Source organism: Empidonax traillii, unplaced genomic scaffold, assembly GCF_003031625.1.
Source record: "Empidonax traillii isolate 1590-97213 ecotype Southwest subspecies unplaced genomic scaffold, ASM303162v1 scaffold675:size783547, whole genome shotgun sequence".
NCBI lineage: Eukaryota > Metazoa > Chordata > Aves > Passeriformes > Tyrannidae > Empidonax > Empidonax traillii.
Genome location: NW_020955868.1, coordinates 28,619 through 100,707, shown reverse-complemented (window position 1 = coordinate 100,707; position 72,089 = coordinate 28,619). Strand labels below are relative to the sequence as shown.

General features: G+C 36.6%; 1 long non-coding RNA gene across 1 annotated transcript; it reads left to right on the top strand.

Annotated features, from left to right (window-relative positions):
* The first annotated feature begins 46,099 nt into the window (after window positions 1–46,099).
* LOC114065550 lies at window positions 46,100–59,724 on the top strand. The gene is made up of 3 exons (XR_003573000.1): window positions 46,100–46,276; window positions 48,903–49,032; window positions 59,700–59,724. It is a non-coding gene; the product is annotated as an uncharacterized LOC114065550 (long non-coding RNA).
* The last annotated feature ends 12,365 nt before the right edge of the window (window positions 59,725–72,089 follow it).

Sequence of the window (72,089 nt, the reverse complement as noted above, 5' to 3'; positions counted from 1 at the left end):
CTGGAGGCAGAACAGGGCGCAAGGGTGAACGGAGGCGAACTGGGCCAGAAACAGCCAGATGACCCGGCCAAAAACCAAAATGAACCACCAAATCCCTCCACATACATCCCCTCCATGAGCCAGGGCAAAAGTGGAGCACTGCCATTTCCTGATAAGAAAAAGAAAAAAAAAAGCAGTTCATCACCTGCCCCTTCCAGTCTTCTGAGGGCTATCAACCAGGAATGTGGGCTGTCGGCCGGCCAGTTCTTTTGTGTTTGTGAATCACCCTGGCCAAACCACCCTCCCCAGTTCAAAACATCTTTCTTTCATAGTGGCGCAGGCGAAAGAAAGAATTCCCTGCTTGGTTTTTTAGAACAAGTAAACCTATGGCAGTTTAATAGATTAGCAGAAAAAAAATATAGTAAGTGAGTAATAACAGTTAGCAACTCTGAACGACTTAACACTTTAGGTTAAAATATTTGGAAATATTACCGATTGTAGCACTGTTGAGTATTAAGTGTAGGCTCATATATATATATTCCTTTAAGACTCTTTAATAGTGCAACAATGAACCATGGAGTAGTAATGAAAAATTTATGTTATTTCAAAAAATAATATTTGTTCATTATTGGTCAAACTTTTCTGGATATTAGAGAAGTGAGTTAATTATAAGTGCTTGTTTCAAACTAGATTTCACACTGGAAATAAGAAAAGACATTTGCCTTCCAGGTACTTACCGATTCCATTAGCCATGATGGATTTTTTGTGTTATAGAGATTCTTGGAAGATGAAAAATTCTGATTGCTTCCCTTCTCTAATATAGCAATAGTTCATGTCTCAGAACTAGTTTTATTGTCAAAGTGAATAATATTTTAATATATTTAGAGATGGCCTCACTCTCCTTGATGGAAAAATGAAATGACTTTTGACATTAGGGTGTTTTGTTATCTGTTCCTTGAGTAGCATCAGTATCACATAATTTTTATGGTGTGCTTCAGGTGTAATTTCTGGAAACAAAATGCAAGAGAAAAATGTCCTTAACACATCACAGTTTGGGTTCTTTCTCTGTAAATAGTGACTGTGTGTTAGAGCAAAAGTATTTGGGTTTTCTAAAGAGTGAATACTAAACTAAACCAAAGGTCTCTATCAGAATGATGTCTAAATCAGTTTTAAAATTTATGCTTTAACATTGAAATGTTTACTACCTTAACATACAACACTGATTTCTAAGCCTGACCCCACTGAACAATCACAGTATTTAAGGGAAGTTCTGAATGAGAGTAAGACTGGCCACTTTAAAGGTAAGTAACTTATAACTTTCATTTATTGTTCTTGAAAATTGCTGGTAAGTTTGTTGTAATTTAAGTAAATAGGCTAAATGCTTAATGTACATAAATGCAATGTTTTTCCAGCAATTTTTTCTCTCTTTTTTTTTAATATTAATTGTGACTGTTGCAACCATTTTCAGTGCTCTCTTAAAACTATTACAGTCTTTGCATTCCCTGTTTTTCATCATGACATTTAAGTTTTTAAAAAATGTTTAAAAGACATTCTCAGTTTGGGAGCATTTCATTGGTTACAGAATTAAATGTGAGTGAATACTTCACATATCCTGTGCGCATATTACACACTGCATAACTGTTCACAATGCTTTTGTTTGTTGAGGGTTTTTTTTGTTCACAATGCTTTAGCTGTCTTGTTTTCTTTTAGGAGTCATTTAGACTTTTCATTGTTTTACTGCTATTAGTTATATATATATATATATATATATGTATACATATCCATCACTGAACTTATTAGTAGGAATAAATTTATTGTTGATCCAGTTTTACAGATATGGCATTCTAGGCCTAAAGGGAAAATGATCTTGGACTCCATCTGCCTCTGTTCTTTTTGAACTATGGAGGAAAAATTAATCTGTGTTCTACAAAAATAAAAACACTGGTGGGTAAATTCTACATTTTATTTGCGAAGGGAAGTGTTATCAGTTGGAGTGTAAAACAGGGTAATTCAGTAGCTCAATTTCATGAACATAGAGATTTTAAGAAGGATATGGCGCTGTTACCAGTTGAGGGGATTTTGTCTTTGATAAAGTATCTCTGTATCGTAGTGACTGTTTGAAGAAAGGAAATAAGATATGTTGTAAGAAAATATGCTTGAATATCTACTGTAAGGAGCTATCTGGCATTACATCTTTCCAGTAACTTAGCTGTTCAGCTCTCTGGGTTTGCTGGCTGATGGAGCAGTGGATTCTTAATGGAATACCAACCAGTAGGGAATGGTGAGGACAGGGATGTGTCTGCTTCTCTCTGGGGTTTGGGCATCAGCTGATCAGCAGTTCAGTGGATCATCTAAAATTTTGGTTTAGAGGCATTTAAGATGCATCATTTTCAATAGCATATTGCAACTTAAGAGTCTTGTCCAGATCAGCACAGACAGGTAATAAATTGCCTGAGTTTCTGTAAGCAGCGGATCCAGCAGACACATCAATGAAACTTTTTTCAAAAATTTATTCAGTGATATAGCAAAGAAAACAGTTGAGCTAGGGAAAAAAAAAAAAAAAAGAAAAAAAGAGGGAAAAACTTCTGAGGAAATCTGTGTTTTTATAAAAATGAGGAATAACAAGTACTGAAAAGAGATTGTCCAAGAAAATCAGAAAGGAGAATCTGCTTGTCTACAGTATTGTATTCAGTTACTCTGATGTTAATCTGAGATTTTTGTACTGAAGTATTGTTTTAAAGGAGAAACTAATCTGGAAGGAAAGAACCCAAGTCCTGCAAAGCATTTTTTCTGTGAATGTGCTTTTCCATGTAACTAGGAAATTATGCAATCAGAATAAAAGCACAAGAAATATAAAAGTATGTAAGATAAAACAGAAGTTAAACATTCATATTAAAAAGGGCTTTGAAAGTACTTGACATAATACTGGGCCGTATCCTTGCACCTGTAATTAATCAGTGTGACAACATAACCTCACTGAAATGGTTGTGGGAATCAGAGTAAGAAATATCTGTGCTAATTTCTATGTAGCTAGATGGAATTATCCATTAATTTTCAATCAATTATTATGATAACACAAGATGGTTCAAGGCATTGCAGCTTCTAGTGTTTTGCCTGTTGCAAGAGGCATGGCTGCTGTCGTTTTGTGAGACTTTTGCAGTGCTTACAGTAACTCCTTTCCCTCCATTTCCTCTCAAAAAATGTGACGATACTCCCATAGACCAACCTGAATAACTTATGTGTACAGTTGTTGCTTATACCTTCAGATACAGATAATTGACATCGTGTTCTGTGACATAACAGTTTATCTTACTTATCTACATATTTATTTTACTTATGTAGCAGAAAAAATAAATCCCTTGCACAGCAGTTTCCTAGGTTTTGATTTTTAATCCCTTCAGCCGACTGGAATACTATAAGTAATTGCTTAAAATACTAAAATTTTAATATTTCACTCAGTTTTTGTTCACATTTCTGTTATGTACATTTCTTTTCAGAGCTGAATCTGCAGGATGTGTCAATTTAGTACTGCCTGCATATTGAAGTAACCTTTATTTACTTAGCTAAAAGACTATGTGAGGAAATTTACAGTTGTCTTTGGAGTGCTGAATTCTCTTGAAATTAAACCTAAAAATTTGATTATATTTTTCTACATAAAATATTTCTTTTAAGATGGGAATGGATGCAGTGAATGTCAATTAAAAAGATTACCCTTTTCTTTCACCTTTCAAGTATCTCTATTATCCACTGGCATTTTCCTCCAATCACTTACTACCTCTTCCCATTTTCAGAAGCTGTTAGTAGCACAGTGAGCTCACTAACTTACTGCCTTTATACATTAGAATGTGTTAATATATAGATATATAGATAGATATCTTGAACTATGTGTAGATACATAAAGTATTATTTGCTATTCTCCAATGGCACTTTTCAAATTACATTTAAAAAAGGCTAAATTATCTTATGCTCAGGCTTTCAGTGTCACCACAGTTTCACCACATCGAGACGCACTCTGAGACACAGAACAAGAGAACAAGCAAAACATGCATTAAGAAATTTGTTATGTAGAATTTCTACTATTTATCCCAGTCTGAGTGATTTCTCTCACCACATTCCTTGTTATGTCGAGGACACATCTACTTTCAGAGTCTGTAGCCAATAGCACAGTTATCACTGTAACATGCAGCAAGCAAAGAAAATTAGAAATCAGTAGGTTAGTCTAAAAAAAAAAAAGTTTAAAAAAATAGTAGGTAACATGCACGTTTTAAAAATCATTTTAAATCTGACAGAGAAGCAATCAAGGCTGGTAGGATGTTGATACAGTTGAATTCCGCTGAGAATCTGAGTTGTTATAATCTGTGCATGTTGAAGCTTGTGAACGGCAAACCACTGTATCAAAGAGGCATACAAAGAGGGTATTACAATAATCCAGACTTGATGTTATAAAAAACAGGAATCAAGAGCTCAGCACCCTGTGGAGACAGTAAGCTTTAATCTTTACCCACTACTAAATTCCTGAGATGGTATTAGGTGCTTATGACTCTCAAAGTCTTATCATGTGTACTGAGCTGAAAACAGTAACTTTTCTGTTGACATTATTTAAACCATGTAAGTTTCTACTTACTCTACTTCAATTAAATGATCTTTAAGCTCTCTTTTTGTATTGATTGGGATTTTTCAGGCTGTCATTCATAACTCACTCAAATTTCCAGCACTCAGGTCAGTGCAATTACTTTTTTCTTTACCTTTCCCTCAATAAGATACTTTTAAATAGAACTGACAATAGTGCTCCCAGAATTATTTTGTCAAAATGGGTTAAAAGATCTTTAAAGGAATATTAACGCTCCTGTTTTTTTTAAGATTATAGCAAAAAAACAGGTCTTCACTTTTTTTTTTTTTAACTCTTTCCATGATACCACCTGAAGATCACAGACCCAGAGTGGTAAGTAGAACTTAACATAGTTAGGTCAATAAGTAAGGAGGAGATAATTATGGACTTTATTAGAATTTGTATTTTTCCCTGAAATTGTATCTTCTGGTTCTTTGAAAATCTTAAGTGGCAATATTTTTTGTGGTGGATTACCAATATTGTTCAAGAGAAAGAAAAAAAAATAAATACTGGAACATTTTCTATTCTCTTAGACATGCTATATCTTAAGAATGATGCACAGGTTTGTATCGCCTAGTTGCAGACATGAAAATGTGTGATTCCCCGAGCTTGAGCTAAAATTTAATTTCTATTTTATTTTAAGGGAGAATTTAACATAAAATATAACATAGTAAAGCTGAAATAAAACTTGAAAAAATTCAGGTTAGTAGATGACAGAGGAAAACAATCACAGACAAACAAAAACATGAAAAAGAGATGGAAATAACAAGGAAAAGCTAATGAAAATTCTGATGTTCCTAGAATCCATTTTTGCAGGATCATCACTCATATTTTCTGCCCTAGAATTAAGGAGTTCTCTATATTTCTGAATATTGTAGACATAGTTTCAGCAAAGTTTAACACAAATTTCCCATGATAAACACTAGACTTATAAGACAGAAAAAGTAACATAAATTGTTTTTATTCTGTCTTATTACATAAACCCTTTACAAGTGGAAAAAGAGTAGGAGGTTTAGGTTGGTTGGTTTTATTAATCTTAAGAGCAATTTCTACAGTATTTCAGGATATTTTTTCAGTTTTGCTTTTGTTTGCAATACTAGAATAAATTGGGAATTCTGCACAATGTTTATTTTGCAAGTATTTTGAAAACGAAATGCATCGATCAGCATGAAAAGTTGTAATTTTTTTACTGAAATGTTACACCATCTTCCAAAAATATTGAGAACTCTTTTAATCAGCTCTAAAGTTAACTGTAAGGAATACACTTTCTAACCTTTTGTAATGCACTCCAAATGTTGGAAATATTTTAGGTGCTGACCAGACAACAGAAAGATGCAAGGCAATGAGCTGAATGATATTTTCTTTTTACATTGCTTCTTCCTCAAAAATGCACTTTCAGAAGTGCTGAAATGAGAATGCAATACTGAAACACTATTTTGAAAAACAGAAATGATTCAACAATTACGATAAAAGCCAAAGAAATGAAGCACTACATTCTAAAAACTGCTATACAATGAATATGGTATTTTTCCTCATTTTCCTCAATATTGCATAGGTTAGGGTATTCTCCTATGAAATAGAGGGTTGCATTTCAGATCTTTTTTTCAGGAGCTTTCACCCATCATATTCCACCTACCAAATAAGTGTCCTAGGCTCCATATTGTAGTTATTTTTAGCTTTGGTATCTGACACTTTGGTATCTGACACTGATTACTATTTAAGTAGTTCATACCAAGCTCCATCTATCAGTGCATTTGTGATCTAGTATAAGCACCTCACACAGAGGAAGCATATGAATTCAAGTGGATTTTGCTTTTTAAAGTTTGTGTTAAAAAGAGTGAAAACAAAGGTCCTTGTTCTCCTTACTTCTGGAAACTTCATTTTATAGATATTTTTCCTTATTTTTCTGTCCTTTTTAATTTTTAGCGTGTTCCAAGATGAAATGTCCCCTTTTGGGGCTCATGAAGTTAGACCCACAAATACTCAGGGCAGCCTTCATTAAATTGGAGAAGCTGCTGGTAGAGGAAAGGACTTTCAGTGCTTTCAGTAGCTCTTTTGTTATTTCACAGTGACCTGAAAACCATGCTTACTGCTCTTTAAAGCACTCTTACACCACATGTAGAAGTGTGATGAGCAAAGGAATGCTGCAAATGTTCCCGTATTATGTAGAGGGAAATATCAGCTCTGTTTTTCCTTTACACAGTGAAGGAAGGTATAGATTCCAATCAGCAATGGCTAAGGAAGATATTACTGTCCTTTATTTGTTCATATTACATTTCAAAATTCAGCCTGTTTAAGTTCTGGAAGTGAAAAGAAAACTCGATACAGTTTCAGCTGTTACTTTGTTCAAAGTCAGCTAAAGTAAAACAAAGGACTGCTGTTGGCAGCAGCAGGAAACAATGTTTTGTGACATCTCCAACCCCAGGGATGAGGGCAAAGTTTTCTGATGCTGGTTCCTGTTTACCAGGCTGTAAATTATATTCTGTGGAGTGCCTGAACCACTAATCCAAAAAAAAATCCCAAACCACCAGAAACAACAACTTTGAAAACATCTTGTACTTTGTTTTTCTACTTAACGTAGCATTATGCAGTACAGATGTGTTTAATAACGATAATGGAAATAAAAATGGGAACCAAACTGACTCCATCTTTCAGGAGTACTTTTGTGCACAAGTAAAGATCATATTGGCTTAGTGTATTTGACGTTAAGCCAAGTATGAACTGAAAGAACATCCTTCTTAGATTTAAAAAACGTAGCACACATCTGTTTTCTAAGCCCTGATATTTTCAGGCATAAAGAACTGCTTATAAAAACCTGCCATTCTTATAGTATCCAGGAAGAGGGTGCTATAACATGTACAAAACAATATAGAAAATGACAATTTTTGACCAGGCTCATTATATTTTGTCACTGATCTTAGAGAGTTTATTGAAATGAAAACAATTTTTTAGCATACTTGTCTCTTAATAGCAGAGTCTACAGGAATCCATAGTTATAATATTAATAAGCAATAATGGTATTCATCCCTTATTTTCAATACTGCTGTGCATAATAGGAGCCCAGAGTAGCAGGATAATCGGGTGTATCTACAAACAATACTGGATTCTAGGGCCTGTGAGTGGTGGTGCAGCCTCACAGTCCTGGTGCTCAAGAATATCTTTGTCTTTCATTCACTCCAGTAAAAGCTGTTGGACTGGAAGCATCTACCTGCACTTCCCATGTTATGCACCAGCAGAACTTATTTTCGACTAAGCACATGACTCTGCTAAAATTAAATATTGGGTTCCCATGCTTTAATTGTGTTGTGGGAATTAGGCTGTACAAAGATGGTTTCTTAGTTTGTAGCAGAGATGGAGGGCATTGTTATCCATTGTGAAGGATGTGAGTTACTCACAGTCTGTGGTGAAAAACTGGAATCAGTAATATCTCTTTACAGCAAGAAACTATTGGGTTAATGCTGCAACAGTTTCCATTTGTTTTCCCTTGTTCCAAATGTATGCTGAATAAGCAAACATAAAAGCCCCTAGAATGTTAAATGCTGGATATTTAAAATTATTACTGCCACACTGAAGCAATCAGTTAGATCTGCTGATGCTGCTCCCAAATTCTCTTTCCCATCAGGGCCATCCCTCTGGGGTTCACAGGTCCTCTGAAACCCACCTCCCAGCTTTTGCAGTGTCTGTGTCAGCCTGGGTGCTGGGTGCATCAGAAACCCCTGAGCATATTGAGGAGCCGAGGCCTCGGGACCCACTGGAAGGTTTAATGAGTGCTGAGCACCCCTGAAGAAATAGATGCAAATTTTCCTTTCTGGGAGAGAAAGGAATTTGGGTTCTTTTATTTCCCTTGACTCAGACCGTGGAGGAGAAATTAATTTCTGTTGGAGATCTTTATAATGAAAATCAATGTTTTTGGTGTATGCAGAGTATATCCAAACAATAGATTTAATCCTCAGCAATTATATACTTTTATTTTTTGTCGTCCTTCCATTGGGAGCACTGAGGTCAGAACTAAAACAGTATATATTTAAATGCTATTTAGTCCCTTGAGAGGTACTGCTGCTGTAATACTTGAGTTGCATGGATTTAATTATTCTTCTGGAGAATCTGTCTTTAGAATTAAATACTGTCATGCCTTGGGAAAAAAACCCAAAACAAACAACAAAAACAACCAAAACAAAACAAACTTAGAGTAAGTACACATTTTTTCCAGGTGGTTACTGCCTTTTCTACATATCTGTCAAATAAATAAATACATAATTCAGTGAGTTAAGAAGGGCTATCCCCAAATATGGAAGTTTACTGTTAGAGTGTTATTTCCAAACAGACTATTTTTTATTGTGCATTTATTCTTAACTGCCCTCTGCTATAGGTTTCATTATGCTGCCAGCTAGAAATGACAGCCCGACAGCTCTGTTGTTTCTCTGGGTCAGTTTTATCTCAATACTCAAACCTCATTAACTTGCTGCCAGGCCTCCAGAACTGCATGGATTGCTGTCTGCAAATACAAGCATTTAGTAATGAGTAGTTTTGCATTAATTTAATTGTTCTGCTGAATTTCAGGGGAAAAAAACCACAACTGGACAATGGAAAAAGGAGCTGTTATTCTGGATACTTGAGTGAGTACTTAATATATGGGTAATATTTGAGAGTGATTTTTCACATATGACAGATTTTTGTTCTGCTAAAGGAACTGAATAGATTTTAAAGTCACTGAACAATTTTGGTTTTTATCTAGTCTATTCCTTTGTTGTTGTTGTTGTCATTTTACTTTAGAGCAGCTGGATTATTAAAGCCTCTTCTGTTGCTAAACCATACCTCACATATGTATCACAAGAAATAATCTAACCTGGCAACAAGTGTTCTGCCGTGGAGTACCTTTGCCCAAATAAGCCCATGTTTATACTCAAGAATATTATTCTATAATCTTTTGCAGTTGCTCCTAAAAGTCAAGTCAGAGTTAGGTTTTTATACAGCAATCAAAAGTGACTGAAAATGTATCCATGACTGGCAAAGGTGGAATGTGGCTGTGGTTTGTTTGCATTACTACATCAACAGAAGGAAGAAGTGAAAAACCTTCAGCAAAAGCTCTAAGGTGAGGTACTCCAGATTTAACAAGACTTATCACACAGCACAAAATAATCATTTGGATGACTCCTTCCCCTTCTCCATGGATGTATTTATCTCTCCAGTGCCTATTGTACAGGATATAAAGTAACAAATCCTACAGACATCTCCCCCTTGAATATTATTTGGAATTAAACCAAATCTTTTACAGGACAGTAAAAGAAAGCTCCAGTATTTTACTGCTGAACTGTACATGTCAGTGGTTACAAACAGCACATCAGCCATCAAGGCTGTAAATCCAGCACTTATGCTGTAAAGGGAACAACCACATATTCACATTTTGTTTCCAAGGTGATGATAAAAAGTATCAAAGCTTTCCCCTAAACTAATCAAGGTATCCTTGTGCAACCTGCGTGATAAGTAACACTTAACTTTTTTTTTGTGACATTCAAAAGAATTCTGTAAGAGGTGATTCTATAGTTTCAAGAATTCAGATTTCTGCTCTGCCTGAGTTCTACCTAAAGTCACCTAGGGTAACCTAGATGTTGCACTGAAGCAGAAGTTCCAATGCTGAGCAGTGCTGACTGCCCCAAGGTACTTGCTTGATGTCCAGCAGCATGGACTTGATTTCTGATTTCCATTACCTATTGACCTTCTGAATGAAATGGAATTTTTACAGTGAAAAGTCTTTATCTTTGACTTAGTCTTGCTTCATACCATTAAGGCAGAGTTTACACCAAATAATGTAAGCACACAGAGGGGTCAGAGCTTTCCAGATTAGTCTGTGTCTGATTATACTGTAAATTGTTCTTTGTTGCAATAGCTACTTCTTTATTTGCAGTGGTCTTGATATGATAGCACTGCTGTTATGTAAGAAGTGTCTTCAAAGGTCTATAACAATTATAAGTGTAACTATACAGGTGCTTCATAAGCATTCTTAATCCCATCATGTACACAAGCACAGAGTTGTTGAAATGACCATTTTCAGATATGACTGGCTAATATTAAGCAATTTAGGGTCAGATTTTTGAGACGAGGTGAGCATCTACAGATTTTTCTGAGTAGCAAAATGTCTCTATTTGACTGACACTATCCAGCAAAGCCACACTTACTGAAATACCTCCTTTCTTTTGAGCTATGTGTATTTTCGCAGTACTTTTTATGCCATATGTAGGCAAAGCTGCCAGCTTTCTTATAAAAGCAAATCTGTAAGTAGGATGTTAATTAGGTACACAAATATATCTTGTTCTTAATATTCATTCTGTAAATATATCCCAAGAAACAGAATAAAGGTTGAGATGCCTTAAAAAATACATATAATAAAAGGCATAGGCACAGCTGGACAGGAAGACATATGGCAATATGAACAAAGAACCTTTCTTGAAAAAAGAAATAAATGGCATATGTAGTTTGAAAACCTGAGTAGGGACAGTTTAGATGAAGCAGAAAGATAGGCAAATTAAAACTTAAAAAGCGCTAAAAATTGGAATAGACCTCCTAGGCAAGATTTAAAAAGAAAAGGAAGACAAGGAAAACCTATAAAAAGGGTAGATCATTAATCACTGGAAATTCAAATAATTAATATTGACTGGGTTAGCAATTAGGATTTGATAAGAAAGGGTACCTCTTCCTGGAAGTAATACAGGACTCCTTTCTGATACATTTCTCAGGCTATCCTGTGAAAGTACAGGCTATTTTGTACTTACTCCTATTGCTGGAAAATAAAACAAGAACAACAAATAAGATAAAAGTTGAGAGTCATCTAAAGTTTAGTGATCACAGTGTCATCAGAACTTCAAATGCCCCAGAGGTTATAAATGTGAAAAACAATGTCAAAATCACTCAACTTTAAAATATAAATAAATAAAAATAGAGGCTGAGTGAATGTGGAATGACTTGGGAAAAAAAAAAAAAAAAGTTGATTAAAATCAATTTTGGGGAACTTAGTACGAAAAACTAGCTGGATAGCACAGAAGTAGCCCTGATACCTGACCCTCATGAGACCTTGTTTCATGAGAAATGGCTGGATTTTTGTTTTCCTGGACAGTGTATTTTGGAAATCATTTGTGTGGTCTCTTGGGAAATATACCAGTCATAAAATTCTTTCTCATGAAAGCCTTGTCTTTTGCTTCAGAAGACCCTGTTTACTTACACTTGATGCTTGAAATGAGACATTTCAGTTTGAAGGAGAGAGATTACAATAAAGAATGATACTTCTAGAAAAACAGAAACAAAAAGTGCATTCAGTGAAAACATTAATGACTTTGCAGATGTTCCTGTTAGAGTAAGATTAATTTTATTGTCACAGAAAAAACACTGAAACCGTCTTAAGTTACATGAAATGAACAGCTTGAGAAAACATAAGTATTAAACTGCACAGATCATTGAAGTCAAGAGGGGATTCTCTTCAAAAAAAAGGTATCATAATTTCATAGGACAGGGAAGACTGATGTTTGTCAGGGCTTGTCTAGATTAAAAACATTGTTTGTTGTGATTTTTTTATTTAGCTTTGTCACTCTGGTCTTCACTGGCCTCAGTAAGAGGAAAAGTGCTCAGGAAAGTGCAATATTGCAGACTGCAGGTAGTAGAGTCAAAATTTTCTTTTTTTTTCTTTCAGTCCTACAAAGCAACTGTAATAACTAAAGGCATGCTGTGTTCTACCTTTTAAGACAATACTTCCCAGTGTTCTGATCTGCATGCAGCCAGTAGCTCAGCAGTTTAAGTACTTTCATGAACCACTGGAAAATTGTGCTCTATCTCACTAACAATGAAGGAATTGAACTCTGAGAACTTTTGGCCTGAGTGAGTGAATACCTATGTCACTGAGGTATTGATTTGAAATATCACAGATTAATTTCCAGACATTCAAGAATTTCTCTGGAAGCTGCTTTTTCTTTGTGAAGTATTTGAAATGAAAAAAAACTTTAGGATCATATGAATATTTTATGTAACATGTATTTTTCCTGTTTGTGGCTTATGTTTAAGAAACAATATATAGCATTTTTATAAAATCAGTTGTCCACACATCCCTGCACACACATCCTGTCTTCTTAGGAAGAAGAGGGTGTGTGTGGGGAGATGGAGATAGTTTGGTTAAGGGTTTTGACTAATGGAAAAATCAATTAATCCTCTAAATCTAAAGGGCTGCCAACCTGTTGATCCAGAGAACATGGAATGGAGTGAGAGTATGCTACTGGTTTTATCTGTGACTTTATATTCCAAACATTTAAAGCATGTTCTTCACATTTTAGACAAATATAAGTTTTATTTAGCTAAATGGTTTCCCTGTAACAATAGAGTGTTATGGTTTCTTTCATAGACCAAAAGCTTCCTGCTGTGAGCCTCTTTCTTATTTCATAATGGCGAAATTTTCACATTGCAAATTACATCAGCTTCAGATTCAGTGTTTGGCAGGACATTATTGTATGCATATCTCAAGAAGTTTGCTTTTACAACATACTTGACACAAGTTTGTCAGGGCTATTCCTTGACAAGAAAAATCCCTCGTTGAGGAAGAGCAATTTCATGTATAGGGCTCAGGAAACAAACATCTAGTCCTATTTCCTTATGGTGAACTGATGGTTAAGACATAAATTACGACTAGACACTGTCAAAATAGCTGAGATATTTTTAATAACATTTTGAACATTTTCTTTTTTATGTCTAGTGAACAGTACTCCTAAAATACTTTTCTGGAGCTTGTAACATAAAATCTGAAAAGCATCTTACATTTTTTTGAGTGGTTTGGGTAATGAATTAGCCAGGATTATTTATTATAAAACTCAGGTTTTTTTGGTTTATTGTTTTGTTTTTTTTTTCCCCCTTAAAAGGTGATTCTACACTTTCAGTTGAATTAGAACATACTGCATGATCCATGAAGTAGGCAGTACCACCCAGCAAATATTGACTTTTATCAACGACTATGGAGTGTTACATCTGTGTGTGTTATATGTGAATACTGTGTGAATGCTGCATAATAACAAAAAGATGAGTAAAGGAGTAAGTGGAATTGTTACAGAAAGAAAAGACAAGCAACTAGATAATATTCAAGGGTAAGCAGGACAACAGACTGAAGGCTGAGGAGGCTGCTGTAAGCAAAGGAAGGAAAGGTTTCCTATTAGACTGCAAATGTGGCCATGAGGGGAGTTATTCCTAGAAAAGCCACCTCTTTAAAACCATTTGCCATGCCATTGCAATTACACTTGAGGAGCTTTCCATGAGAAAGGATTTGCAGTCAGCCAAACTGGCATTGCCCCTCTGGGTAGAAGGAGCTAGACTTGCTCTCTAGGAATTAATTTATGAAAATAAGATAAACACAGGGGGCCTGTCATTTGTGGGGACCAGAGCCATGGTAACAACTAGAGGGACAGTCAGTTAGAGATGTCTTGGCTGGAGACAGACATCCCCAGCCTTTTTCTTCATTGATCTGTGGTAAGACCTCAGGTGTGAGAGCATTAGCCATGACATGACATTAGTAGATCTATTGCTCAGTTAGAGTCATAGTTTGACATCAGATTAATCTGTCTCAAAAGAAGAAGAATTGAGTAAAACCTCTGCATATGTGCTTTGATGTGTCACTACAATATTAGCATTTTACTATTTTACTGAATTAAGTTCAAAAATATGTTTATATAATGCTGTTAGGGAATGTGCTGGTTTAAAAGTAAACTGGCAGAGAAATGAACCCAACTCAAGAGAGATTACAAGTCAGAGTTACAATGTACTAAAAAAGACTACAATGAATACAGTGATACAGAAAAAAACCTGGTTTTAACCCACAAACACAGATGTATAACCCAGCACCCTGGGTCAAGAACAGAATGGTGCTCATCCACTCCTGTGCTGAGTACCACATGGCCCTCCTGGCTGCAAAGTGAAAGGAAAGGAAACCTGTTGGTCCAGATGATGATCGCAGTTCTGTTGAAGTGATGATGGCAGTCTTGTCAAGAGTGGCAGTCGCTGTCCTGTCGAAGTTCTTGGTCCTCCTCTGGATCCGACAAGTGTTACCAGAAGTCCCGAAACCCCAAGATTATATATACTTAAATTCAGGTGAAAATGTCCAGTACCTCCCCCAGGGCAGGGAGTTTCACAATGGGTGACTCAACTCTGTGAGTCGTGGGATATTTTTGGAATCATTCCTGGTCCAGGTCATTGCAGCTGCCCATTATACCAGTCCATTATAGCCCATTAGCAGAGATGACCCCTCAGGCTGGGTGTGAAGGTGCCTCCCCAGAGGGGAGTTATCACAGCTGAGTCATTGGTGAGAAGAGGAGGCACTCCCGGGTCCAACCTGTAGCCTGAGGTGTCAGGTTTGCCCTAGGTAGGTGCTGCAATCAATCCGTTATTAACAGTCCATCAGAAATGGCATAGAGGGTCCAGAATACACAATTTTGGTTATAACCACATAGTGATAAACTGGTCCCTGACCCTGTAACTAGGACAGGGAACTGTGATACTGTTTCTACCAGTTTTGCTAAATACTTTAAATTTCTGATGCATTTCACCACCACTGTGTGTGTTTGACTTAACTCTGAGACTTCCTGTTTCTAGTGGTGGTATAAAGGTAACTGTTTTAGTGAGGAATATGGTCACACCCAAGGTTAAATTTTTTTACCAGGTTAAGTAGAAGTCTATGGAAATACAACTGGAAGAAGGTAAAACTAAATTCTTACGTTTGGCATAAGACTTTCACAGGCAATACCATCAGTGCTTGGGCTATTAACCCTTGGACTGATGCTGGTCAGTGTTCACAAGCAAAGGTTCTTTGTAAAAGATGGTGTGTCCAACACAATACAAGCAGCTGTGCTGGAAGTAGTAAAGCCACATCAGCTCTGGGCCCAGGATAATGATTACTTTTTTCCAATCTTAATTGTCTGCTGAAGAATTTGGTAGAAAAAAATTATCTAGCTGTCAGTGTCCAAGCCAGCAAGCAGTCTGGAAAGAAAGAAGGAACAAAGATAATAAACTGAATGGTTACATCAGAGAAACTTTTCACTTATTTTGGCTTTGGTCAGTATCATGACAATTTTATAGCCATTTATCAGATTGAATTAATTTTGCAAATTAACCGGTGTTACTACAGAGTATGGATTATCTCAATAATGGAAATGTGGTTTCCATTACTATTCCATTATTATACCATCCCATTTATGACTTTATGGTAATAATTGCAGGGCATAATTTTCACTGATGGTATCACACCAAAAATTGCTTATTCTACTGCACATTATTTTATAGAAGCTGTTATGTGCACCTGCTTAGAAGTTATACTGCAAAGTTAAATAATATTTCAAAGAGAGAGATTCTTAATGTCTGAAAAAATTATGAATGTCTAGAAATGATTAATTGATAGTGTCATAGATTCTATGATGATAAGCCTTTCAAAAAAGCTTATATAATTATTATGGTGAACTTTGGTGAAAGATACAATAGCATTATTATTTCCCACTGTATGTCATGGAAAAGTAATTATTTGCTTTGGATAAACTGATTCTGTTCATTTCCAAATATTAACTTCTCAGTAGGACCTTCCTCAATGCTGTCAGAAAGCCTTCTTTCAATAGATTAATCACAAGTCTATGCAACTTCCCACAGCCAGGGCATGCCCATACAGGTGAATTCAATGCTTTGCATCTGTACTGGAAAGTGATTACTGGAAGCAGTAAAAAATAACAAGGAATATTAGCCTTGCTAAGCAAGGTTGGATGAGACAATTACTGTGCTTCCAGCCCCTGAGCTAACTAGCATTATGCTAATATATCACTGTGCTATGTACAAAACTTATGCTCTCTGGGAGGGTAAGACAAAAGTTTGATATATTTTGTTTTGCCCAAGTGACTGTGATCATGAAATAAGGTTATTGTAGAGCTTTAGCCAGTGCTGTGCAGATTTGTCAAAGTTTTGAATTTTCTAGCAGCTGATTTGAACAGATTCCATGTTTTAAACAATTCGCTGGATTCTTTCACTCTTTAGTAGTCACTGAAGCTTCCTCACCCTGAATTATTTTGCTGTAAAAGGTCCCAGGTTCACAAAACAAACGTTGACTGTAATAACTAAAAAACCCAAAATTACCATCACATTATGACTCATTATGAGTGCCTATTGTAAAGGGATCATATGACTTCTTTAAACCATGTATAGAGGCATCAAGGAGTTTGTTTTTTACTGTGGACAAGGCATGATACTCATTTTGAAAACCTAATTTTGAACAAATAGTCCCTGGTACCAGAGGAATGTCAGTCATCTTTGCAGCAGCCAATTAATATGCATGACTCTGGAATCCTCTCTGGGTTTATGTGATAAAACACCGTGAGATTGATTGGACTGCTTTTCTACTGCAAAATGCGTCTTCTCTTTGATTCTGAGAAAAGCCCTAACTCTATTTGATTATAAGGTCCTGCACAAATCCTCAGGAGAGGTAAGCAGAGGTGCCTGTACATTGTGTCTATCATAATTTTCTTATAACAGCTCTATTATGGGTAATTCTCTGGAAGTCAGCTGTAAAGCTCAGCAGGTCCCCTCCTGATATCCTTCACATTTAGATAATTAACTGAGCAGTTGGAATAACAGAAATTTTATAATGTTCAGCAGTGGGAGTCTTGCAGCTGATCAGCTTTACCTTCATCAGCACTTGTCATTTTAACACTTGAAGGGTAATGTTTCAGGATGAATATAATCTTCATCAGGAAAAGAAAAGGTTTTAAAAGTACAGGAAAATAAAGGCTTCAATAAATTTATTATGCAGACTGTAATACTTCTTGTGCTGCATTGCTCATGTACTCTGCGCTGCTGCATAAGAAGGATTTAGTCAACCTTGTGTCTCTACAAAATAGGCTTTGCTTCATTGCAAGGGGAAAAACAAGTAACGAATCCTCACAAAACCTGTCCCTGACACCCTGAGAAATAGCACGCAGAAAACCTTAGTGCTGATCACAGCAGTCTTTCCCAGACAAACTTAATTTGTTTAGACACAGTGAAACTAAATAGCTTCTTTTTTTTCTATTCAGTTCTTCTCATAGTTAAAAATGACCAAGTACCAAGCCTCTCTGCAGAGCTCGAAGGAGCAAAGTTGGTTTCTACTGACATTCATGGCAATGGAACAATGAATTCTAAGCTTAGTTGGCATTTATTTATTATCCAACTGGCACAAAGACTGTTTGCAATTACAGAAACACAGAATATGCCAAGTTGGAAGGGACCCACAAGGATCACCAAGTCCAACTCCTGGCCCTGCACAGGACCATCCCCAAGAGTGACATCGTGTGCCTGAGAGTATAGTCCAAATGCTTCTTGAACTCTGTCAGGCTTGGTACTGTGGCCACTGCCCTGGGGAGCCTAATCCAGTGTCCAAACACCTGCTGGGTGAAGAATATCATATCTGATATCCTAAGATGGAGCCCTGTGGAACCCCACTAGGGATGAGACACCAGTCTGATGTCACCCTCTGTGCTCGACCTGTGAGCCAAGCGCTCACCCACACATGCTGTGTTTATTCAGCTCTGTGCTGGACTTTTTGTCCAGCAGGATGCTATGAGAGACAGTACCAAAAGCTTTACTGAAATCCAGAAGGATTGCATCAGCTGGCTTCCTTTAATCAACTAGGTGGGTTACCTTGTCGTAAAAGGAAATCAGGTTTGGTAAGCAGGACTTTCCTCTCATGAAGCCGTGCTGTCTGTGACCAATGACTCTCTTGTCTTTCAGGTGTATTTCAATACTTACCAGAATAATTTTCTCCCTAAATTTACCAGCACTGAAGTGAGACTTACAGGCCTGTAGTTTCCTGGGCCCTCCTTCTTACCCTTCTTGAAAATCAGGACAACGTTCACCAGCTTTCAGTCAGATGCAACCTCTTCAGATTCCCAGGATCACTCAGAAATCATCAAGAAAGGTTTTGTGATGACATAGTCAGCTCTTTGAGAATTCTGGGATGAATCCTATCAGGCCCCATAGATCTGTAGGGATCCAGCTGGAAGAACAGATCCTGCACAAATTCAGCATCAACTGCGAGTTGATCATTCTCACGGTCATGGTCCTCCAACTCAGGGCACTGAGACCCCCTTGGTCCATCATCCGTGTTGAAGACAGAGGCAAAGAAAGCGTTAAACAGCTCTGCCTTGTCTCTGTCCCTGTTTGGGAGGTGACCATCCTCATCCTGTAACGGGCCTATGATATTTCTACAGTGCCCGTTGCCATTAATGTATTTGGAACAACTCTTTTTATTGTCCCCCACATTTTGGCAGCTGCAACTCCAGCTGAGCTTTGGCCACACAGATTTTCTCCCTACAGCAGCAAGCAAAATCTCTGTATTCTTCCCATGTCACTTGACCTTGCTTCCTCTGGGCAAGGTCACTTGCCCTTCCATTGCTTCCTTTTTTGTCTTATCTCCAAGAGAAGATTCCTGTTCAGTCAAGCCACCTTCTGCCTCACCTGATTGACTTCCAGCATTTGGGAATTGCTGCTCCTGTGCCCTCAGGAGGTGATGTGTGAAAAGTGACCAGCACTGATGAAACCCAGCACTTGCAAAAACATTTTTCCCAGGAACCTTACTTACTAATTCCCTGAGCAGTCTGAAGTCTGCTCTCCTCATATCCAGAACGGAGGTTTTGATGGCACTTTTCCTCCTGTCAAGAGAGATTTTAAACTTGATTAAGAACGGTTTGGAAATCATGGTGCATTATTTACTGTCCTGAAAAATGGCTGCAGTAGAAAATTATTAATTACAGTGAGATGTTATTGTTTTGATGGCTAAACGTACCTAGAATAAGAAATATGCTTTAAAATATAGCAAAAGCAACATATGCACAGTGGTTAGGAATACCTACCTCTATTGAAGCAGTTTAACCTAATTTTAATGAACTCCAGTTCAACTACCGAAATAACCTTCAAAGGTTTATTCATTATTCTTAAGTTTCTGGATGCATAGAGGCCTAAAGAACATTAATATATCCTGACAGAATACTGTAAGTAAAAAAAAAATAAAAATTTCTGTATACCAACATAACTCATATATCCTGATTAAGAACATTTTCATGGATGAGTTTGTAAGAATAGGCATTGATTTCTGTGAGATTCATACTGATGAGGTCATGATGCACTGCGTTAGGTGAGGTTAATGTTTGACTTCTGAAGAGAATTGTTCAGCATTTGTTTCTTTCACCTCTTCACACCATCCCCCCCCCAGCTTGGATAAGAGCAAGCACAGTAAATATTGTGTTATATGAGAAAGACTGGTAGCAGAGAGGCTGTTTGTTGTTCTAAGCCATTGTTCTTAGCACAAAGTAGACTGTTTTCTATAAGATAAGTAGAATGCCTTTTCAGTTAAAGAGGTGCCAGTTTCTCTAGGTCTTTACGCTCCTCTGAGATGTGAACCTATTCTTTAAAAATACAAGCAGTGTCTAGGCTTGTTAGTCCAGCCTCTCATGATAGTATTTCTTTATCCTAATAACGTGAAAGAATATGTAGTATAATAAGTCACTCTGCAACCAGGTTAACTTAAATATTTTATTAGGACAGAGGCCATTAAACTGTAGCTGCAGTTAGATAAAAGAAAACTTGATGTTAAACATATCAGGATTTTCTGTGACACCTTTCTCATATTGTTTTATATAATTTTTGTAAATCTTAAGGAATATTTCTCTCAGGTGTCACTGATCTCTTTTGTATAAATGTCTTGTGCTAGGATTGTCTGCAATGTACAACTGTACAAACAAAAAAAATAATATACTAAAAGGCTTTAGTTGCCTGCTAGATCTCAGATAAGCCAATATTAAAACACATTTATGCATGAACAACTAATAACTAATAATTTAAAGAAATTACACACAACTTGAGAAACCATTTCTTAATCATTACTCACTAAAATAAATTATGGTATATTATTGCATTTACAATGCTGACAATAGAATTTAGCAGCAGTTGTCTGTCAATTTACCTTTCATTCTAGATTTTTAGGGCAGTTATGTTTTGAAAATAATTTATCCTAATGAGATAGTGTCATATTTTACCAGCTGGTAGCTGCACCTCCTCTCAAGCATATCCTTACAGAGGCATTGAGGTTAAACATTAAAACTTATGCTCATTAGAGCTAATTGAATGTTATTGTAGTGAACATGAAGAGTTGTTGCTGTGGTTCAAACAAACTACAAATCTGTGGATCCTTACAATTGCATTGCTATCTATGACCTTATTTATTCTACACACTACAGTATTACTGTAGAGAGCTGATGTTCAAAAATTCATTGAACATAGAAAACTAGCAAATCCTTTGTTATTATTATGGTTCAGGTTCAGCTCATTCAGTGAATGTGGCTTTTGCAATCATATCAATCAGCTGTGGGGTACTTCAGTACTGCTCCTATGCATCTTCAGCTGGATGCTCCACCTGGGATTAGGAACTCCTGGGCCCAGAGGAGGAGAGCAAATCACCAAATCAGGAGCAGTTGCCAAATGTTATGAGTCCCTCAGGATTTGGCCAGATTGATGTGAAGGATTACTTATTTGCTTGAATTCAGTAACCCACAATGACTCTAATATAACACCACTTCTGGTTTTCTTGCAATCCAGTCACAATTTACCACTTCCCTTCTTTGCTGTTAAATCTGATGTCTCTGGTGCCAACACCATAAACACACAGGAGAAATCCCATTTAATTTCAATCTGAAATTAAATTAATAATTTCAATTATATTATCTATATTTCAAGAACATGATTCTAGCATTGTTTAATCTTTCTCATGGTTTAATTCTTGATTTATCTTAGTTAATTCTGTCTCAAGATGGTACTGTAAAGGATAACTATAGCTTAAGTTATGGAGATCTCAACAGTATGTAGTGGAATTAGAGAATTTTCTGAGGTGGCATCAAACTGAACTGACAGAAAATATAACTGAAAATCTCCCCAAGTTTATGGATAAGCCTCTCCTTTAATAGTCTTATTTATTAAGTAGCATTTGGCAACTACAGGAATGGCTATAAAATTGTTCTAACGGATTTCCAGAACAGCTGCTGTGTGGGTGGAGTTGGGGATGTTGGAAGCTTGCTGTTCTCTGCTCCTTTTTGCCATGATCTCTGCTTGTTATAGGTGTGATTGCACTACTAACTCTGCCCTGCAAAGTGTTGACTTTGGGGGCTGATAAATATTTTTATGTTTTCTCCCCAGCTTAAAATGTTTGTCTCCCTTCACCTGTAAAAGAGTGTTTGCCCTTCAGGATTGTATGGCATACAAATAATTAATGCTTGTCAAGGGAGGGAAAAGAAGCAAGGGGAGAAATTCAGTGCACATCTAAAATGAAACTGGGAGTCAGAGACATTTGGATAAAACCCAGGAAACATAAAAGTTACAAAATAATTTCTATTTTCAGTGACATTGTCAACTAGGATCTGCCTCTTGTTCCTACTTTTTTGGAAGAGGCTGTTCTACATAATTGAACAAGTTTGGGATTTTTTATGTTGAATTTAGAGACTTTGTAGAACAGACTATCTGGCTTTTTGCTTCACTTATTGTTTCTCTGAGGGGTTGCTACAAAAGGAAGCAAAACCTCTTTATGCCAGGAACTGTCTGTCATTTAAGTTATCTCCTTCCACCCATAGTAGTATTCTACAGACTGCAATAAATACTAGATAGAAAGAACTAGTACCATTAAATGAACTTTCTCAATCTCTGTTTTACCAGGGAAGAGGGACGTGGGGAAGGTCATAGTTGTTTATATCTTAAAGTTACTCAATTTTTTTGTTTACTTGCATTCAGTACAAATTACTGAGACTGAAAAGTTAGGAAGCCTGGAAAGCAAAGAAGGTGTCTAGAAAAACACAGGCAAGAAAGAGACAGAAGGAATGAGGTAAAATGGAGAGGAATACACTAAGAAGCTGAGGTAAACCAAAATGCCATGAGTGCATCTAGGTGGATTGTGAATTGTTAAGACACTTCCCTTCTCTCTCCCCTCTCAGAATTGTTCCCAAACTTTCTATTAAATTAATACATTTAAGCACTGAAATTTAGGAATTTTCATGATAAAGAATTAAGGCCGAGGGCTAGCTGCACCATCCCTGGTGTCAAAGCAGTATGGTGCCAGCAGTATGGTACACTCTTTATTTACACTGAATCTTGGTAATTTTTTTCCACAAGTTTGTTATGTTGTCTAATGCATTGCATGGGATAAAGATCACAGGATGGTTGAGGCCCATCAGCCTGACAATGAAGATAGTCAGTGACGACTTCCATTAATATACATGCACAGTCCCTGTTATTCATTATTATATTGCTATTCCCTTTCATAAAGGAGCCTCAGAGTGATTGGGCTGGAACTGTGGTGTTTCCAATAATTTTAAATGTCTGAACTGAGACATACAGGTTCTGAATTTTTAGGCATGTCAGGTCCAGCTAATGATCTTTCAGCCACATCTAGTTTTCTGGGCAGTTAGGACTCTCATCTTTTGTGTTGCAGATACGGACAGCAGTTGTTTGAGTACAAAATGCAATATAGACAGCCAATATATCCTCCTTCTACATCTCATAATAGTCCAACTGCTGAGCACATAAACAGTTCCCAGTTATAAATGCTTCCCTTCACCTGGTACATGCAAAAGGATGACTTTGGCTCCATATGTCTAAATTGTATTCCCTGTAAATTCACTTCCTCTCTGTCAAAAAAACCTACAACGTGGTTTTGATATTACACTGGAGCCACTTTTCCATATCCCCTTTGCCACTGGAGTTGATGGAGGTTGTAATTTCACACTGCTGCCATCTGCAGACATTTCTCTTTTTAAAATGTTGAAATTCTGGTTGTTAGAATACACTGAGCTTACGTTATCAGCCCTTCTGTAGGTAGGTTCCACAATCTTCCACAGAACAAGAATAGAGTTTTCTTCCTCTTCTTTTTCTACAGGTGCTCTGCCACACACAAGTCTTCCTGGTACTTTTTAGCAGAGACTGTTTCCAAAAGAATAACCTTTTTTCCTTAAATGTGTTAGGGGAAAGGTAAGCATGCAAAAAAGAAAGTCAGACTCCTCTCAAATCTTACTGCAATGGACCTTTAACAGCTTTTATCATTTCAATATTGGAAAACAAATGTTAATATTAGAGTAACCTGAATTTGACCTCACAATGCTGCTGTAAGGGGAAAATACATCATTATTTCCTTTTACTAGTAGTAGCTTGAAGTATAGATAGATTTTTGTGTGTCTGGCCCAGGGTCATGTAGAAATGCTGTAGCAGAAGTATAATTAGATGCAGGATCTTCTGAGTTCTGGTCTAATACTTAAGAGCTGTCCTTTTCTGTGCCGTTAATGGTAATGGGAGGCATTTATACTTACGTAGGAAAACACCAGCCGGAAGAAATGGTTCTTTTCCAGGCATTGCAGAAAATAAATTATTACTGTTTGTGATGGCTTTTCTCAGCCTTAGCACACAGTTAGCTAAACTTGTCTGGGTTTAACCTCAACAATAAAGAAATCAGAAGTTGCAAAGTGTAATTCTGAAGTCCTGGTACAGTTAGCGTTGTGAGGTTCCAGCTTGCTGTTGCTTCAGTGTTCTGAGTCACATGTATTGCTTTAAAGTAGAGAGGACTTTTCTTCCTGCTCTTTTGGACTGGTGGCCTTTTATTGGTCCATTTTAGCAATAAAATGTCAAGCTGGTTACCGGTGGTCTATGCATCAACAACGCACATGATACTTACTGTAGACAGCTAATTTTCTCCTCAGCCACAAAAAGAACCTTCTTGCTCTTCTGAAAGCTAAGGAAGAAGACAAAAAACCCCACCCCTCATTAGTCAGTGTCAGAAAGATATGGCAAGAGGTGGTGTCAGAGAAGTATATTTAGTCTTTTGCTACTGTTTTCTGTTATCATTATTAGTTGTTTGTCTGTTTTTTGTAGCAGAGCAATGCTTCCAAGGCCTCTGCACTGCCAGAACTGCCAGAGCAGAGGGGGACACTTCACCAACTTATTTAATTTATTTTACTGTGTGCTATTAGTTCCGTGTGGTCCCACTAAGAAAAGGACTGAACTATAACTTTTAAAGATCAAATATCTGTTTTCAGGGCTTATGCTTTTGACATCTGTATACTTCATAAAAATGCACAGTTTGTGTAGCCGAAGATATAGATTTAGGGATGCCCGAATGGCAATTAAAATGTTACAAGAAAATAAAATCATTCTTAGAGGGGCAAAATATTTCTTTGAAGCTTCACTAGGTCACTTTAAAAAAGTTAAAATCTGTGAAGCCTCTGTATATCACAGGGCTCTCTTTGTATTGCAAAAGATTGCCACTTAGCTAGAAATGAGATCTTTTATTCCAACACAACGATGCAGTTCCACTGGTGACATTGTGCACCAAAACATCTCTGGAAGACATTTCTGACATGTGATGCACTGCTGAGGAGTGGGTTTGTTGTTGATTTTTTAATTTTTCCATTGTTCCACTTACACTTTTATTTTAAGTTTATCACTGTGCTAAAACATTTCTCTTCATGAAATTTGGTAATGGTGACAAAGACAGGATGAAGCTCTTTATATAAGACATCTCTTATAAACTGAATAAAAGTTGCTATAACCTAGTTGCTAATTGAACTCTACAGGTAATCAGATGAATCACAAAGTTTTGTTGTCTTTGCTGAATACAGAAATAACATAATTCTTTTGTACAGTAATGTTACCCAATAGATGGCAGCATCATCTTTATAATGAAGTACTTTTTTACCAAGTACAGATGGGATGAATTTCAGCTTCTGGCTCTCCGTTGGCAAAAGAAATATGGGACTTTTTCTTTTAAAAAGTAGCTTTATAGGAAAACATACTAGAGTGCATCTTTTTCTAATGGGACTTCTGTCAGTCCTACTTAATACAATCACAATTTTATTCACTGAGAGCACTGCTGTTCTCACTAATCAAGAGGAAAAAGTACAGCTTCAATGGTTCCAAATTGTCACTGATTCCTTACTGCAAAAGACTTTGTTTCTGTCTATTGAGCAAAAGCTTAGAGGAAATCTCAGCTCCATTATGAGAGTTAGAAATATGTCTGTACACAATGCAAACTCCTGTGAACATATATGAGTGTGTACCTATACAAATGTGCAGTGCTTAAGCTGCCAATTGAGAAAAATCCATCCTTTTATATAGGAAAAAGTGTTTCTAAATATACTGTTGTTGCATATCTATTTTTTTTTTTTTGTAAAGATGAACAGATCTGCATATAAATGCGTGTTCTCGTGTTAGGAAAGATGAATCTATAAAGGTCTGAATTCCTGACATTAGACAAGGATGAACACTAAAAACATGAACACTTCAAAGTCACCGGTCACCCAATTTATGAATAATTTATAACTTTGACAATAATAATTTCCTAATTTAGAGAAAAATTGAATGTTAGGTGACTGATTTTCAAGTTCTGTTTGAAGAACAGACTTCAAGCTCATAGACCATTCTGATTGCCAACAATGCTACATTTAGAGCAAGATAGATATCCTGTTTGGGAATAAAAAAGGGCAATTTTGTGATCACTTTCAAAATAATCTCCTTTTTTTTCCGTTTGAATATGTCATTAGTTCACTAGATGCTTATTTACTAGATGTTAGTATTATTGGTGTTTCTAATTTCTGATACTGAAAATAACAATATGATCACTAGAACCATGCAGCCACAGAACAGTGTTTTCTGTTTTCTCAGCAATAAGCAGACTAAATAAGATAGACTGTCAGTAATATAATCCTGCTTATACTTCAGGTGATTACAGCTATATATGTCTATCTTTATATGTTTCTCTATGGTTTCTAAAATAGATCAGCATTTTTAAAGACTGTAAAAGAAATTAAACTTTAATTTGAAAATTATATTACTCTCTATCAGAAGAGCAAAGCTTTCTGTTCAGCATATCCTGTGACATTTTACGTCCTTCCCCCACTGAAATTGGGGAAGGTTGAAAGTGCCTTTCAACATGGCACTTTGCATTAAGCAGAGAAACCCCTATGCACCCATAATTACAGACAGTTGTTAATTATTGTTAAGTAGTGCATGATTTTTGAATAATTAAAGTATTCTGATTTGAAAGAGGAATTTTAAAACTAAGATAATTAAGATGAAAATACCATAACCTCTCCTATTGACAAGTTAAATCACATAAAGGAAGGAACAGTTGGCTAAAGTTTTCTTTTGAAATGTTCTCTAAAAAAATGATGAGCTACAGCTCAGATTGATGCTTTATGCTTAATTAGTTATGCATGGAATTGCTATGCAATGATTGTAGCAATCCGTAAATTAATAGCTAGTACATGGTACATTATTAAGTTTAGACTGTAAGCATAGGAAATAAAAAAGGCATTCAGAAGCAAATTTAAACTAAGATTTGTGAAATTTTACAGATGTATGGTAGGGAACCTAATGACTGTTCACTTTCTCTGCCAATCTTCTAGGGAAGCTATGGTAAAATTTCTATTAAGTAATTGAAATGGTAGAGCAACAGAAAGACTTTCATGTAGATAGAGGCTAGAGTTCTTTACTGAAGGACAGGTGAGGACATGAGCAGATGCTTTGGGGACTATTTGCAAATGTGCTTTCCTGGTTGTATTAGCTTGGTTTGAGGGGTGAGTCTGTCTCCTTGCACCCTCTATCACTGTTTTATGGAGAAGCAGTGGAAAGCATGGAATGGGAGGAAATCCTTCGCTGAAAGGAAAGGGAAAAAAGAATAGTATTATGAAGACCATTTTAGCTCCTCAAAATGTCCCTGAATGAGGTGATGAAACCCCATTTGATTTCAAGAGGGTACAGTTCAAGATTTGTACCTTCAGCGATGAGTCTTCCAGGAAACAAAAGACATGATGTAGCGTTCTTTTTGTACAAAAAAAGGTGAGATTAATTTCTTTGGTTGGCATTGACCCCCCCAAATTTAAAGTACTTAATTGAAGATCCTAATTAAGAGTACAGTTGTCCTAGGTTCTTGTATAATCAATGGAGAGAAGCTTCTAGAGGGCAATTCAAATCTTGCATTAACTCAGACACTGCAGGAGAAGCAGTCTTTCTTCACTCTCTTCATCAGCTTTTTACTAACAAATGCTGGTTAAGTTGTTTCACATTAGAAGGGTGAGGGCAGACATTTAGTTTCGAAAACTAAACTCCTAAAGCGGTCCATTTTTTCTCTTTGTGCCATAGCAGAGTTTGTTTTTTCCTCTGTCTGCCTTTTCTACTGTCCTTTATGTTGACCTACCCTTCATGAATATATAGAATAAATTGATGAATATACAGGAATCAAAACTTTGACTCAGAACATGATTTCCAACAAGGGAAAAAAAAGGTAAAAAAATATTACAACATCAGTCCCTTAATGCATGTGAGGAAGTTGAGTCTTTTCTTGAAGACCTTTCAAGAGAGGCATGAAAGGTAATGGACACCTACTCGCTGTCTTGAACTTAGCTCTCTCAGGGTATTTAATCCTTAAATAATTTGTATTTCTCTTTGTTTTCTAGGAATGTTGTTTTATACACACACTGAATTCTCTCTCCCATTTACAAATATAACCTCATTGCAGATAATAACCTGTGATGGACTTATTTGCTATTTTTGAGCAATTACTTTAATAATTTCTTGTCTTCCCTGCTGCAAATTCCCTGCTGTAATCAAAACCTAGAGAGTCTCAGACCTGAAGACAGGAACTGCAGACAGATTTGACAAGATATCGACATACATCTCAGCTGAATGTTCAGATGGTGAGATCACGAATTTTCTATTTCCTGCCTTTAGCACCGAAAAAGAATTTTAGGTTTGATGTGAGGGTTTTGAACTGACTGGACTAGGCTGGGCTTTCACTCTAAGGTCTAGTTCAGGTTGCTTGAAGTGGTACAGGTATATTTTTTTCCCCCTTAACGAAATAAAACGGACATTATTTTTAGGTGCCTGAAGGGTTGGCTCTCTGACTCACAAACCAACCCATGTAATCAGCTTCAGAACTTAATAGCATTGTTCAAGCGAACAGGGGTACAGACTGTAGGATTAAATAGTCAAATGCACATAACAGCTTCACTTCAGCTCTGCAATCAGACAGGTAATTATTATTTCTCAGGATGTCATAGTCCAGCATTTATAAAATTTAAATATTAATTTTGGAAGTCTTAATTATAGCAACCAGAATAGTTCTATTCAAAATAGTCCCAAAAATAACTTTGCAAGAAGCTAATAGCAATTTATCTGATTGAGGAACAGGTAGCGGTTTAATTAGAAATGGAAAATGCAGTTTGCTTCTATTTGCATAGTAAATAGGAAAAAAATTTGCTCATTTGGGGGAAGTTTTTACTTGTTTTTCATTATTGAAATAATAGGTTATCAACAAATTCACAAAAAATAAGGTTCATTTGATGAACATAAACATACGATTTGCGTTGATATAAGCCTGATCCATATCTATTTTGTTTATCTGTAAATATCAGGTAAATAGATTGCAGTATGTAAACAACTTTTTTTTACAGTCATCCTTTTTTTTTTTTTTTTTGATATATGGAAATAACATAATGTGCTAATGTGCTAATTTCCTTCTCAATGGAATTCTAATTTTAATCATGTCCATCACTGGCAAGTAAATACTTCATGGTTTTCTATTTTTGTCTCAAGCAGTGGTTGTGCAATGAATGGTCACATGCTGGTTCTGTGTCTGGCATGTCCACTGGGATTTCCAGTCTTCACATGGCTGCTCTGGAGCTGTCTATACTGCCTCTCAACAGCAACCCAACTGAAATGTATTGCTGTTGAATTCAATGTTATTACTAACAGCACTGAGCTGGAAGACCATGCTATCATAAATGCATAAATAAGGTTCATTGATTAATGCTGTAGAATTTAAAGACTGCATCTGTGATCTGATGCAACTGTTCCAGAGATCCTGCTGTGGAGACTTCACATAAATAGGCCAGACAAAACAAGAATGTCTAGTCCCTATTCCATGAAATGGGAAAACCAAGTACTGTAAAATTTAAATAGTTTGTTTTACATCCTAGAGAAGAACACTTCTTGATTCTTTTCTTAACTATATTGCTTCAGCTAATTCAAATCTATTTCATACACTATATTGAACTGTCACTCATTTTCCTTCTCTCCTTGAGGAAAACAGAACACGTGTCCTTCCTTTGCTTCTCTTCTTTTCCCCCTGCCTCCCCTTATGCCCCCCACTATCAAGATTTACCTATCTGGGTGTTATCCACAACCCAACAGCCCCTTCTCTGAGTTACCAAAGCTATTATATGTCTGAGCTATTTTGATAATTGTTACAATACTTCCCATTATTCTTAATCTACCTTTGATGGATACAGGGAAACTGTTTTCTGACATATATATCCAGTGTAGATGTTTGCTGTACAGTGAAGACAACACTCAGAAGTTGGTGTTCAGAGCTCCCTGAAGAAAATGCATATTTATTCACCTGTGTTGCCTAAAGAGAAACTCTGCTTGAAGGAAAATGATTTTATTATTCTGAGAGAATTGTCTGAACTTAAAAGATTCAATACAGTGGGCTTAAGGGTGGGAAGAAGAAGACCAAGCAGATGAAATACTTTTTAACTTGGCAATTTTGTTATTTTCCTGTGATGGGGATTCAAGTATTTGTTCCAGGAAGTCATCACTTAATGCAAGGTAGAATAAGACTTCCAAACTGTGAGAGAGAACAGTGAGGGGGGGACACTGGAAAATGGAAAACTGAGATTCAGTCTTCAAAATTAAATTAGTTTCTTTTCGTGTGACAAAAGTAGATAGCTGGGTATTCCACATTGTTTTTGTTCATCATGGCCATAAATTTTATTCTGGGCATGAGATATTTGGTGGATTTTAGTGTTTGTGCCTCTTCCTGAATGAACAATTTCTGATGAAAATGTTAACCTGAAGAATTTCTGATTGGCTGTAGACAGTAGAGGGGGTTACTTCAGAGCTGTACAATATCAGTACAAAACCCAGCAACCTTGGCCATGCTCCTCCCTTAAAAAAACGATGGTCACTTTGTTTCTGCAGCTGAATTAATCAGCGAAGGTTCAGTGGAAATGGTGTCAGTAAATTGCACAAGCTCCGTGTTGCCCCAAGCCTGATCTAAATTAATCTTCTCTGAGCTGCGTGTCCTGAATTTAGATCACTATACTGGCCTTTCTTGTAAATACTGTAGAAAATGTAGAATACAAATATTCTGTGGAATACATCAAAATAAATGATCTGTTGACTCATCTTTAACATAAAACTTGCCTCATAAAAATTGAAGGAACCTTTCATGTTTTTTGAAATGGCTTCTCATAACCCCTGATAAATTACTCCCTCTTTCAGGAAGAAGAAAGCAAGCGAACGTTGTTGATTACCATCAAAATGTGGTATGCTTTACAATCTACACCACTGGTCAGAAAACCAGTTCAGGACTAAAAGAGTTGCATCTGTTACCAAGATTAGTTTACGTAGCTCTCACTTATGGTTGTATCCTATTCTATACAGGTGTTGAAACAACTCAGCAATGAAAATAGACAGAGTAAATATACCATTAAAAAGAAAAAAGGGATAGTCCCCAAAACCCAAATGGCTTTCCCTGACAGTGCTGAATGTACCATCTGTTTCCATTGCATTATAAATTGACGTAGAAAATTGATATGCAGTGCTATTTCTGAGTAGCTTCTCATTTGCATTTGCTTTTGTTAAAAATGAGCCCAACTGAAAACCATCATGGACTTTGCAAAGAAGCATTCAAACCAGCCTGGGGTGTTCCAGCCCGAGCCTAGATCCACAGCCAAATGGTGCAGCTGCCCACATACGTATAGCATGTTAAAACACAACTTTTGATCTAGGCACCACATGGCTTGTCAGATGTTCAGGCTCCTGGTCAAAACTGTCCACTTTTATTTAGCACTTACATGTACTTATTATGATGACACAAGACTTATCACCTACCTACATTACATAACCATCTAATCAGTCAACTCAGGCAGATAATGTGTAATAGCAGCAGTAAGGTTACTTTTAAAGAGTACCAAGAAGACAAACTCAGTCATCTTTGATTTACTGTGTGCAGTACAATTAAATCACTAGAACAAAACAGGGTAACCATTTGCCATGGCCATGGTTGTGATTAATCTCAATGTAAATCACGATCCAAAGTAATATTTCTTCCTATGGCTGGAGGCAACTGAGTTACAGCTTTTTAACCCTGTATAATAGTCCAAATCACTTGCAGGCAGACATGGAATAGCCAAAGAGCTTGTCAAACCTAAACTGGTGACATATTGTCTATGCTGGATTCTATGATAGGCGAGAACAAATGTAAATTAAACTCCTCCCTAACACCCCCCACTTTCTCTGGAGAGGCTTAAGAGACAAAAGATGCAGAACCAACTCCAAAGGTATGTGTGTATGGTAAATATATCTGTCTCAATGAGCAGATGTATTTGTGGAGCAAGTGTTTCCATGGTTTTGCTTCACAGCACAAGGAGCTTTGAATGTCTACTTTATTCCAAAAAGCAGTAGCTATCTTTCCTGTTCTCTAAGAAAACTGAAGTAAGATTTTTATTTGATTTAGTCCTTCCCATTAATTTTTTTGTTTTTTAATAGCTTCTGGAAGGAAGAGAAATTCATCAAATATTACATTTGCTTAAAGAAATGTGTTGCTGTACTGTTTAAGCATATTGTTGAGTAGGGGTGCTAGAACCAGTGTGAATGCAAGCCTTCCTGTGTTGTCTATTTGCATACCTGGTACTTAGAAAATTTCATTCAAAGATACAACCACAGGCAAGGTTGAGCCCCTCTCACAGTGATGGGATGCAAAGGATTGTCTGCACAATAGCTGAGAAAGATGGCAATAATATGCACACCTCTGCAAACCAGAAGGAAAGCTAATTTTGACAGCAGGCTGGTGGTATATAAAGAACATGGGTTCATGCTAATTTACCACAGGAAAATTTGGATCCATCATTCCATGTTCTGGGTTTAAACAACAGCCTGGGATCCAGTGGGCATCAGATTCAGCTTGTGGTTCCAGGTTTCCAGCAAGGAAAAAGGTAATTTGCTTTTCCTGTGTTCTCTGTCTTCTGTCTGTGTAGAGCTTAAATACCTGATTTCTGGGTTGTTATGGTATAATGTTGCATTATATGTGTCTAAGTAAAGAAGAATATTTCTAGAAGATTTAATCTGAGTAGGCAAGTGGTATGTCACTCAAGAAAGCTTTGCCTCTTGTGCCAAAATGTTAGTGTTCTCAGCTTTTGGAAATAAATTTTCCTAAATCCTTCCACTGCCTGGTACTTTTGGATGCCTGCACATCACGAGTGTGCATTCACAATGTCATAATGTGAAATTCTAGATTAGTGCATAAATAACAGTTATTTGAATAACTGATATTTGAACTAATAACAGATATTTGAAACTCACTGCTTTGCATTCAGTAAAAAGAGGTTGGTTTACTTCTCTATATTATTTGTTAATGAACTGGAACTTTTCCTTGTCAAATTCTCAACTGGTATTTGCTTGTCAGTCAAGCCACTGCTTTTTAAAATTTTGAGGTCATAGTAATCAAAATGTTCTGTATTAATGGCATTATATTTTTTCTTTATCTTTATTTTCCTTTCTCACCGACAGGATGCCAGAGAAGGAAGAGACCAGAATTAATATATTCATTGAGAAACTGGAGATTTAAGCCTGCTATACATTTACTGTAAAGAACTTGAAAGTATAGAAGATAGTGAATCTGGAAGCATAAATACAGAGAATACAAGGTAAATTCAGCATTTGTTGTAGATATCTAATGTTATTCTTCCTTTTTGACAAATTAGCTCTAAAGGGTACATCTAGAATTAAAAAAAAATATAGTCACTTTATTCTGATTGTATCTCAGGCATTGGATGAGAACATGAACATTGGCATAAGGAAAAAGCAAAAGATACCATGACATAATGAACACAAATTAGTGTAGACGAATTGGTGGCATAATTCAGACACAGGTTTCTGACAACATGAGGGACCTGAGCTGTTTGTCTGAAGGCTGTAATCCCAGATGTTGTTGCAACTCCTGTTGATTTTAATGCTGCTTATGTGTAGCTGGGTCGCTGTCAGCTTTTGTGCTACACTAAAATTGCTGCAGGTGTACTTTCTGAAACTTGTGCTTTATAATCTACTTTCTGGACAATATAGTGTATGGCAGCATCAATGTCAGTCTATTTACAGTGTATGAGATATATTCCTCCTTGGGAACTGTACAATCCAATTTCAGTCATATCCATAGGGACACGGGTGCCGTCTGCTGCAGAAAAGAACTTGGTGATATTTCTGTCTGCTTGTAAAGCTTTGTCTCTAATCACAGGCTAGGGCCTGCCTTGTGCCTTTACCGTGCCTTGCTCTTGCTTAGTTGTATCCCTTGAAGTATTTGTGCTGGCATATCTGAAAGACATGAATATCAGAGAAAGAACTGGGTTTTGCAATGACTCCTCTCTCTGCACTTAATAGTGCTTCCTTTGTAGGTGCACTGGGCAGAGGAAGCAAATCCTCTTTAGATTTTTACTTTTGCCTTGTTTGAATATTCTGCTACAGTGACATCACCCAGGCTAGCTACTGCCTGAAAATGAGCAGATTGTTTGTGATTTCTGAGGATCTAAGTCACACTACTAGAAACCCTCCAGGGGGACAATAGGACACAGATCTTGTGAACATTCAATTGAATCACATTCTTACATTAGTAAGTTTTTAAATGCGTTTGGATCAGCTGGAAAGGGATAAAAAGTGAGAGTAAATAGTTCTGTTTACCATTATGCATACCTGTCTGTGAGCCTTGTGGACCACCTAGCTCCAAGCAATAAATGTGGGCCCAGGCTGTATCCATGTTTAAATAAGTTTTAGATTCTTTTTCCTGTTTTATGCTGTCCATTCCTTTAGAAATAAATGAGGAGCATTTGGGTGATCATGGAGCAGGACTTTGGGTTTTTCTTACAGCGTAGACTTGGGCTCAGGTCAGTATAACCAAAGATCACAGGTTACAAGTTTCAAATTACAAGTAAACTGAACAGCAGGCTGGTGATATACTGTTATGCTCTTCTATTTCCCTCTCTTCTTTTTCTTTTTTCTTTCCGCAAATGTTAGTTAGCAAGCCCAGTGAAATTTTGTTTTGTAGGCCATGAAATTAAAGCAAACAAACCTGGTACATCATCAGAGCCTGTATGATCAATTGAAAAGTTATTGAGGCTGAAAATGTAAAGGATCAGATTGTTATGATTACAGTTATGATTACAGAAAGTGAATAAATTCAGAGATTCACCTGAAAAATAGCAAAACACAAAATTAAATATTTCTACTAGAATTATGTGCTTTTTATAAATATTCCTGATTAGGGGTTTTATTAATTAAATGTATTATTGACCCTGCTGAATAAACTTTTGAAAAGACTGAACATCAGAAGGCATTTTTCCCCCTATGGTTCTTTGTAAAGAGAACTGATAATATAGAAAAAATGCCAACCCATCTCGTTTCTTTGATGAAAACAAACCAGTTTCTGACCCCCTGTTCACAAAGTCATACAAGAACCAATAATTGAATATTGTTAAGAACTCATTTCACAATATAGAGACAAAGTAAACAAAGAGTAAATTAATTATCCAAGATCAAAAAAAGAATCCGTGACAGAGATGTCAATGACATCAAAGGGTAGCAGCTTTTTCTTAATATGAATGCTATTCTGTCTTTTAACCTGGTACTATCCTGAGATCATGCAATACTTGGTGAAGAAAACATTCAGCCACATTTCCTGTTCTAGATTTGTTGTTCTAAAAATGGTAGCCATGTTATATTAGAGACTCAGACTCCATAGATAGAGATTTTTCTTCTCACTAGAAACTGAAAATAACTTTAAATCAGTGCTAAGGCAACATTAAAGTTGGTATTGATCCTACTGAACAATAAAAGTGTATATGTTGGTGGTTATCTTACCCATCCATAAAATATTTAGAGAAAAGAAGTATTCAATGCTTGTAGCTGTTGACAGCAGCAACAGCAAGAAAGCATTGCTAAAACAGAGATTTTCATTGATCATTTATAAGCTAATATCTTCTGTGTCAGTCACTCTCACCTCCAAGATATAGATGTGAAGGGGTGGAATTTTTGCTGCCATCTGATGAGGAGCTGCTAATGTATTCCTCCCTCTTGCTTCATCAACTTCTGGAGCATTCAGCAGCTGGGAATAGCTGCTCAGAGTTGAAAATTCAAAATAATCAATTTCCCTTTTCAACAGGTGTCTTTTTTTTCCATTGAGTCTGCAAAGAATTGAAGACATAAGATCTAAGGTAGATATATTTCAAGCTGAAATAATGTCTACAATGTCCTTAGTCATTTTTTCAGCTCCTGAAGATATTGAGGCATGCATTCTGTCTCTGGAGACCCATGTGATGACTCTACAGCTAGCTAAGAGAATGCCACTTAGCACTGCAACTGGCAGGGGCATCCTAGGAGACAATATCACAACAATCTACTATTGCTTTGCTCCTATAGAACTGACTCTTTGAAAAAAGGGAAGGTGTTTGTCTCTAAAGTTTGAAAATCTTGTACTGCAGCCACATTTGTTCTGTGAAAGTAATGAAAAAAGATTTCAGCTTTGGAGGCTCTGGGAGCTATAGCTTTTACAAACACTAAGAGAACAGTATGAAGTTGAAATCTAGTCATTCTTAGAAATGCTAGAAGCATCTTGCCTACTAGAGTGTCTTGTCAGACACTTGTCATAGGTGGGAATTTTTTTCTTTCCTCTCATCATTACAAAAGAGGGATGTTGAATGAGGGAGGGAAAGGGTAGTTCTTTTGGCTAGGGTGATTGACACACACAAAAGAATTGGCCACAGTATAAGGTATAGGATTATTTTTAGTTTTGTGTTCTTTTGTTGTTCTGCCAATACACATATATCTTTTAATAAAGGGCTGTTATCTTTCCTTTCTCCATACTTCCTCAATTGGAGCCTCTTAATTTCAGATTTACAATTGCTTAGAGGGAGGAGCTTGGTCTTCCTCATAATTCATCATCCTCAGCAAAACACTTCATTCTCATTAAACTGAGACAACACTCTAGTAAGTTCTGTGGAATTAGTTACACTTTCCTAATTCTTTTCTTTCTACTGTTTTAGGGAAGAACACAGAAACAAGAGTAGTCTGTTACGTGTGGGGAGAGGAAAGAAAATTACTACACATAGTTTTTCATCAGGAAAACTTTTTAACAAACAAAAAAATGGAGAAATTATTTCCTTACAGATCTTTAAGTGCTGCATCTAAAAACACAGGGAAAACAACAGGTTGTCTTACCTCTTTAAATTTTTCCAGGATAATTCACTGAAAAAGAATGTATCTATCTTCAAAAAACCCTATGTAGATGGTAGAAGATTTTAAAAAATATGTAGATAAATATGAGTTTTTCAGTGACCATAGAAATGAAAGGATTCTTAATCACTGTGTTTATGATTTCTGATGTTTTATTAAAGGGTGTTTGACACTGAATTCCAAACCTGTCACACTGCCTCTTTTAGTGACGATTCTGCAAATACTTACAAGCAGGCATCATTTATTCTGTGTAGCACAGTTAACTGTGCTGTAAGGTACCTGGTAACAAGCTCTGTGAAATGTAAGACTGGGACTTTAAATTTTAAGTATTTCAGATACAAATCAGTTGCATTGTGCCATGTAAACGCAGAATTCTATTATTTGCACATTATTTAATGTCAAATAAGTACACTTGCCCCTATATAATACATTATAGTTTTCTGGGAGAGAGACATTTGAAAAGTGATATTTCTAGAAGCTAGTAAGGGGCTCAGAATTTTAGCTTCATAGTTTTTGCGCAGCCTGTACTTTCATGATCTCTGTAGTCTTAAGAGAAGAACATTTGCCAGCATTTTAACTCTTAAATCACTTCTATGTTTATTGATTGCCTTAATGCGCTCTTGTATTAGTAAATAATTTTATTTATATACTTCAAAGTATCTTTGTGCACTGAACTCTGACCCAGTCACCAAATCAAGCGATCCAATGATCAAAAACTCTTTCTATGCCTATTTATAGGTATCATTCTGCCCTTTTTCTACTTAGTTAAAATTTGAGAAAATTGTGAACTTGCTTTTTTATGCCTTTATGTCATTAATATCAAAAGTAAAGTGGCGGAGAGCCTGCCTAATCCTTACTAGCTTCAAAAAGGTCTGATAACTGTCTGATCAATATCTTTGGTCAAATCTCTGCAGCTGTCAAAGGAAATCCAGCTTTATGTAAAAACTGTTGATTTATCCTAGCCAGACGTCATACCTATAGTGTCTGCATCTGCACTATCTGGTTTGTATGCTCCAGTGTAGTAGAAAAATAGTTTCCAAGTTAGTGTCCACAGCTGCTTCAAAAATAAACAAAGGCTTTAAATCAAATTCATAAATGCAAGTCTGTTTCTGAGGACAGGGTCAGATTTTGAATATTTGTGATCCGTAGTGGGCATGTGTCATGAATCTTCTAGCTTCTTCTGGGTAACTGTACAAATGTGCATGAGTCTCAGATGTTTTCTTTATTTGAAATGGATCAATTGTACGTCTAAGAATTCCTCCTGGACATGCCAGTGAGTGGGTGTGGGGAGGAGGATTTGTTATTATTTGCAAGAAGATTGTCAGCCAATATAATAATGGAAACAGTCCAGTAACAACCCACTATGATATCTGAGAATACATAAACCAGACATTTCACCAAAAATAACCTGAAAATTAGTTTTCTAAACTGTTCCAGGAGAGCATACACATAACAAATGTATTAAAGACAATGAGATTTTGCTTATGAGCAATTCATAAATCTAATAGAACTGAGGTAGTAACAAACATCATTCATGCAAAAGAAAGCGATAGCTTTATTAATTTCCAGTCATTAAAGTACATGGGAAATTCTGCATACAGCCAGGCTCTTCAAGTTTACTTATTTGGCTTCTGCCTAGTTAAATTGCTGAATAACTGAAATTAAATAACTTGGTTTACAGTTTGCCTGGGTAGCCCAAAACTCTTCCTCATGTAATGAGTATTTCTTGGCTTCAGGAAGTATTGGACTACAAATAGCATCATAAAATGGTTTAGGTTGGAAGGGACCTTTAAAGACCATCTAGTCCAACCCCCATGCAATGAGCAGGGACACTTTCAACTAGACCAGGTTGCTCAAAGGCCTGCTGAATCTGGCCTTAGATGTTTCCAGGCATGGGGCACCCACCACCTCTCTGGGAAAGAGAGGTTGTCATTGTTTTACCACCCTCATCATGAAAGATTTTATTTTGAATGTGTTTAAGATGTTTTAACTTATGGGAACATATCATATCAGGGCTATCCAGCATTCTCCATTTTTCCAGGAAAATGTGGAATATTTAACCTATTTCTACTCCAGTTACTACAGAGTAATGCAGTTCCTGCATTTTGGTGATACCTTGCCATCAGTCAGAGCCCAAGTTGTTTTAACTTCCATTTTTATGAAGCAAGGTTTCTGGCCATCCAGTCTTGTAAGTCAATTCTTTTACCTTTCAAGCTTCTAAAATCATGTCCCGTGCAGACCTGAGCAGCTCCAGAAGGAACACAAGGAGGGTTTATTGTGTAAGGCAGCACTGCAGGAATGCTCAGAAGGCTTGCAAACACTACCTGAGAGAAAAGGCTCTTGGAATTAGGGTTGGTTTTTCTAAAGGAAAATAGAAGAGAGGCACAGTAACAGTTTTCAAATATACGTGCTGTTTTAAGATCTGAAGGAATTAGCTATTTTTCATGTCCCGTGCCATATGAAGATATAATGGCCTGAAGTTGCACAAAGGGAGTTCAGATTTAGCTGTTCAGCATTTCTAGTGCAAGGAGAGTTAAGCAATGGAATGTGTTACTTGTGGAGGTTGTGGGATTTGCTCACTAGAGGCTTTTTAGCACAGATTATGTTAAACTTCATCAGCCATGATTTTCCAGTAGTTAATGCCATAGGGTTGTGAGATGGTCCTAGACAAGCAAGAGCCTGAAGTATATCACTTGATCAGGGGCAAATACTTCTCTGGTACTGAAGACAGCAGTGAGTGTGCCAATCTGAGCACATGGAATAAGTGAGCACATGGCCTTTATACTGACCTTTTACAGCTGCTTGCTACTGTTTTCAATTTGAGTTCACCTGACTGGTCGAGGCAATTGAATGCATAGATAAATACAAAGTTGAGAGAGGTTTCTGTCTTGTTGGGTTTTTTGTTGTATTTTTTTCCCCCAAAATTCCTGTAATTATAATTTGATAAGTACATAAATGTGTGTACAAAGTGCTCATTTATCTGTAGCCTCAGTTTTGTATAGTCTGGATGTAGGCAGCAGGTCAGCACGATTTATGTTGTATCATGACCTGAGTAGATGAAGGAAAAGCTAGCAAAGCAAAGATAAAAAATGTGAAGTGTGTATATACATGTACATATAGACACTAACCAATATGATAGTTGCTTGAAGTGGTCAAAAAGTGTATTCTGAAGTGTTTTCACATTTTGACAGACTTCTGGAAAGGCACAGGTTAACAGGTCTGTCTTCTAAAATTAGTTTTTACACAGTACAAATCGAATTTAAATTTCACAAAATTATTAATGGCTAATTGAGGGCTACTGAGAGATGACAACGTCCTAGATGGCTGCAAATTGTTCCAGTGTCACTTTCTACTTCTCTGCTTCAATGCTATGAAATGACTCAGTAGTCAGCTTTAATTTGTTCAGTTTAATTAAATTTCACCTGAATAAATGTGTTGTGCAAATGCTGAAATTTTCTGGATGATGTATGCAGCTGAGATCTAATTTGATAGTACACAGCCCTGGATTGTAAGCTACTCTCTTCCATAAAGGTGTGCTCCATGTAAATACTTAAATAATAATTTAGAAAAACTTATAAGGAGAACTGTATAGAGAAGACAAAGCAAAATTGCACACAGAAAACTATTTTTGAATATGCTATCATTATTCTTAGAATAACAAAAACCATCAGTGGACCACAAGTACATTTCACTTTCAAAACTCATCCTATTAAGATTAGTAGCTTGTTTACTTAGCCTGATACTGTCCTGTCTACCCATTACATTAATTAAACAAGGACTGTAATCAGATAGAACGTTTTTTTCTGCTAAGATGTCTTGACTTTGGTAGAATGACTTTTATGAATTATGTTCTTATGTATGATCTGCGATGTGAGGAATTGAAATAAATGCCAGGTCATTGTCCTTTTCTTTCACACTAAGTGCAAAATGGACCAAAAATACTCTTCCTTTGCCAAATCTCCTGGCCCTAACTGACTGATGGAAGCATGCTGACCAATATATCTTACTTATTTAGGAAGTGAGGAAGCACGGATACACATCATTCAGGTAACCGATGGTTACAGAGGCTGGGAGCAAAACTTGTCCTTTCTGGAGGAGATGCAGATTGTTCAGAAATTCCTCTCCTCTTGTACTGTATTTAACAATAGTGACTTTCCTTCAGGAGCTCCCAGGTATGATTTTATAATACATTATTTTAACTTCTAAATCAGCGTAGTTATCTGAGTCCTTCCTTGCAGGGAAATTCACTTAGACTGTGTTTCCTCTCTACGTGCTTCTAGGTAATTTTCCCTGTTGCTTTTTTGATTTTTAATTTATTTCTTATAAATTCTTGTTTTGCAGGATCTGTTTCATCTAGGACAATCTCCCAAAGCATGAAGTTTATTGCCTGAAAGTTGCAAAGCAGAGTTGACCAAAAGTAGTGGCAGATAAGATTTAAGAGAATACTCTACTCCCACTATATATGTTTGTCTACATTCCTGTAGGTAAGAAATTTGTGTACTGATGTAAACAATTAAATGTTTAATATATTTTCTCATTATGGTGATATTTTCATTATAAATTAAAATTTACCTGTATTTTTACTGCGATTAAGAGGCAGTCACGACTGCTCTTGTATTTATAAAATTTAGAAAAATTAACATATGCTGCTTTTCCTACTAAGAGAGAAGTCCTAGATAAATAAAATCTTCTCACCTTCTGACACAGAAAGAGTTGTAGATATGGAAAATGCTTGTATTTCTATAAAATTCCATATCTATTTAAGTAAAGATAACAGTTGCACATTTACTTTTCCTCTAATTTCCTAGATTATTTTCATATGTGAGAAGAATTTCTTAGAAGTTTTATTTGCATGTTGAAAATAAAGTCCAAATTATTGAGTACAAGATTTGAAAAAATTTGCTCCAAAGTCAAGCAAGAAAGCAGTGTCTCAAAATGGGCAGCACGTGCTTGTACTGAGCACAGAGCCAGGCTGAAGAAGGATCCAGGTTACTCACAGAGAAGCACTGTAATATCCTTTAGATCATGCTCTGGGATCCAATGCCTTTAACATGATATCAAGGCACGAGAGAGAGCTCAGAGCATCAGTTCGGAATGCGCTGGACAGAGACAAGTGTACAGCCAACCAATGGCAGCAGCAATCACTCTGATACTGCTCCAAACCCACCTTCTTCAGACTACCTTTTGGGTTGTTGGAAGGCAACTTGATTCAGCTGGGATCCAAAGCCGGTATCCCACAGAGACAGAAACTTTTTTTTTTTTTTTTCCCTTTTTTTTTCCTTTTTTTTTTTTTTTTCCTGTCATTGAATTTAGCATACATTCACTTTTTATTTCAGCAGAGACCCAGAGAAGGATTAGTTTTCATAATGTGCCCAGAGTTCAGCAAATGCTCTTGGGAACCCACACGCTTATATCTGAGAGCTCTAATCCACAGATCATGTCTCCCAGGAAATTTTCCAGACTGCAGGTTTATACAGTGAGTTCTCTTTAGGCTTCTGAACCTTGCATTTGCTTCCGTGTAAATGCCATTCCACATAAGGTGGCACTCCTAGATGCAATGGGAAGCTTCAAAGGAAGGATTGGCTCCTCCTAGAGTGCTCCAGACTGATGGCAGCTCAGAGGGGAGGAGTGTACTGGCAGGGTGCAAGCAGAGAATGAGAATATATAAAGACAGAGAGTGGGCAAGTCAGAAAAGTATTCAACTGACAGATGATGGACAGAATACTGGAAAACCTTGCCATCTGATTGGATAGGTAATAAAGCCCTGTGATTTGATAATCACAATTTGCAGGTTAATATTACAAGAGGAGATTGGAAGACAATGAGTACTCTTAACACTTGCTTCACCAAGAAAACAGTGAAAGACTTTAAAATATTATTATACTTTGTGTTGAGAATAATTGATTGATTTGATTGCTGGTAACAGAGACCAATTCCTAGAGTAAAATAATAAATATTAGGTTTAAATACTACTCAGAGATTAGTGAAGATTAAATTGTACAGGTGCTCAGAGAACTCCAATTTTTCGGTATGTCCTTACCAAATTGCTGCAAGTTTTTGCATTGGATTAGGGTAGCCACTCAATCTGAGGCACATTCAGTTGATTCATTCAGGTGACTGTATTTCTTTTCCCTGAGCTGCATATTGTTCCCCACTTCATGATACAACTACTAGTTTTATAAAACTAGATTTTATTTCAGTTGTTATGTCCCTTAAATATGTGTCCACACTTTGCTTTCTCAGCATGAATTTCACACTGGTTTCCCTTCTGAGACTTACTGAGCATGCTTGGGAAGCTGGGTGCTCTATGTTTCTTGTTTCCACCAGGAGGGAAAGGTCTTGGAGTGAGTAGTGTTGTGCATAAGGGGTATCAGGGGACACCAGGTATGGACACGAGACAGCCTCTCTCTTGAAAGAAACCCTGCAAGAAACTAAATTAGTGATGCAGCTGTACCCACTGAGGTCACAAGCAGCTTAATTTAATTTTCCTGGATTTTTGGTCGGTGGCTTACAACTGTGTTTATTAGGAGTTTCTGGAAACTGAAGATTATCGTCATTACTGCCAGTCAAAGCCTGACAAAAGTGTTACGTGTGTTTGTAATTAGGTGGTCCAGCTCAGCTGGACATATCTGGCACTGACCAAGGATGGAAAAGAGCTCAGGACAAAACAAGTAAAAAGAATAAAATGCCAGTGCCTTTCTGGATGTCACTGGATAGCGGTGCATATCTCACCTAAGAAAGGGGTTTGGGACACGCCCCCACATGTCACAGGTGTGGTGTGGGGAATAGGGCAGAGAGGACATGCAGTGGGGTCAGCAACAGCCACAGACAAGTCTTGGAAGTTCAAGGATATTGCAAGAGAATACATTATTAATTTTAATAGTGTCTTGTCCATTTACCTCAGTATAAATAAGATGTCACTATCACTTTCTACTGAAGAGAGACGTATAACAATGTTCTAATGCTCTAGTTAAGAGAGTAACTTTTCTAGCAATGCTAAAATAATTTTCTTGGTTTTCTTTCTTCGTAGTCAGTTAATAATGTGACATTTTTCTTGGCTTTAACTGTGTGTCCCTGAAGGCATGTTAAAGACCCCCCTTTATTACAGCAGTGGGAATCATGTCGCTGAAGTGACGGAAGCGGAGATACTTATTAAAATTCGGCCCCTGCTGTTTGTAGTTTCTCGAGACTGCACTTTGGCAAAATTTAAAATAGACTTACGTGATGCCTGACAACTAGAAATTATGCTATAACCCAAGTGTTGGGTGAGGATTAGAGAAGAAATTATGGACTACTGTAACACCTGTAAAGAGAAGTGATAGTGGATTGTTTAATGTTGCATTTAGCAGATAATTGGTTTTGTGGCTGATGTGAAGCAGATCTCTTGGTGTACTGTGATTGTACACAAAAAGATCATACGGAGTACTATTTGAATGTTTGCGAGGCATTCGCAGTGTTTATCTGCTGTTCTCAAGTCTCTGAGGGAAATGTGATGCCACTTCCTTTGAGCCTGTCCACCTGAAAAACATTTTAAATAAATACTTAATGTGACATGTATCAGAAGAAAACAAAATTGGTACTTGACAGCAACTAGTTTACAGTGTTTCCTGAAATCAGCAGCTCCTGTTTGTCTTGTAACTTAACACAACAATTCTGTTTTCACCTCTAGTGTTTATTTCCCTTTCCCTTTCAGGCAACTGCAAAAGCCAGAAAATAGCCTTTCTGATAATGCCACTGAGATTTAGAGCATTAAAGCAATCTCATTATCAGTTTACATCCCCAGTTGGAAATCTGAGATTGTTCAGCACATCAAACAGTAGAGTGGGGGCATGTAATGTGCAGCCCAAGGGCCAGATGAGACCTGCTGAGTCATATAATGTGGGCTCCAGCTGCCCTCTGCCTGTATCTGAGGGATGAGGACAGAGCTGCTGACTGGTGCTGCTAATGAACTCGAACTACCATACATTATTTTCCATCTGCATGCCAAATATGGTTATATGCACTTACAACAAATGTCTGTGGTTTATATGCAAATCGGATGTGACCCCTGGGCTCTTGGCAAGTAACCTGTAAACCTTCTGGTCTGAAGAACATAAGCCTCTTGCTAAAGCTGATATTAGTGCATGGGGCTCGAGGCTGCCTTGCAGAGTGAGCTCAGGCTGCTCTGTGCTCAATGGCAATGGAGAAGGCCTAATGGAAACCCCTTTAGCTCATCTTTCCCACTCAGCTCTTGGACACATGAGTAAGAAGGGAGGGAAAGAATATTCTGTTGGTCTGATGCTCGCTGTATAAATTCTTGCTGTCTCAACCCTTCGATCTTGGCAGCCAGGTACATGTACAACCCCCATCACATCACTGAGGTCTTGATGATGAATCTGCAAATGCCATTACGCTGTTGAATTTTTATTGCCGTGGAAAGATGTGCAGATGAAATGTATAATCAATATAAAATATTTTTGTCATACCCGATTTGAACAAAATCTATGATAGTTTAAAATTCAGAGGTTTCTTCTGTGTTGAAGTTCTACTAATCCATTCATTAACAAAAAATTACACTACAATGTCTGTGGGGCTTACTTCATTGAAAGAACAATTTCTTTGTTGGTAATTTCATCTTGATGTTACTCCCCTCTCTTCAGCTTTCCCAAAAGGACGTTTTTCTTAAAATCAGCACTAATATAGTAGTTAAACTTTCTCAATATTATGTAAGAAAATAACACGGAGATAGTCATACAAATAATTAGGCATTGAAACCCTCTGTTTTTCCTGCTGTTGTGAACGTACAGCACTGCTCCAGTCATATTATTTATTTTACTGATCTTACTTTTAAAATGTCGATAATGACCTTGAAATTATAAATGAGCATTGGCTACCTGACATATGGAATGTGAAGATTATTTTTGATATGGAAGGAAAGCATGTAAAGATATTGTCGAAGCCTTTGTACCAACTTCACTTATTTTAGCAAGGTACAGAATTTCAATGTCCTTTTTATTATTTTTTATGAAAAAAATAATATTGAAAAAGATATGGTGAGAGATTATATGACTGTCAGACTGACAGGTACACAAATAATTTACTCAAAATAGTTCTCAATTTTAATTTACTTAATTTATTTATTGTCACCAAAAAATGCCACAAAAGAAACCTATTTTCTCTTTTTAGGGGACAAAATCTGAGTGTGATCACTCTTATGAAAATTCTGGCTTTACCTAGGGAAAGGAAAGTGTCTGTGTTGTGTCTTGATCCATTGGGAACCTATGGATGACAGGCATTGGAACCTGAAATTCTGCAGCATAAAACATGAAGAATGTGCATCAACCTTGACTTGCAGCACCACTTCAAAAGGTGAGGTGAGAGTGCGGGGGTTTTATATCCTGGCAGACTTGATTGCAAAAAATCACTTCTTCAGTGTCTCCCAAAAGTGCAGGTTTTTTTGAAAAAGCACTAAATTATTAATTCATATTATGTGTTACTTTAGTTTCCATTTATTAGGATAAGGTGTTTTCTTTGCTAGCTGTTGTTGACAATCATGGGGGATAAAAACATTCCTTCACATGAAAACTGATATTCTCATCCCGTCACTTGATTCCAGGAGTTCTGATCAACTATAGGAAGACAATCAAATCTCAAGAAATCATATGATTTCCTCTGTTACAGAACTTTCAGTAAGAATGAAAATAGTTCTGGTGTATTATGACCAGTGAATGAGTGTAGATCCCATGTTGTCCTAAATCCTTTTTGAGCTGCTCATAACAACAGATCTTAATGCTGTGTGAATAAATGAGCTGGGGATTTCTTTCCTTTAGCTAAATCCTAGTGTCACAGAAGAATGTCATGCATAGATCTCATAAAAGAAATGATGCTATATTACATCAGAGTAAGGCCTGCATTTAAATGACCACATTCTTCTCTGCAATAAACTTTTAGGCATAGACAACTTCTGGGCTGTTTGTTTGAATATTCTGTTATCTGGTTTTAGACAGGAAGACTTTTTTGATGTACTGTGAAAAAGGCAAAAAGCCCCCATCAACCAGTCAACCAACCAACCAACTAAAAACCAAATCAAAAAGCCACCCTTGACTTCAGATCCTAGAAATGGTCCCAAGTAACTATCAGAATGGTTGCAAGCTACAGAAGACAAGGTAATAAGGGAATCATACTGTTCCTGAAAGGTTATGTACCACCATCTGTAATTAAAATTCTGGTAGAAAAGTATCACGCCGCTGAATTTTTAGTCTGAGCATGCAGATTGCAGAGAAGTTGGAAGGCCAGCTCTCTGCCATCAGTACTCTGCACTGTATTTTTACTCAGATTCGTAAAGCTGAAGTACACTACATAGTTCTGAGTTAAATTTTAAGAGGGAGAAAAAAAATCAGAAAAACATAAAAGACTCAAGTAGCTACATATCAGCCAGTCCATAGCACGGCATAAAAAAAGAAGGATTTTATGAACATTTCAAGTTCTTGCTCTACTATTCTAAGAGACTATTCTTTATTTAACTTTTATTAGTGTAAGAGTGATCTTGAGAAACACCAAATACAGGAGGACGCATTTTCATTGTGTTTAGCAATCATGGATGTCATAGAATGAGGGTAAGTATTAAGAATTGGCATAGTCTAAGAGCCACTCAAATTAAAAATAAGGGATGCATATTTTTAATAGATGAACATGCCAGGAAAATAACACTGGGGAACAATGTCTGCCTCTGAACAAAGAGGGCTCTTTGAAGGCAAAAATAAAGAGATATAAGAAAACAATGAATACAATGGAGGCATCAAAAGAACCCAACAAAAATGATTACGTCAAATAAAAAAAGATTAAATATTTTAAGGTGCAAGACAGATCAAAGGCTTCCTAAAGATATCAAAAACATGATGCCTATAAGGAAATTAAGATGTTAAGAAGCAAAGACAAGTTGATAAAAATGTACATACTACCATTATAGTGGAAAATGAAATACAGTGTTCTAGGGTCAGCCAAAGTACTTGGAACTGATAATCCTTTCATCTCGTATTAGCTAAAATTAAAATATAGAATACACAACACCTGAGAATTTATTATATGATTGAGTTTGCCATCATATTTATGCACAAGAAAAAGGCTAACCTACTAATTACTTAAACTTCTTTGAACATGGAAATAAAAGTAATGGAGAATATGAAATCAAGGATATTTAAACAGTGAGAAAGCCTCTGACTTGGATTCAGGAGAACTGAACTAAGTGTTTTACTGGATTATTTATACTGATGCCAGTGCTAGAGCTAGCTCAAACAGAACTAGGCTAGAGGAATATTTTATGATAAAAAATAGGTGAAAAAAGCTATATTATGAACAACCTGTTCTGTGAAAATATTTTGGTTAACTGAGATGATGTTACAAAGTTTTATTTTGTAAAATTGACATTTTCCGTTGCTGCTTCTTACCTCAGTATAGGTTAAGTACTGTTCATACAGGGAATAAGAAAGATACATAAATATTTACTTGAGAAGATGCTTTTAAACACATTTTTTTTCTATTCAATTTTGTGTCCAAATCTCCAAAACCAGGAATTAGAAAGCAAAGTGATAGATTTTCAAGCTTATAAACTAGGGTTAATGTGACCTTTTTCCCATTAAGTTCTCTAGACTAGGCTTCCAAATTATTTTTTTTTTCCAGTACCCCAGAACCCTTGATGGTTTCAAAGATGTCAGCTAGTTCCTTTGAACCTGGGTCATAACAGGATCCTGCTTCATATTTATCACTGGGACAATTTGTGTGGATTCTATCTTTCTCTTTGCTTCTTGGCATTTTCTTTTGCTTCACTGTTCACGTGGTTGTTCAGCATGTGACAAAACAGTGTCTTCTTCAAGGATAACTAAACAATCAATGTAATTCATCAAACCAATGGCATTGGGGGTGGGAGGATATATGGAGGAGGGATTTCATTTTTTTTCTCTTTTGAAGGTATTAAGAATATATATGTGCTTTATAGACCAAGAAACTGCTGGAGAGGGACCTGAGAGTCAGCTGTAGAGGCCAACACAGTCTATAATGCTTTCAGATAATAACCAGATGATAGCTCCACAATTCCAACAAAGAAACACAAGCAGTATGAACGTACAGTGAGTATCAATTTGTCCATTATCTCTAATGAAATTAAATAATGCATATGGGACCACATGTCTGAAGAATAAATGCACATTAAAATTCTTAACAGTGTGAAGATTAAGGCAATATGATTTTTTTATAGCTTTCATCCAGGGAAAAATAGCTTCCTGCTTGCTTTAAGTAAGATTAGCTGGAAAAAAAATCTATAGTACAACTAGAACAAAGTCTGAGTGGCAACAGGCAAATATTTTAATGTGGAAAGATTTTTATTGGTTTTAATTAAGCAATGACATTTTTGTTGAATGTCTTAAATCTTTAATTACCACCCAAGAGCATTGAGCATGACATGAGTTATTTACTGACTCACTGAGAAATACAGTTCAATATTTTCTTATAAATACTTCATACAGAAACAACAGAAGGCCTTCACTGGAAAAAACAGTGATTTTTAGAAATGTGAGTGTTTCAAGTCCTGATTTGAACCACAAGCAAGACAAGTGAAAGAACGCCAGTGGCTTCCATGAGAGTTGGCTCATGTCTTTAATGAGTATTAGAGCATGTAGTAACTAGAGAAATGTTTTCTTATGACTGACAATGTCCCACAAATCATTGTCACCAAAGAATCTATCACCAAAGGTCAGCCCTGAATATGTGTTTTGGGGTTTGGGGCTTTTGTGTTTTTGTGCTGGTTTTTTTTTTGGTAAAATGACAGCGGGAAGGTCCCACCTAATGTAAACCTTGTTTAAAGTTTGAGATGTCAACTGTAGCAGCTGCATGTGTGGATGTGCAATGTATTATAGATTTTCACAGGAGCTCATCACTCATATATCACAGAGAAATTGGGTTGTTGATTGAAATACAGCCCAGATCAACTGTCGTGGACCTGAGAGAGACACCAGCACTAGCAATGGGTATATATTTATGAATAGCTACAGCTAAGCTGAAGCAGACCAGAAAACAGACATTTATGCCAATCTTTAATGAAAAGTAGAATTAGGGCCTACAGCTCTAGTGTATTTATCAGGTCTCCCTACGTTTTAAAACCCATGGCCTATGTAGTGAGATACGTAGAAGAGGGAAGGAAACAGCAGAAATCACACTGCCTGCATGAAGGTGCCTAATCTGTGTAAGGCAATGCATCTTTCCAAGGTTCCCAGGTACTTGGGGGAAAGAAATCATTGCTTTCCAGGCTCTCTTATCAGCCTTGAATATGGTTCCTATCTAGATCATGATCTGGTGAAGTAAATTTCTCTCCTCTGAATGTATTTGGCTCCATGAAACAAGGCAATTTGTGATTACAGGAACCAAACGGAACAAATGAGATCAGAACAAACCTACAGCTAATGCAGATCCCAATTGGATAGTGATCATCAGAATAGCAAAGTTTGTGACAGCAAAATGCAAGCCTAATTGTAGTTTACCCTAGGAAGAATATGACATTATTTTGTTTTACAGACAATGCAATCCCATTGTCATACAGAGTTTACCTCCGGATTTCTTTTGAGGATCATACTGCAGATTTGTCACAAGAAAGTGAAGGAAACATCTAGATGAATCATGGTTTTAGAGACTAGATTTATGGTAATGAGAGCCCAGAGCAGAAGGAATTGAGGCAGGAGCCCAGAGCTCAGGAGACTTACCGCTCAGGTGGCATAGGGCAACCTCTGGGGCGAGGATGTTGGTGCTGGAGGCTCTGCTCACCATCCACAGTTGGCATGGTGGGCTCCTCCTCCAAAAAGGTCACTTCCTCAGTGTATTCAAGTGTGAGAACCTGGCTCTGTCATCACTTTTCTGTGACCTATCCCTTTCAATAAAATACAGACCTTTTATCCGTAGGAAGGGCAATTTATTCTGTTAATCACAGACTAAATCCAACTGTTTCTGCTTCTGTTGGTATAAGCCCAGGTGGTAGGCCCTCTAAGCAGAAAATCTGCCAACTAGGAATCCATAATAGGAAAAAAACAACTGCTGTTTTTTATATTAAAATCCTGGGCATACTGTGGAGCCAACAATCCTAAGTTTTTCTTTCCCAGAAGAAAGCTTAAAGGTGCATGAAAGTATCAATGCTGCCTGATCACTACACAGATCTTACCTCCAAAACCTTGCAGGGATTATTTGAGACTGAATGATACCTCTCATAGGGGGTCCAGGTTTGCAGTTTTAGCCTCTAGACAGTGTTTACCAACTCTTGCATGACAGTTATCAGCAGTCAGAAAGGAGGAACCTGTGCTTCACTGAAGTTTATGTTCCCTTATTTAGATGTTGTGTACTGAGTTTTCATGAAAGAATGAAAAACACTTAAGACTTAATGAACACAGGATATCCAACATTATAGAGGAAAGAAACTTGTCTCTGTGTCTGTACAGGATTTCTTCACGAGGGTTCCCATCCAACCCCCTCTGCTGGAGTAAATAACATGTCTCATAAACCTGATATAACCAAATTCTAGCCAGTAACTTCTGTAAAGAGAACCACATTATTAAAAGCCTTTAAAAAAATGCCTAGTTCCGTTTAACATCCTTCATAATTTTCTAGCAGTGACTCTGGCAGAACAGAAACTAGAAAACCAATTATTTGGGATATTAAAAGCCTGCTATGTAAAAGCTTACTACAAGAATGCATTCTGAACTCTTTGACTCTACTTTGGCTCACACTTCCATCTTTTTACAAGATCAAGTCCCAGGTATAAGATCAAACACTGCATCTTGCACGTGCTTCCTTTAAAGATGAAATAAAAAAGAACCACCTAGAAATCCTGATAACGTTAGCACAGACGATCGAAATGATACCTTGGATTTCTTGTACCTTATGCTGCTGGAGATATCAAGTTCATAATTTAAGTGATAATATGAGGTTTTTTTCCTTCCATGGGGAAAACATTACCACATTGCTGTGTGAGTATTTGTCCCCAACCAATTTCCAGAACAATATCTAACATCGGCCAGTGAAAGTTTCCTCCACTGAAATTCCATATAAAGTTCACTGTAGGAATGATATCTATGGTCTGATTCCTAGTTTCACTGAAATGACATTATAGCCTTCTATTCAGCTCATTATACATGAAATCAAGATAGAATCCAGGAAAAGTAGTGGAGTTTCATATGTATTTGTGGACGGAAAAAGTGGTTCTCCCCTGCCACTCCCCTTGCAACTTCTTTGTACTTAAAATGGCAGTATACAACATCCTCCAGTTTCCAAATTTTCAGTGAGAGCCAACAAAAGCTACATTTAGGCATGAGTTATGAAGAAAATCATATTAACATTTAAGAGCAAAGCTTTACTTATTTGCGTTTTTTGTATACATCTATCAGTCTTTAGTGATTATTTTCTATGGGTAAATGTTATTTGTGTTTAATGTGACCTATTCGACACTATCCTAAGTGTTTCACTCCAGTTCCACGTTCCACTTGCTGCATTCAAGTTCTTCATGTCACCATTGTGCATAGGAATTTTTGGTGTATTTTTATGAGACAGAGAGAAAGAAAGAGAGATCAAAATGTTTAGTAGGTAAGATAGACATTAGCAACTATCTAGATAGATAATTGCTTCCTTCCATCATAGTTAATTCCACTACCTTATACTAAATTTAAGTAATTTTTTTTTCCTGCCAAAATGAACTTTACTATTGGAACATAAATCCTTTTTGACAGAGGTGCAAAAGCTGTTGATTATCTTCATTTCTGAAGTTTGTTGCCTTGTAGAAAATTTCCAGGTGTTCAGTTACTATAAAGATACTGAGACTGAACTGAAGCACTTTAAGTCGCTCTGATTTCTGTTTACATTGCCATTTAATAAAAAAACCTCAAAACATTTGAGAATTTGATTTTTCATTCTTTTGCTGGATAAGAAAATAAAGGCTTGAAAAAGTTTTAGGACATGAAAACAAAAGTATTACCAGTCTTGCTTTTAGGCTATTATATGTTTTTTAAAACTACGCAAACAAAACATTTTTTTCTCAAGATCAAATTTTACTGCTTTCAATGATGATGGATCTTTGGTAACTTTTGATTCAATTTCCTAGCAGCATGCGGTTTTAGTGGTTTTTTTTCTTGATAGCAGGCAGAAGATTGATGTTTTTCTGATTGTTCTGATGAACTTTAGAAGTTCGACAGCTTTCAAGATGGTCTTTCCTTTTTGTAGAAACTTTCCCTAATATCTGCAAAAATGACAGAAATCTTTAGAAAATTGTTTGGATTTGCTCCCTGCATTAACATCTCTGAGCTTGTTAGTGTCTCAAGGAGGGCAATGAAGATGGTGAAATGCCTTGAGGGGAAGTAGTATGAGAAGCAGCTGAGGGCACTTTTTTCAACTGGAGGAGACAGGGGAGACCTCGTTGTGATCTTTGACATCCCTGCAAGGGGAAGCAGAGGGGCAGGTTGCAGATCTCTTTACTCTCATGAGCAGTAACATGGAGGGAATGGCCTAAAGTTGTGCCAGAGAAGGTTTAGGTTGGATATTAGAGAAAGATTCTTCACACAGAGGGTGGTTGGGCACTGAACAGGCTCCCCAGGGCAGTGGTCACAGCACCAAGCCTGACAGTTCAGGAGACATTTGTATGATAGTCTCAGGCACATGGTGTGATTCTTGGGAATGGTCCTGTGCAGGGCCAGGACTTGGACTTGATGATCCTTGTGGGTCCCCTCCAACTCAAAATATTCTGTGATTCTATGATTCTGCTTGTGTGAATCATGGGTTAATGACCTACATCTCTCTCCTAGTGAAACAGCTTCCCCAGTATGGAATCTATCCTCCAACTGGCACTGACAAAATTTCTTGAAGTGTTTGTTGTTTTTGACATGAAGGACCAGACATGAAGGAGCTGGTGTCCACTTACTGCCCCTCTAAAATAACGGATAATACCTAAAATACAGCACAGAACAGTATTTGAACAGTATTATTTAACTCCAAAATGGACCTTGAAAACCTTCACAGACAAAAGTAAATCAAGCATGTTCTTCTACATTCTGCAGCTTTTAATCTTCATATGAAGTGAACATTCATTATCGAAATCTGAGGGCAGATGTGCTGGAGATGGGCACGCTGCCCTCAGATTTGGTCCACTTCGGAATTAGATAAGTATCTCTTTGTGTTCCTTGACACTTCTTTTCATATGTTTCAAATTTTGCCTAGATGTAATTATTTGAGGTGAACAACTTTTGAAAGTATTCACTCAATTAGCATAGAAAAATATTTCCTAGTCTGAATTAAAAATAATTATGAAACATAACTGTCAAATAAATGTCACTAAGTTTGGCAGAGAGGGGCTGCTCCATCAGGGCTCTGCCCTTTGCTATCTATTGAAAATTTGTCCCAGTTTGCCCAAATTCATGGAATTAAGTACAGAATTTATATTTTTCAGCATCACTGTTTCCTGAAGTTCTCTTCTAGACTTCATGTGCTTCAGGTTTTGCAGTGAAGATGTTGTCTGTTCATGGCTGAAAGGGGAAAGGAGAGGAATGCTTCCTGACATGGCTGGAAATGGAAGAAGACCTAGGTATGCTTAGAAAATAGAAGTGTGGGAGAGCTGGGGACTGGGAACCCAAGGTAGAGGATATTGTGGCAAGAATTTGGGAAATGAGGCGTGTGCCCATCCAGCTTTTTGGAGTGAGACACAAGTTTTTGTGCCTGATTTCTAAGTTGGCTAGGCTTTGCATTCAGTGTGTCATTATGCTTCAGCTAATAAATCCTGCTTTAAAATAGATGAGAATTAATTGGACAGGGTATCTTAGATCAGATAAACCAGGTCTGGGACCTAGGCAACTTAGTTTATCAGGACAATGGGCTAAGATAACAGCAAGTAAGGTTTTAAGAGGTTCTAGATAATAAAGTGAAAATGGAATTAAACACTGTTATATAGTCAAGAATTTAAAGTGGAAATATTTCTGGCATTTATAAGTATCTGAATGTTTAAGTTTGCAGCATAACCTTTGTCTTTCAGTACTGGATGTATGAGTATGCACATGACCCCTTCAAATTAAAATCAGTAGAAGCATAGGTTTTTTTCTGTAACTTTTAAAGAAAAATGCAGATTTATAGAGTATCATATAATTCAGGATGGCACATATATGAAAATGGGCATATGACAAGTATATGACAGATGGAAGCACTGTAAAATCTGCCTTTATCATCATTTCACAAAGTTGTGCTATGGAACTGCTTGGTTTTATTTCCTCTGCATGACACAATTTATTTAATTTCCAAGAGTCTTCTGCTACACATAGTAGTTCCTTTTTGATGAGGCAGAGAGATACAGAATTTCAGTGGAGAGAGAAGTACATGGCTCTTTATTGAGGAATTTCTTTTTTGCTCATAAGTTTTAGGCTGGTTCTGATTAAAAGAATACATTCATCCTTTATGTACAACAATTCATCTTTATAGAAGCATACACATATATGCATTTGTGTGGGGAGTAATCAAGATGCAGTGTAGGAATTAATTACCAGAAATATTCTAATTGACTATCCCAAGAAAGATAGTAAATCTTTGATTACATTTTCTACTGATGATTTAGAATACGGACTATGTATTTCATGATATATAGGATAAATCTATATTTAGGTTTGCAAGTGGTAGCTCTATTTCTAAAATTTTAAATGTGTTCTTAGATCCTTTGAGGGGGAGTTAAACAGAGATATCCTCCTCATCTGTCTTTCAAATCTAAATATTGATGAGTAGTGCTCTGAGTCTTTTCAACATGACTGTTCCTAACCCACAAAAGGTGATGGTAAAAATGCAATTCTACATCTAAAGGTAAAGAGCAGCTTTGTCACAGTCCATAAGGACCTTTAAAAAATAAGTTTTGCTATTATTTTTCAAAAACGTCAGTACTATATTCATGTACTTTTCTACTGTATAATTGAATCTTAATACAGAATATTAGATATAATTTTATTATAGTCTCAAACTTCCACTTTGACTAAGTTAGGAATACAATCTAGGACTTCAGTCTGTAGTACAGGTTATGCAGTGTAGCATACTCGTGGGAAGTATTCACATTAAATACCGATAATCCAATCTTCACCAATCAAATATTAATAGAATGATGTCTCTATCTGTACAGAAAATGACTACTTATGGCATAAATAGTAGTGTTTAGTGCCAAGTCAATGTTGATTTTTAATTTTCAACCATTCAACCATTTAAATTTTAGCACCCAACTCTTTGGGCACTGGATCTTTGTCACAATCTCTTATATTCTTATCAGAAGGATGACTTGGGGCTGATAGGGTACAAAATTAGGTCTAAAGAAAGAAGATTTTTATGAAACTTACATCACTTAAAAATGTCTCTGTATTTCTAAGTTTTTCTTTCTTCTTAAGGGTATGTTTGCCATGAGCTCTGAATTGTAAGGTTTCCACTTCAACATATTCATTGTATGTTCTTTTTAGAGTGCCTCCTGTGCTGCATCTGGGAGCGTGACTGCTTGGGAGATTTATATATCCTAGAGTCTTCTTTCACCTCCCATCATGTATGCTGCTACAAGGAAAAGCCTGCTGGGCTGCTGGCTGTAGTGACATTCTAAGTTTGCTGGCAGTAGTCACCACACACTTTCTTATTCAGGAACTGCGAAAGCCTAATTAATATGACGGGTGTTCTTAGAGTCATCCCATCCCAGAAAGAAACCTGGGGGTTTTGCCCCAGATTCTCATTTGTTCTGTGGATCTATACCCAAAATAGCAGCTTTGGATCCAAGTTCCAGGACACTGTTTGAGGATGAACCCTGCCAAAGAAAGTGCTGCCTAATGATTGTAATAACATTTTACAGAAAAGACATTACAATTTCTACACAAGTGTTCTCACTGACTCCCTGACTCTCTCACTGTGACACCTCTGTAAGACAAAGAAACTGTACACAAAATACCAGTTTTTGTTCCCAAGGTCATTCAGAGAGTTATTGCTAAAAAATGGAACATAACTCTTCGGAGGATAAAAGCCAATGCACTGACTACTACTCAAATGGTGCTGGGAGGTTATTACCTGGTCCTGGGGCACACAGTAATAGTCAGGTAGAGAGAAAGCTTAGGCTCTTATTCTTGCAACAGGGATAAAATGACCACCAAGGTGTTGATAAAAACGGTCCTCTTGAAAAGTTCAGATTTCAAAAGATTTAGATGAGATATATTGTCTTATTCAGAACTTTAATTAAAAATTGTAGAAAGTCTTTTTGTTCATTAATTGAAGATGTTCGCCTGCAAATGAGAGATTAATTTATGCTTGTTTTTAATTGTTGGATGCCACCACAATTGGTGCTGCATAAAAATACGTACAGTATATAAAATATGAATTAAAACAAGTGAATAATTATAATCACATCAGCCTAAAGGCAGGAGGCATTTTAATATCAGAGTCTAGTAATGGTGCATGAATTAAGAAGGATTAATTTTTCTGAGACAGTTCAGAAGTATTTAGCCTTTATTCTGCCCTTATTTAAAATGCCTCATATAATACATCTCAGTATTTTACATAATTTAAAGTTTCATAAGACATTTTGTTCTCACTCTATGAGATTCTTCAACATACTGAAACACTCCTAAGATCTTAGGTCTACAAATAATAATCTTCCAAACAGATCCTTTGTTCTGGGGCTTTGCATTGGTAATCAGCAGTATCAGTGCCTGTTATAGACCAGCTTCCTTCCTCATTTACGATGGTGCTCCTCTTACAGAAAGAGAAATAGATATGTAGGTAGGTGTGTATGTACAGATAAAGGCATTCTGCATTGGTCAGAACATCACACTTAACAGGCTGTTTAGCATTAAGATGTCATGGAAAAGTGCTTATATTCTCTCAAGTATTATTTAGTTCATGTGGGCAGCAAATGTACAGTGGAAAGCAGACACTGATAGACAAATCAGAGACAGGATCCTGCAATTTTGAATCTTGTTCCAGTGACTGTTCAGCTGAAGTTAACTATATATAGCTAAAAATAAGAGTATCCAAGGGCATTTCTGTGTTTGGCTCAGATGTTTGCAGGAAGCTTTGGAGCAGTGAGGCTCTTACTGGCCTGAGTGTATCAGAGCAGATTTCATAGCTATTATAGTAATGTGCTTGTGTACATATCTGGAGTTTCTTAAGCAATTCAGCAATAGAAGAAGATGTGGTGAAATTAAGAAGATTTCTAGAGGGGAAAAAAATGAGAATCCTTACCCATTGTAAAAGTTTCGCTGGAGCACAGAGGTTGTATTACCATATTAATGCCATTATTAAGGTTTTGATAAACACTTTACATATGAATATTAACATGAGATAGCCTGGATTCAAGCTATTCACAGAGCATAGAAACATTATCTTGGGTTCCTGAATGCATGTCAGCATATCCTTTGATCCTGCTTTGTAACACGTCTTCTGTTTCAGTTCTGGGTTTCTGGGTCTTTCCTCTACAGAGTCTTCCAGCTCTAACAGATTATTTCAAAGTATGTGGTAGCTTTGTGATGTGAACAAACATCTACTGGGATCAGATTCTTTAAAGTATATATGAATAGTAAATTAGGTAGATGGAGCTCTTGTTTGCCTGCAAAGTGTTTCAGTTCCCTCAGCATGTGAGCATTCGCTGTATTAGAAAGCAAATCACAATCAAAGAGCCTTACATGGGTTTTATATTTTGACCTTGGGCAAGTCACTGAGGCCCTCTGTGATTTGGTTTGAAGCTCAGATTCTTGCATGTGCAAAATGCTGATGTTCTGTGCATCAAGGTATACATCCTTTCCTCTTCTTCTTTTTTTTTTTTTCTTCTGTGTGGAAATATATGAATCCTACAGCTGACTTATTTCTTTTTAAGTTTCTAAAACTTTTTTTATTTTTTTTCTTTGCTCTTGGCCAGTGCTATACACACAAACTGCATGTGTATTTCCATGTCTATTTCCATAGACATTTTATCCCTACCTGCTACTTAACTAGCAGAAGTTCTTCAGTTTGCAGCACAGAGGTCCTGAGTTTTGCCTCTGTGCTTAAGGATAACTCTTACTGAGTTTTAATCTTGGCTGCAACAGCTTCTGTGACCCCAGAGTTCACAGTCTGCCTCTCTTCTTTGACTATGAATTCTTTTTCTCTTGTGGGAAGAACAGTACATGTTTGTTTTTTTTCTGGAAATAAATGGTATGACCTGAAAGGCTCTTTTTTACAGCCACTGTCTCACTCTTAAAACTATATCTGAGGACTTTGTGGACAGTTTTGTACCCCCTGGGGTATTAGGAGGTGATTAAACCACTGAACTACTGCCCATTTGCTGATCCCCCAAGTCTTCCACTCCAGGCCCCTACAGGATTTGCTGAGTTTAGGCAATACTTCTGCTCTTATTTATGTTTCTTTCTGCCTTCCCTTCCTCTTTCTCCCCCCACCAAGTGTTTCTAATACCAATTTAAGGTTTTTTTTTCAGAATGTGATTTTAGGAATAGAAAAATTCCCTCTCTGCTAAAAGGATAAAGACAAAGTTGTTTGCAGGCTCTACGTAGCACCACCAGTTCCAGAGCCCAGCCAGCCTTCTGTCAGACAATGACTAACATTTGAAGGAGCCAAACTTACAAAGAAGTGCCCAAAAGGAAAATAAAAATCTAATTTTCTTGTCAGCTCTGTCAGCAAAAAGCAGAAGCACAACTCCCTTGCTAGAATGTGGAGGAAAAGGTAAATAGTTTGGGCATGATAAAAGCATGAAATCACAAAGCTTGTCCCTTGTCCTTCTCAGATTTTGCCACAGAGCATTTGCAGGAATAAAAATATTCCATCTCTTACCGAAGCAATGATGCTGATTGCTTAAAGAACCTACAAGTTATGAACTCCAAACCTTGCAAAGGTGAGTAATTGTCTTTGAATATCATGTTTTCTGCATTAAAAGAGGAAAGGTAAATGCTGTTTGTTGGGAGTTTTTTGGCTGAAGTTCTGATCTTTCCCTAAAAAATTAAAGCACACTCTGAAGGGGAGTTATTGAAATTTATAAAATTATGTATAAGGTTAATCAAGAAACCTTGTTGAAAATGATACATCCTTTCCCCTCTTTGCCTGGAAAGGCTTCCTGGAATTTCTTATTTAACATCTTGACCTTTTTCACTGTCTTTTAAGCTTTCAAATATTCTTCTTTGGTTAGGGTACAGCTTTTAACATTTATTATATACTTGTCTCAGCTGTGTCAATGCACAAAGGAAATAATCCTCGATTTTTCTGGTGAGCCTTTCCCAGCTAAGACAGCAAGTTGTGTCTGGGATCAAATGTTCATACTACAACTGTCCAGACAGGCTGATTGGTGACATCATGCCTTCTCTCAGACGCTTGTTTTATATAGTCATTACTTTCTGTATTAGCTCCTTTTAATTCCTCTGCCTCTCAACACTGCTTAACTTTATGTTGACTTTTCACTTAGTTCTCTTAGCTTATTTCTGAATCCAGGGACAGATTCTATTTGAGCAAAAGTGCCTTTTTTTTTTTTTTTTTTAATTTGCTGAATGCCTTTGGAACACAGTTTTTATGGATGGAAAAAAGCAAGATGAAGAATAAATTAGAAGATGTTGTGCTCTCTTCCACCAGTGTTTTAAAAACACTGGAAGATGAACAGATATATTTGCTTATATTCAGAGATGTTTTATTTGTTTTTATTCTTTTAGTGGGCAATGTGTACTGATGTGTTTTAAAAAGCAGACAAATACACATAATCCTATGAAATAATTTTGTTGTGCATCTAGGAAAAGTTTGCTTAGTTGTTTGCTGTTTCCTGAGGTAAAGACAGGACTTTCTTTTGCTTTTTGTATTGAATGGAAAAATTATGTTAATTATTCTACCTTAAGTTGGATTGTCACTTTAAATTCACCTGCTGAATACTGTCAACTGTTGTTGGCATCTGTGTTCATGCCTGAAGATGTCCATATTCATTGCTGGATTCCTTCAGCTTAACAAAGCTCAGAATTAAATGCAACCCACAAAGCGAGCATTTATCATTCCGTGACGCATTGAGAGCTAGCGCTGGTAAATTAAAGGATTGTTTCAGGCATTAACAGTCCAGTCTGTTTATGGAACTCTGTCCATTTCTGGTGGAACTACTGCAAGAACAACAACATATTACCATCTGTGTCCTCGGCAGAGGCTTCATATCTGAATGTTTAGCATTTCAAAAATCTTACAGATGTTGATATTGCATTATTCATTTAGTTGGAGACTGCCACAGCTGTGTACTTTCCTGTATATTCTTTCAAGCAATCTGGCAGCAGACTCTAATTTGAGCAGGGCAGAGTACAGACTGCAATTTTGATGGGCATGACTCTGGTATACATAATTTGTGCCTATTTGGCAAACTTACATCCTCTGAAGAAGCAAAATGGGGTATTGTCCCTGCACTCCAACAGATTCAGGATTCCAATGACAATGTAATGGATTGAAAATGAACATGGCTTGTGGATATCTGAATGTTTTTGTGGTACTGAAATTATTTCAGAGAATCCTTTCAAATCAATATATCATCTTGTCAATCAATACATCAACTTGTCTATCAATAGATTGATGGAGTGAAAGAAGTGGAGTATCAACAAAAGCAAGAAAAATAGGGAATGGAAAGGAAGGAAAATAATACGACAAAAAAAAGAGGGAAGGATATGGAAGGAATGGAAGAGGGTGTGAAATGTACTGTATATTAAAAAACTGAAAAGAAGCAAACAAAATGGAAACACATAAAAAATGAAGAAATAATTAATTAAATGGTTAAGAAGGGAAGGAAAAACTCAAGACAGTTCATGAGAAAATATTTGGTGAGATACAGAATGAAGTTAAATACCATCTGAGTTAGCTACTTGAGAAAATATCAGATTCTAAAATATTTCTAGTGAGTAATTGGTTAAAAATACTTTGCTTTTCCTGTGGCTGCCCAGCAGGAAGAAACAGGAATTGGAATCCAAATTGCCAAACATCCAATGAACAAGATTCTTCCCCAGGAATCAGTACAAAAATCTGTTTGCTTAGTTCTACTCATAGAATCTGATATTGGAAGTTATTCAATTGCTCGAAGGCAATTTGTTTTCATACCTTGTGACTGGGAAGCTCTGCAAAGGTTCCTGAAAATACTTTGAATCCACTGCAATGATACAAAAAGTGAAAGGTGACCTTAACTCAGCAATGTCTCTCAGAAGGATGGTTGATACTTTATGAATTCTTAGGGAGTCAGATCATGACTGTTTTATTATTTTCTTTTCACTAGTTAGATCTCAGTTGTTGAAAATAACAAATTCACACATTGGATGATTCCCTTGCACAACCTGAAAGAACCTCCTCATCCTGTCTTTCTGAGTTTGAGTAGCAGCAATTGAAATACATGTACAAAACGCAATGAAAGAATGAGCGTAGTCACCTCTGCTGCTACCCATCCAAACTAACTGTCTCAATTAAGGAAACATTTACCCCTATGACATGGCAAAATAGTAGCTAGTAGCGTTGCCTTATACCCACTTTGTTCTTATAGTTCCCATTTTCTTGAAAAAAACAATGGTTTTCTGGCATGTTCTAGACTCCAAAAGGTTGCTTTTTCCAGGGTCACAAAGAATGAATTTGTCACTGGACAAGACATATTTTTATTTTCAGCTCCCACACACATGCAGTTGGAAAGGCAAGATTGAGACTGTGTGTGGTTTTAAATTTCACTCATTCCAAGTGAATAGTGGTTTTCTCATTCCTCATCTGAAGAGGATGACCCTCAGGTGCATAATGCCGTGGAATCCTTGCTCCAGGGCTCTACAGGGAAAGCTCAGTGTCATCATCCTACACTTGTACGCAAATTCTGTAGTCTGACCATACTGGACAATGTAAATAAAACTTTATGATCATTACAGAGGAGGACCATACTGCTCCACGTCTCTTTGCTTTTCCTATGGGAAAGTTTAATAATCTGTCAGATGCAATCTATTCCACAGTGTCAGCGTCTTGCTCTTCTACAGAAAAAAATTAACATCTTTTGGGACAAGTGTAATGAAGCACCTGTTCAGTGCCTGGTAACAGCCAAGCCAGTAGAGTTCAGTTCTCATGAGGAACTGGAGGAAGCACAGTTGGTCAGTAGTGAAATAGAACAATTTTCTAAAATCAGCCATGTTTTCACCTTCAACTCCCTGCCCTGCTTGGATTATCCAGATGGAAGGGTGACAGAAATTATTTGCAGCATTCTGTGTTGTTGCAGAGAGACAGACAAAAATATTTAGTTGTGTTTAGAGGACTGGATTTGTTGGAGGAAGGAAAAGCATAGGAAGATTAACCCACTTAAGCATTTGTTTTTGATGCAAAATCACACTCAAATTAAAGGTGTCCTTTTAAATGTCTTGGAGGAACCACACCTTACACAGCAGAGTTAACGTGTGGAACTCACTGACAGAAAATACTAACAGTGTTCTTTGGGAAAGATTGGTCATTTATAGCAAGAACAAGGTAATTGCCCATGATTTATACTGTGAAAAGTTTAATTTCATATTTTTCAGATAGGGCATATAGTCTGAGCTGTGAGATCCTCCGTAATGAGTTATTTTTCAAACAGTTACTTTCAATTTGTCAATACATCTCTGTTACAGGAATGTTTGATGTTTGAAACAGATGGTATGGATGATGCTAGAGATATTAAAAGTACCAGTAAGGTAATATGGAACACAGAACTGCATTCTTATATGTAACCTGTCTTCCTTACAAAGGAAAAAATGGGCTACTTTAAACTCACTCCTTCCCTTTTCTAAATAAAAAGTAGATGAAATATTTTAAATAAATATTTATATGTAAAGGTTGTCTTTTGTAAAGTTCTTGTTGCCTTTGTTCTTGAAAACAAGACTATAATTTTCCCATATTTTGTAACTAATTTAACTATGAAGGAGTTAAATGACATCAAGTCATAGACATCAAATGTAAATATTGTACCTTCATTCAGAAGACACGCTCATTGATCACTACCAATATTATTAACCTATGGAATTCCAGTTCTGCTTTCCAACACTTTATCTGTAGACCAGCATGAAAATAAAAATATTAAATTAGATAATAAGGTGTAACATCTTTCCCTGCTGTCCTTCTAATACCAAATTTTTCTTCCTCCTTCTGCTTTTTGAAAAATATTTCTACCCTGATTTTTAATGTTTCCCCTTGATCCTTAGCCATCCATGATTCCTTGATGAAGTCTAATTTTACCAGCATTTTGTGCAGTAACTTTTGCTGAGTTTTATTAACCAGAAGTGTACTTTGATCTTTTCTTTACATGTCCATACTTCTCAACATCAAACAGCAAAAATCCTGGAAGCCCTAGCAGTAAAAGAAAAAAAAAAAAAAAAAGAAAAGAAAAAAAGTGTTTTAAACTACCATTGAAATTCACGGGGCAAATTCAGTTTTTACTTGTGACATTATGAGAAATGAAAACCTTCAGAGCCTAAAGACAACTGAGATAGGGTAGGAGATAATGTCAGTGATACCTGTTGTGGTTATTAGGAGACGGGGGAAAGGATCAGATGCTACATAAACAAGAACCCCCTGAGCAACAGTGAAACAAAACTGCCAGAGACGGGCTGAGGGAAATTAGTGAGTATATCCACCCATTCTGATCCTTAATCTAGAAATGTTTGTTTTTTTTCAGTAAGGACACAGCTCTATAAAGGGATCTGTGTAGGGATCCAGTCACATAAATATGATCTCAAGGTTTTTTTTCAAGTGTTTCACTCAGCATAAAAAAATGTCGTTCTTATATCTAGTTTTAAATAATGCTCTTGAAAATAAATGTTGGTTTTGTGTGTAGCTTTTGGAGTTCTACCCACCCTATTTTTTCATTCAATACCTTTTTTCATTCTTTCTCTGTTGCTGAAAGTGGGGGAATATTCCCTTTCAGTTTCTATTTTTCAGAGAATATATGTTATTCTGCACAAATGACCAAAACATTCTAGACCTTGGGTTTTTTTCCAGCATGTTAAAAAGTCTACAAGAACTAAGTGAAGTTTCTCTGTACTGTTTAATTTATAAAGACAAACTATACATATGATTTGCTTTTCAGGATTAGAAAATTATAAAGAAATACATTATATATTATATAAAGAAAAATTGCCTAGAGGTGAGAAAAACCAAATAGCCTGACTGGTCCCCATGTCAGGCAATACTTGATCCTACAGTCTGTAGCAATGCTTCAAAATCTTTCAGGCTCTATGTCCCCAGCATCCCTTCAGTTTTTTACATGCATTATGGATTCTTCTCTTGTGGAAAACATCCCTGCTTTGATGTGTCAGAGGTTATTTTTTTCACAATTGTTTTTAAAATTGTAATATCTTGTTAGCTGAAATATTAACACTAAACCTTTTTTTCTTAACCACATGCAAATTGCAGCAGAGAGAAAAACCTTGTGTTAATGGACCAGACCTATCACCTCCTAAGGCAGGAGAAATAAATGAAAATGTAGCTAATGACTTCATTATCGTGTCTGTGAGCAGGTCAGTGCAAAAAATAGCAAGGATGGTAGAATATGCTGCAGTGACAAGGTATGGAGAGGAATATTTATTTGCTTTTTCTCAAACTATGAAAGATGTTTTCTTAATTTTAGACTCTGACAAAGAATCTTTGTATGGAAGTTTTCCTCAGACTTCACTCAATGGCTCACTAAAGTGATTGTTTTCTATTCCTAGTATGTGGGTACTTTCAAGAAAGTACACTAAATACATCCAAGATTTTTCTTTTAAAATAAAAAAGAAAAATTACATAAATAAAGCATTCAACCCAGAATCTCCTTGCTGCAGCTTCAGTATACAATAAATGTAGATGGCTTTAATAAGGATAGTAAAGCTTTTGTAGTTCCATAAAAGTTCAACGATAAATTAACATTAAATGGAATGCTAAAGTTGGAGCAGGTTATATCCCTTGAACTTAATAGTCCAGATCTTTGGCTGTTGGTAAGAAACACACAAGGTAGATCAGGTGAAGGGTATTCAAGGGTGTCTTTCAGCATTTCTTACCAAACTGCTTTTCCATACAGAAGAGAGAACCTAGAAATCTACACAAAAATACGCCCACTGCTAATTGCAGTTACAGACACTGCAGCTGAAAGGTGAATGGTGTATTCCATGACTTTTTGCTCCCTTTATTTTAGGATGACCATATCTCTTTTAAGTTATATTGTGGGAGTAACTTCACAAATTACTGCTAGGAGATACCCATGGTCTCAGGAAATCATGTTAGCAAGTATAATTATTTAACAATCATTCTACTTGGGCTGCTTCATGCTATCAAGGGATTTTTTTTTTCCTTTCTTTTATGCTGCCTCTAAAATTCCCTTGCATGAGTTTTCACAGGTCATCTTTATGGCAGCACAGAGCTGTGAATGATTGGGGCACACATCTTTTTAGTGGAGAAACACATGATAAAATAATGCTCATTACCAGAATTACATAAAAGGAAATCAATGTTTAGCTTCTCCACTTATTTTCATTTATTTCCTCATGTCTTATGTTTAATTGCCTTTGTTACGCTTTGTTATTAGCTTCAAAAAAACCCACTTGATTAGAACATTAATGTTGTCTTCTACATATCACAAAATAGAACCCCTAACACCTACTTTTTTCCCCCTTTTCCTTCTCCTGATTGATTGTGTGGTTGATTTGTTCAGAACGAAGCTCCCAGGAACCAGAAAAAAGTGTGCATGTGGCTTTTCATATGTGAACATCCTAAAGTCAGAACTATTTCCATTCCTCATGTGCAATCTGCTGTCAACTTGAAGTTATTAGCATTTGTAAAACGCACCTTATCTAGACAAAACCCCCTATCTATCAATGTTGGTAAATATATTTATTTGCAAATGACAACTTAATTCTCACCTTTTTCTTTCAAGATCCGGGAGAGTAAATGGCTCTGTTAGGCTCTCAAAATGAGCTGTTTCTTTTAACATTTTGTTCAGCTAGCTCTGCTGTGGGCAGGAAGTAGATTTTGTCAGAGGCCTGGAAATTGGTGTAGTATTTTTCTTGTAAAACTCCCATGTTTGAGGAAGGGACTTTTCCACTCAGAGATATCCATGTGCCTTTGTATTTTGCCTGAAGTATAGGTTCACTGCAGTGTAGTAGGCAGTATCACCAAATACTTGGTGCTTACAATGCTAAGAACACTGAAAATTTTACCAGTTCTTCTTTGAGGGTTTGATCATCTCATTCTGCACAAGCCATTTGGCTTTCCTAGCCTTGATGCCATATTAGTCGGCACAAGAACTGCAGCACTTGGGAAAGTCCAGTAAGGCTTCCACTGAAGCTGAAACTCTTTTTCCTATCAATATTACGGAGTCAAATCCTAACCAGCAAAGCAGTGTGGCACAAAAAGAAACTATCCATAGCTATTTTGTTTCAGAAAGCGACTTATATTGTTTTACCCCTCCATCTATTACATTCAGAATGTGAATTTTTATAGTTTATTGCTAGCAGCACATTTTCCTAAATGATGGGTGAAGCTCTACCGTTTCAGAGATCTGCTTTGTGTGTGTGGCCACCTCCAACCTGTAGAAAGTCCTTAACCTTCTCACACACGCATGGTTTATCTAAGGTATAGATTCGCCAACACAAAGCACCAGAACACACACTCTCTAGCCTTTCCAAAAGGCTCCCTGTGGACTAACACAGAGTGCTTGCTCCACTTGCTTTGAGGTCTGTGCTCTGGCCCTTCCTAGGTCCTATCTCTGCGTGTGACTGCTTCCTGGGTCTGGAAGAGGGAGCAGCAACTGCTTTTCAGATTTTTATTACATAAGTCTTTGTGCAGTGAAGCCTTGATGTCCTCAAAAAGGTGTAAAGACTTTGGGAAGTATCTCTGTGCACTCAGGCAGTGAAGCCTGACCAGTGCCTGAAGACCTATAGGCTGAAGTGAAACCTCTGGGGAGATGTTAGACCTCTAATAACTAAGTATTTCCATTAATTAGATTGCGGCTAATCAAGATATGATTATTTGAAACATGCCCATTTTACAGCAATAGATGAAAATTTGATGTGGAGTCCCCGAAAAAGTGATACTGCCATCTGTGTGGGTTCAAACAACTAGCCAAATCCCACAGTCAGAAGCAAATTTTAAGGAGACAGATTTCACAGTCTCTCTTCTCAGTCACAATGAAACATCCCACTCAACATCAAATCTGCTGACTATTGATTTTCGTTTTTCATCTTCTTAGCTGATGAAATTAGGGCTTTGTCACGTAAACAGAACAAATGACAAACTTTAGCCTGCTGGAACTTGGTTGTACCTTTTTCATAGATAAATGAAGAAAGGTTTTAATAGGGCTGAGATAACACCAAAATAAGAGCAGTGTTTTATTTACTAACAGAGCATGTAGTGCTAAAGGCATCATTGAATGTTTTATGTGGAAAGCAAATCTGGTGGTTATTTGAATTTTAATGTCCTTCATGGACTGAAGGTCAAAAACTGCTAAATGTTTTTTTAAGTTGGGTATCTAGTTGTTTTATGCAGATTATAACAATCATTTGAATATCCTTACAGGCAAAAGTTTATGTACTGTCGGCTCCCATATATTTTCATTAATTTTTGTTTTATTTTGTTGATGGACGCATAAGGGTAACTGTTTCTGTTCAGTGACATGGTCCTCCAAAGCTAATATCTGGATATTAAATGGCATATCACTCATTTTGGTATTCTTTGTATCCTAAACAGCTATTGAATCTTTCTAAAACCATGCATCGTGGAGATATTTAACATCATAAAGTAAATGGCTCTGTAAATGAATGGTGATATAAATTACAACTTTCCCAATTCAGTTTTAAAGTAGTTCCATAATTTCTTTAAAGACTAGTTCATGCAACTCAATTAAAACTTTCCCATTGAGTGTAGAATCCAACCATTAAGTGCATATCTACTATAAGTAATTCTAATACATATAGTATCCCATTATTAGTAGTTATTGATGAGCCTCAAATATATTTTTCTCTAGCTTTCTCTCCCATCTCTCTCAATCTGTGTGTGTTTTTAAATCAAAGAATCTCAGGTACAGGGAAAAACACACACATATGTGGGATATATGTGTGTGTTTTTATGTGGGATTTTATGTATATTATTGCATTGTTTGTTATGCCTTTTACCTTAAATAACAGGAATTTTGCTCTTGTCCTAATTTGAATTTTCTATCACTAATGAAAATAGACAGTTATAAATACTGTGTCCTTTGAATCATTAGTAAGTTTGGGTTTAGTGCTTGTCAAACAATCTCGTTAAAAGACTAATGTCAAATTGTCTCTTTTTGTGCTAGGCTTGTTTTCTGTAAATTGCCAGAAAACAATTTATTCAGTCTGTCTTTCTTCCAGTCATTGATTATGCAGATATTATTTATCGTACTTCTGCAAGCACATCTTGGCATAAATTGGATGTGCTTTATCATTCTGCATTACATTGTATTTACAAATGCCCTATTTTCTGCTCATCATTGACGGCTTTATTCCATGGTAAACTTGTCTTCATTAGAAGGGCTTAAGCATTAGCGTTCATTTATCAGCAAGGGAATTTGCTGAAAAGCCCCACCATGTTTTCAATCTTTAGCAAATTCTTTTCCCAACAAATATGCTTTCAAATCCTTAGTTGTTTTTCTCCATATAAAAATACAATAAATAGGAAGAATGATTTTCTTCGTAACACCCCTACCCTCTAGGTATTTCTTTTAGCTGCTATTAAAGTTTGGAAATGATTTCAGTTTTACTGACTAAATAAAAGAGCCAATAATAGTAAGGAGGTAAAGCATGCCTGGTATTTTCTTGAGTGTTAATGGCTGTGTTCAGGTCATCCCAGTTAGGAGTAATAAGTTCTGAGATTAGCAATTTACTTGGTTAAAGGCAGGGCTGACTGGGTATCTACACTGCTTGTTGTCTTTTTCCTAGTCATGAACACGGCCCACGCATGTCGTTTCCAAATTTGACTGAGTCCAGGGAACGCATTCACAAGTCTGATTCATTTTCAAGCACAGATAAACCTTTTCTCTTTATAGTTTTTCTTTTCTTCATAGCTAAGAAAGTATGTTGTATTGCTTTAGTGAGATGTAATTACAGTAATTCATCTGCGGTAAAAAAATTTCAGGTTTGAAAATCTCATATGAGATTGCACAGGCATAAATGTTATGTTAAATCATAAAAGCTGACATTAGTGTAAAAAAAGGCTCAACATCCTGTGGAGTGCCAGGGATTTCCTACTTCCAAGCAAATTAGCAGGCGCTATGAAAGTGCTCATAAACTCCCAAACACCAGAATATGTATGTCAAATCATCACCCTCTCCTGCTTATTTCTGCATGATAATTGAAGGAGCCAGTTGCAATTCTTTCTGCTTGAGAAAGGGTTTGCAATGCCAGCACAGTCCTCGTTCTTTACCCAATACAAAAAAGCCTGAGGAGAGGTACCATGGGGACCGGTGTGTCATCTGTTATGTTGAAGCATTGCTGCTGTTTTCAGCAGTGTGACACGTCCTCTATAGAAACAGTGAGAAGGAAATGGATCTCCCTCACTTGACCGTTCAAGCTTGATGTGCACACATGCTTGGATGAGGTAAAGAGGTCTTGGTTTTGGAAGTACATCATGAGTAGATGATAGAGTACTTATCCAGTGCCCTAGCCATGAGCTGCTTCAGAAGAGATATTTTGCAAAAAAGTGATAGAAAGCACAAGACTATTCCTTATGCTCGTGTGGCTGAGTACAAACTCATCATTGCTGGCACCTTCTGAGATGCCTGGTTTACTAGACAGGAGGAAAGAAGATTTGACACTGCACAGTTCAGAGAGTGAACACAGTCACAAGAACACGTACTACACTTGGATTGCATACTCTGCACCGCATTAGAAAGAGGAATAAAAAAAAGGTTTACTTCTTTATTATTCTTTGGTTTTCTTTATTATTCTCTGATTTTTGTTTGAGAATAAGAGCCAGTGCCTGATGAATGTCTAAAGGAAACAGGCAACACTCTGTACCAAGCAGCTATGTGACTTATCTACCTTCGAATAATGAGGCTGGAGTTCTGGTGTCTCCTCTGACATTTTCTGCATTTAAATGAGTCACCACTTTGTTTGCTGGTTTGTGAAGTTGCCTTTGGGGGTGCTAATTCCATATGTGCATTGCATATGGAACTATTTTAAAAGTCTTTACAGGCCTCTATGCTCACCTTGACTATCTTGGTCATATATGCGTACAACTGATTGTTAATATTGGGTTTTACTTGGAGCAGGGTTTTGATAATCCACAATCGCTTTGAAATCGTCTTTCCAAGGAGAAAAAACTCCAGAAGCTAAACAAAGAAATATTTATAAGTCACCTTTAAAATAGCAAACAGAGTTGCACAATGTGTATGTCTGTCTCAGTTTAATGAGACTGAAGTATTTTGCTAAGGAGGATGAGTTATGAGGAAGACCAAGCTCCTCCCTCTAAGCAATTGTAAATCTGAAATTAAGAGGCTGCAATTGAGGAAGTATGAAGAAAAATATTAAAATATATAAAAATATAAAATATAAAAATAAAATATAAATATATAAATATATATACATATACCTTTTATTAAAGGATATATGTGTACTGGCAGAACAAAAAGCAATTTTGAATTGCAAGGAGTTTTTTGGTTTTGTTTTTAATGACTTGTATAATATATATACATATATTAATATATGTACATATATACATATATACATATATGGTTACATGTTTATGTACATATGTTTACATATTTATTTATAGATATGAAACTTTAGGGATATGAAGAAAGTTGAATATGAAGTACAAGCACTTTTATTTGTGTGGACATTGGGAACTATTAATGGTGTACCTTTCACAAATCCACAGAGAAGCCTTTTTTTTCCTGAAACTGCTTTCTTCCTAGGAAGGGGTAACGTGCTGCAGTATTTTGAAAACAGTTGATGGATCATGTGAGTTGTTCTAGAGAAGAGCTATGCTATCTGTCAGTTAGATGGCGATATACAGCCTGCACAAATCAAATTTACTTGGCTTTTATTTGCTTCTATAGCAGCTGAACAAATATCACAGAGATTGAACTTGTGCTACCATAACTGGTAGTCTAATTTCTTCCAACAACCAGTTTCATCGAGCCAGAAGGTCAGTGCAAAACAAGTTTAGGATAGTGTGCTAT